The sequence below is a fragment of the Lissotriton helveticus genome, chromosome 6 (genome assembly GCF_964261635.1).
Source record: "Lissotriton helveticus chromosome 6, aLisHel1.1, whole genome shotgun sequence".
NCBI lineage: Eukaryota > Metazoa > Chordata > Amphibia > Caudata > Salamandridae > Lissotriton > Lissotriton helveticus.
In genome coordinates, this window is record NC_136067.1 from 347308864 (window position 1) to 347380952 (window position 72089).

Here is a 72089-nt window from a genome sequence, read left to right on the forward strand (position 1 = left end):
CCGCTGCCCTTGTACTTCTCTGGAGAAGTCTGGGGAAATTCGCACTGTTGCATTGTTCCCTTTTATGTCTCCCTTTTGGCATCCTTGGGTTAAGATATGTTCTCTGTCCTTATGCTGAAGTAGTTTTGATATTACCACCCGGGGTGGAGTTCCTGGTATAGGCGGTCTCGCTGGTACTCGGAGGGCTCTCTCTAGTGCCTAGAACCCTGATAGCCCCTTGCGCCACTTTGTTGCATAGCCACTTTTCAAGTTAGTTCACCATGCTGGGGGCCTCTTCTTTTTTCATGGAGGCCCACTATGTGAAGATTATTCCTGTACGATTTGTTTTCAGCGTCTTCTGCTCAGGATTCAAGTGAGCGCACTTTTGTTTGAAGGGCTGCCAGTTGTATTTTGATTATAGCGATGTCCAGCAAGGTTTCCGACAGTTGGCATTTGTTTGCTGATACTCGCTCCATTAGTCGCTTATGGTCCCCTCTGAGGATGCCCCGGTCTGTACCTAAAGAATCTATTTTGACTTCCAGTCGCTCACTTGAGGAAGTTATGGCCTGTAATATATCTTGGAGCATGTTGGGTCCGTGCCTTTGCTATCTTTGTGCTTCCGGGACCAGGTCTCTGCATGGAGGCCCACAGCTGCGGTCAGGGCTCACAATCCAGTCCCCTCGGTTCTCAGTGGCGGCCTGCGCACTATTGGTGGCTAACCCTTGTGTATTCCTCAGGACTTCTTGCCCCTTCTAGTCCTTTTGGTGATGGCTGGCTGGACAGGGGCTCTCTGGGAGGGAACAGAGTGACACTGCTGGTCCTCGTGAGACTTGTTGATTATCACTGCCTAGCTCTATGTCCTTGGGGACCCTTGAGTAGCGGGGTTCAGCTTCTCAGTTACTGCGCGCTGCGCCTTCTCCTCTCCATCTCCCTCTCAAGGTCTGCTTCTATGTCTCCCGCAGGGCTGCACACTGCTTGAGTCTGTTCCTGCTGTGGCTGTCCCTTCACATTTGGCCTCTTTAATTTGAGGGGGTTCTGATCACCTTTGCCAGCCCCACTGCCCCGTTATAGGCCAGGACAACTCTCCACACTTGCTAATTTTAATGTTATGGGTGTCTTATATAGCGCTCGACTACTCCAAGGAGTGTCCCGGCGCTTTCTAACCCACAGCAGACTACAGAGGGCAAGGCAGAAAAATAGAGAAGAAGCAAGCGAATCACTGTCCATAGAGCCACGTCTTCAGACCCTTTCTGAAGGCCAGCAAATTCGGAGTACAGCGGAGCGACAGAGGGAGGGTGTTCCAAAGCTGGGGAGCCAGACGTTTAAAAGAGCGTCCCCCTACCCGTGCTTTCCTAACAGCAGGGATAATGGCAAGACCAAGAGATTCCGATCTAAGGGATCTAGTTGGTTTGTAGAAAGCAAGACGTTTCTGAATATATTCAGCTCCCACCGCATAGAGTGCCTTATGCGCCAGCGTAAGTGTTTTAAAAACAATCCGCTTCCGAATAGGGAGTCAGTGTAGGGAGTGTAGGAGATCCGAAGCTCTCGCTCGACGAGGTAGGCCAAAAATCTCCCGTGCCGCTGAGTTTTGGACCACCTGAAGTTTTTGTAGTAGATAGTCCGGAAGACCTAAGTATAAAACATTTGAGTAGTCCAGCCTGGAACAGATTAGAGCCTGGACCGTAGTCTTCCTATGCGCAAGCGAGAGCAGGGGAAGGAATTTGCGTAACATTTTGAGGAGACCATAGCAAGTGCCAGTCAGTCCAAGGATCTGGGACTTAAGCGATAGGCTGTTGTCAATTTTGACCCCCAAGTTCTTAGCAGCCAATGAGGAGGACGCAGGGGGGAACATGTTCACAGGCCACCAATCCCGCCAGCTCGGGTCGGCCTGACATCCGAAGAAAAGCACCTCTGATTTATCGGGGTTGCACTTGAGGCTGTTTCGCTGAAACCATTCGAAAACAGTCCCAAGACACCCGCGGATGCTCTCTCCATCGAACTCAGCCCCCTTACCACAAGTGAAAAGGAGCTGGGTGTCATCGGCGTATGACACGATCTGAGCCCCAAAGGACTCCGCCAGCACCGCCAAAGGGGTCATAAAGATATTAAAGAGAGTCGGGCTCAGCACCGACCCCTGCGGGACTCTGACCTCCAAAGGCGGCACTTCGGCTGAGTATGGGGGGGCCCAGACCACCTGCCGGCGACCAGCTAAATAGGATCTAAACCAACTCAACACCGTCCCTCTCAGACCGATCTCATGGAGACTGCTGCGGAGACCCTCATGAGGGACGGTGTCGAAAGCCGCCGACAGGTCTAGCATTATCAACATGGCCCTTCCTCCTGCGTCCAGCACTTCCTTGATGGCCTCATTGACCTCCAAAAGTGCCGTCTCGGTACTTAGATTGGATCGAAAGCCCGACTGGGTGGGGTGCAGCAAGCTATGGGTTGCAAGAAAAGTAGAGAGCACAGTATGAACATGCTTTTCCACTATCTTTGCGAGAGCAGGCAGGAGGGAAATCGGCCTATAATTGGCATGGATCTCGGGGTCGAGGCCAGACTTTTTAAGGAGTGGGACGACCATCGCCTGTTTCGAAACCAAAGGGACTACACCACTAGTCAGTGACAAATTCAGAATGGGATTAATCAGCGGGTTCAGAACCTCCGCTGCCTTAGCCAGAAAACTAGCAGGACAGGGGTCAGAAGGAGAGCCTGACTTGAGTTTGAACAGGAGGTCCTGAGAAATAGAATCAGAGAGAGATGGAAACTCAGACAGAAAGGGTCCAGGTCCAGCTGTTGAATTCAGCTGGTCCCTCCGGATGGTAACTACATTAGGGCCCAAAAAAGAGAAAGAGTCTTGAATCCGCTTAATTTTAGTGGTGAAAAAGCTAGCTAACGAGATCACCCATGGCTCAGAAAACTCATGATGCGATGCATTAGCGTTAGGGGTTATAAACTCCTTCACAATAGTGAAGATTTCCCTGCAGGAACTTGAAGCAGTCTCAATTTTTGCAGAGAAAAAGTTCTTCTTTTCGGCCAGCACTTCTGGAGCCTAAAAGTCACTGTCGCTGCGCCTGGCCTGTGCCTCACCATCTTGTCTGCCAGACCATCAGGGGGCCCGCCTCGCCCTTTCCAGTGTTCCTGGGATGCTTTGGGGCAGTTGAGGAGGCCTCCTCCTGTCTCCTTTCTCTGTGTCAGTCCCAGGGACTCCCATCTTGGGCCTCCTTTGTATTATTTCACAGTTCTTCAGCAGCTGTGACGCGTCTCGCCTTTTCAGCAGTATTGCTGCCTGCCTCAGGAGGAGCCTTCTAGGGCTACTCGTAGGCCCGCCGGCAGCTCCTGCTGCATCGTTACTTATCTCCTCAGCACCCTCCAGTAGGGAGGGGGGTTTGTTGCATAGAGGGAAGCTTCACCTTTCAGTGTACTGGATCCCGGGGCACACCGCTTTGGGCCTTTGTTTTGTCCCTTTGCAGGGCTTTGGCATCTGCGGCGCGTCTCGCCTTTGGAATGATCTTACTCTCTGCATCAGGAGGGGTCCTCTGGGGTGTCTTGCAAACCCCCTGCGGCTCCAGATGTAGCAGTACTTCGCTCCCTGGCGCTCTCTAGTAGGGAGTGGGGGTTGAATGTATAAATCACAGCAGCATGCGCATCTCTTTTCTACAGAGTGCCTCACAGTTTCACTTGCTTGCTCAGGTGCTACTGCGAAGTTGCTCTCCTTGTTTTCCGGTGGGCGCTGCCATTTTGGGAGCCTTGCGGTCATGGTTTTGGTTCCGCTGCTCGACCATCAATTCCTGCCAAGAGAAATGTTATCACTGTTGTCAGCAATTGCATTCTACTCTGCTCATCTGCGGGAGTTCTCCGCAACGGTTTTACTTTGTCAGATACCTCCGGATGGAACTGGATGGCAGCCGGTCGACCAGAGCTCACGAGCTGTGCTGCTCACTCCATCAGCATCAGGCCACGCCCCCTTTGGTTTGGACATACATGTTGGCAAAATTATCTACTCACTGCTGTGACTGGATTGAGAGCTCTAAACAGCTAAAATAACTTTCACTAATAATGAGAAGAGATATGCCAGACTAAGTATGGGCGAATTTTGCGAATTCGCAATTCACGAAATTGCGTATTTATGGATTCGCAATCTGCAAAATTCACGAACTCTTGCGAATTTTGTGGATTTTTTTGTGTTCGCAAGTGTTTCTGCCATTTCGCAAGTGTTTTTTACCAGTTCGCAAACGCGAACTTACTTGTCGGGTAGCAACCGTTGCAACCTTGTTGTCTCTACGTCTGGCTCATCACAGCACCCTCTGTTTCACCACTGCCACACTCTGTTTCACCATTGCCACCCTTTGGCTCACCCATGCCACCCTCTGGTTCATCACTGTAGATTATGGGGGGAAAAGCACACCTGCCCTGCCTCAACTGACATGAATTAATTTGGGGCTGATGAATGTGTCACTGAATTTGAGCTGGCACCTGCTTCCTTAGCTGTAAGTGCTTCCTTCTCATTAATGATGAGCTTGAACTTTTGCACCTGCTAAGTGCTTTCAGTTTTGTAAAATTCGTTAGCACACCTGCCCTGCCTCAACTGACATGAATGAATTAGGGGCTGATTAATGTGTCACTGAATTTGAACTTCCAGTCTGGCACCTGTGTAATTTTTTTTAACAGGACCTTTGTTGCCTACTTTTAGCTATTCTCTGAGCCTGCTGTGAGGGTCAGAGCAGGGTCATAGAATAGTTGCAAGTAGGCAACTGAACTCTGGAGGGGCCTCTCAGGAAGCACTGCAGGGAATGGTTACTAATGATGAGCTTGAACTTTTGCACCTGCTGAGTGCTTTCAGTTTTGCAAAAATCGCTTTTCTGCAATTTCGCGCGATTCGTGGGGCGCGAATTTGCGCGAGATCGATTTTGGAAGGTGCAAATTCGTGCGAATATACGATTTGTTTTTTTTGCGGCGTGTTAGTTCGCGTGATTTTTTGCCTTTTCGCAAGCCGCTTGTAGCGCAACTTTGCGAAGTTACCCTAGCGGTCGCACATGTGTGCGGCCATCTTGTTTGCGTGACGTATTTCCGTTTCCGGGCGCTATGTGTAATCTCGCAAAGTGTGCGGCTCGCTAGTACAATTTCGCGTGTGATCGCGGGGGAAATCTCGCGCGAACTTACCCACGCGGTCGTGAACGGGCATCTTGTTTTTCATTCATTGCTATGGTTATGGGCATCCTTTCTGTATCCTCTATCAATCTCTGCCATCCATTGCTTGTTTGAAGTTTTTTTTGATCTATTTACTTATTATCTATCCCTCTATTTTTCTAGCTCTATATTTTTGTGTTTTCTGCTACTTTTGGTTAATTTTAAACTACTTTTTTAACTCTTTTCTTTTCTTCTTCCCTATTCTATTTCTTCTTTATTATTTACCTTCCTTTCTGCCCAGACCATGGTAAAGGGAGCCGGGAAGCAGCCCGAGAAGGGGAAGGGTCCCGCACCCCGTGCCCGGCTCCTGTGCGGGCGTTTGAGGGGGGAGCTAGTGATGCCACGGGAGATCTTTAGCGCGGAGGAGGTGGCCGCACTAGTGTTCTTTGTACAGCACCGCCTCCCCAGGACCATTGCGGCAGGCGGCAAGATCGCAAGCGGCTACGGGCTCCGGGAGCGCCGGAAGCGGTGGGAGAAGGTGTGCCAGGCCATGTTTGAACACTCTCGGGTTCGGCGCACCTACAACCAGGCCACCCACCGTTGGACGGATCTCCTGGACCGGGAACACGACTTGCTCGTCGAGATCCCTGGGCTTGGTGAGTAGTAGTAGCTATTTCATCACTACTCTGTTTTCTCCTGCTCTGTGTGTTATTATATTACAAATTTTTGTTTTTTATCAAGAGCAATAATGCTGCTGATTACATTGTAGATAAATTATATTTCAAAATCTTCTGTGCATTTCAGGTGCACTGCTCTCCTTCTCAGTAGAGTTGCTACTATGCTTATTTGTTTTCGATTTTTTGTTCATTTCATTGGCCTGAGAAATTATGTATGAGTGTAGTTTACAGAACTGCGTAATGCTAGACACTAAGGGGCAGATTTGCAATTATTGGCGCATCCCTGCAAAGTAGCAGGGATGCACCAGTAATTGTGCGCCACGCCACCACCACCCATGGTGCGCCGTATTTACAATGCGGCGCACCATGGGCCCAAAACGTCACCGAAGCGTTACGCATCTGTGCCGTAAAGGAGGCGCAGTGCTGGAGTTGCGTCGCAACGATAGGGCTTCCCAGAGCATTGCTGGAGCTGCACCATCTCCCCAATGCTGCGTCAAGCCGTACGTCTACTTCAAGCAGGCGCAGGGTTTGAGTGACGCATCATTGTCCTAAAAGTGACTGATTGAATTCTTGTAGATTTCCCTCAGCCACTCTTAGGATGCGTTCCTGCGCAGGAACACCCTCCCTTGCGCCGGAACGCCCCCTGATGGTGCAGGGCTTTACAACGTGATGCATCTCCCATATGCGTCACGTTGTTAATATACGCCGCACCATGGCGCCTCTTTTGTTCTGCCGCTGCATCACAAAAGTCACGCAACAACGGAGCAAAAGAGCCACAAGGGGCTTGTAAATCTGCCCCTACAGACTCAAGTCCAGTCCTTCCTTTGTACACCTGGCAATAAGAAGAAATAGTGGTGGTGGATTGATAGTTTGAGTATTTTAATGACTGGTTAAAGTAGTAGGAAACTTTTTAGTGTTGTCACTGATCTGCAATCACGATGGAGTTTGTATGTCACTTCGCGTGCTGCGGACTGCTGCCTGGCAGTCCTAGGCGAACCTTTTTAGTACTTTGTTTAGTGAGTTACATAACTTTCCAAGTTGACGGTCCGCAAATCAAGCAATACTAATATCGTAGTAGACCACATGAGATAGGTCAATATATCCCGTGGAATAGTTGTCTATTTGCTATTTCGCCAAAATATTTTGTTATTGTTCTTTTGAAATCTTTGATTTGGTTGACAACAATCATCCTTGTTTTCGGGTCTTTCTTTCTTTCATGTTGTACATCAGCTCCCCCCAGGGGCAAGAGGACAGAGGAGGAGGTGGTTGCTGCTGCTGTTGTAGAAGGCCAGGATCGGTCAGGCGAGGGCTCGTTTGCTGGCCCCATAGGCCCGAGTCACAGAATGAATTTAAGACTCAATCCTAAACTTACTACTATTTTGGTATTCACAGAATGAACTTACTACTTTTGGTATTCACAGAAGTTAGGATTTTGTCTTAAGTTTGTCTTAAGACAGACTTAAGACAAAATCCTAACGTCTGTGAATACCAAAAGTAGTAGGTGCATTCTGTGAATACCAAAATAGTAGTAAGTTTAGGATTGAGTCTTAAGTTCATTCTGTGACTCGGGCCCAGTAAGTTTTCATTTTAATATAGAGTACCTATTTTTTCCTAGCGTTCCTCATTCGAATTTTTCTAAATAGTCTTTGATCTTCTTGTAGACTGTATCTAAATTCTTATCCTGCCTCTACTATGACTCCCTGTGGTATTACTAGATTATTATTATTAGTCTGTCTGTGTAGCTAACTAAGATTGCACAGTTGGCAAAAGGTGTCAAACGAAACTCCCATTCTAGTCATCAATAGCTCTATGAACTGAGTGCAGTCCTCTGGGATTGTTCATAATGTCTTTTCAAGTCTTCAAAATGTTTATGATTTGCCAATTCCCAACAATAAAATGTGAATGACCACCAAGAAAGAATAAGATACTACTTTACTTTTGGTTTGGATAGGAGGACAATCCATACTACTACTGTTGCAGGGACAAATCTGCACAAACAGAACTATGGACACTAACTAGTGCATTGTTTATCAATTAAAATAGGCGCAGGCAGACTTTCCACATACCTCAGTGATAACAGACTTTGAAGAACCCCCAATCTCCTTACTGACTAGATAGTGTGGCAGAGTCATTTAGCTCCCGAATTCATCGATGATTGATCCCCAATGATGATTATCCAACGCAGGACAAGAGTATGGAGTCAGAGTCCAGAAGTGTGAGAGGCACGGACTCATGCGTGCAAATTGCAAAACCTTTTGCTCAGTCACTCTTGACCAAAAACCACAGAGTCTATTTAAATTTTAAAGCTTTATTAAAAGTAAAAACATTTATTAAAAATCAAGTTTGTCATAAAACATAAACGGTTGATTAAAAATGGAAAAGTGCTTAGTGATTTATTTCACACATTTATTGTGGGCGAGCCGAGCCCTCACCTGGTTTGAACTTTAATTTTTCTTTTTGGTGCTGAATCGTTGGTCACTCCGTCCTAGTGATGATGATCTGATCTTGCTCTTGTTCTTAGAAGTGAAGCTTCTGTCTGTTATGAGAAAAATGGTGCATGTTAAAAAGCAAGCATTCATCAGTTGTGCCAAAAAGTGCAGCAAGACAACACCCTTCCCTGGAAAAAGGGACATTTTTACTTTAGAGTAGACAGTCACAAATTATTAGATTGGTTTCTGTATTCACATTTCTTCATTCCTAGACAAAATACTAGTGAGTGGTGTATGTCTATGACATCTAACATTCTTAAATGTACTTTGTAGGTGGAACATCTGGTGCCGGGGCCAGTGCGGAGGTGGAGGAGGACACTTCTGGGGAGGAGGCGGTGCAAGTGCCGAAGGAAACTGCTGTGAGGGTTGCCACAGTAGTGGCGGGCAGTGGTAAGCTCTTATATTCCTTACTTATTGAGATTGCAGACTGCAGAGTGTGCTCTCTGCACGGGAGTAGTATATATGTTGTACAGTTAAGTTACTATACTGTTAAGAAGACTTTCAAATTTAGAACAAAGTTTTTATCAACCAGGTAGAGCCTCCTCTAAATGTACTTCAACTCAGCGGTGAATTTTTTTTTGAGAATCCAAATCAGATCTGAGATGAACTTGATGGATGGGATGAACGAAAAACGAAAGAAGGGTGTAAGTAAGTGTGGAAGGACGAGCAAGTTAAAAGTAATGATGAGTGACAAAGAAGAATGATACGTGTTTGATTGGTGCCCGAGGTGGCTGGGAAGGAATATGATGCATGGCTGGGTGAAGGATGAAGCAAGGATGGGTGGAAGGAGAACAGCCTTGGTGGGTGAAACAGAAACTGTATGTGTGCGCAATATATCCTTCGGTTGAAATTCAAATGCAAGTCAAGCACGGATGTATGGCTTGCAGTTTCCCAAATAAAATGAAAAGGTTGTTTTCCCGTGAGAAAACATAAGGTTTGTCCAGATGAGAGACATGAAGGAGAATGATTGACATATAGTTTGAATGGATGGATGTCTGGATCATGGTACTATCTGACTCTTAGATAGCATATGTGTATCTAGAGAGAGTAGACGGTCACTGGATGAACTAAGTGTTACTTTGAAGAGCATGTAACACCGCACCCGCACGTCCGTTCCAGTGTAGGAAAGGCAAGGAAAAGAAGTTTTAATTTTGTCCGAATACTACCATGAATAGTAGCAGTAGTTTGTATTGCAAGCACAGCATATATCCGGCTATTACGATGGCCACTCACTACCTCTGTTAATAAGTTTAGTAGAACTCGGTCATTCATGTGTGGATGTATCACTGTTCACTCAATAAAAAGCAAAGCACCTAAAGTCATCCCATATGTAAGCAAATACATACCATGTGCAGTGATAGATAATCAGATTATTTATCTTCTTCATGTTCCTTTTCTAGTATTCATTGGCACTGTAGGGTGAAAGTTAAATTAATTAAGCAGTAGCCCTTGTAACAGAGTATTCTCAGTGCCACCCGTAATAGAAAAGTAAGAGCATCACCACCTGCATGTACTGGACCGGTACAGTAACGCAAGTCTGTTTCACTCATCATGGCGGGCGTCTGTTTTTCTCGGGTGCAAGTTGACTGCGCTGGCATTATGCCGGCTTGCAGAAGTTAACGTACCAATTTTGCTAGACAAGAGAGAAGAATAAGAATAAGACTGGTGTACTGTCATAGTCGACTCTAATGGAGTGAGTCCATAGTGCTCGTAGAATTGATTCCTTAAACTCCCACTATGTTAGAGCAAGGATGAAGAAGTGGGAGGTTCGATTGATACTGGCCACAATAGTTATGTACTGCGCTTGCAAGTTGCTAGTTCTACTGTGACACAACTTTCTGCTGAATCATTTTGTGTTAATCTTAATTGGTTACAGACTATGTCTTTCTTTCTTCATATAGATGCTCCTTCCAAACCAACACGGAAGGAGCTGGCTAAAAGGGCCCGGCAACGGAGGCTGGAGACGACTGTCGCCGAATATCGGCGGCTGGTGGCCCAGGAGGAGGGGGACACGCAGTCGACCACAACATCGACCGGTACAGCTGCATCCTCCTCCGCGCTCCCTGGGTCAGCCAGTCAGCGCAGGTCTCCAGCGGTACGGAGCCGGGGTACCGCAGCCACCCGCCACCACCGAGCAGCAAAAAAATCAGCTGCCCCCCACAGCAGTACCAAAAAAAGGTTGCACCGCCTTTCACTGAGGGTGTCCTACCTCGAGCAGGAACTGCTCAACACCAAAACCCTGCAAGGAGCATGCCAACCTGTCCCGAAAAGTCAACAGCAGCCAGCAGTAGGAGAAGACTGTCCCTTGCCCCTTTTTTAAAGACTTCTCGGGGGTGGGAATTGGGAGTTGGGTTTTCTACTTTTTTGGACTTAGTTTTCACGGACATTCGTTGGGGTTCGGGAGGGGGGATGGGTTGGGTCTTGCGGGAGATTATTTATGTTATGGATATAAATATACTTTAAACTTTATCTTAGTCATCGTTATAGTCATAATTTCTTGTATAGCGTACATTTCACAAAAGTCTCAAGGCGCTTAGCAACAAACGACAACCAAGTGTGGAGGGGGGAAATTAAGAGAAAAAATAAATTGGGAAAGAGCCAGGTTTTTAAGCCCTTACGAAAAGCCTGATGATTGGAAAGAGACAGCAGATGTGCAGGTAGTTTGTTCCATAATTGGGGGGCTAAGTAGGAAAAAGCTCTACATCCCATTCTCGATGTTCTCGCCCTAGGCTGTACCAGAAGGGCTTTAGTGCTAGACCTTAAGGTTCTGGAGGGTTTGTACCTGGCCACTTTCTCAACCAGATACGAAGGTCCAGTCCCATGTAGAAGTTTGTGTGTGAGACTAAGGATTTAAACTGGCTTCTTTGTCGTACTGGGAGCCAGTGCAATTGTCTAAGACAGGGCAATGAGGGGCACCTGGGGGGCAAACCTAGCACCAAGCGTGCGGCAGCGTTTTGAAGGGTTTGTAGTTTAGTCAACAGGCCCTCATTGATGGAGATATACATTGCATTGCCATAATCCAGACGGCTAACAACCAGTCCTTGGACCAAAGGTTTTCTAGATTCAATGGGTAGCCATCTGAAAATCTTCCACAATTTTCGTAGAATACCATAACAGATGCCAGATACTTGGGTAACCTGAGCATTCATAGAAAGGGCACATTCGAGCATTATTCCCAGGTCACAAACCGCTTCTTTGGGCTCAGGGCAAGGTCCTAATTCTGAAGGCCACCAGTCGTGTGACCATTGTGTCTTTGCCTTTCCAAATAGCATAATTTCAGTTTTGCTGAAATTGAGCTGGAGCTTATTTTCATTCATCCATTCGCTAATCTGGATCATACATCTCTTAAATCTGGTGCGGGTGTCAAGAACGTCTGGACTACAGGTAATAAGAACCTGCGTATCGTCCGCGTAGGACACTGTGGTGAATCCGTAAGATTTTATAATTCTGGCCAGAGGAGTAAGATAAATGTTAAATAACATGGGGCTCAGAATAGACCCTTGAGGTACCCCGACAGAAAGAGGAGTCCTGCTGGATTCCAAGGTGTTGATCCTGATGTAAGTATGCCGGTCAGCGAGATAACTCTTGAACCAGGTCAGAGCCTTGCCTCTGACACAAATCTCCCACAGCCGTTGATGTAGAATGCTGTGGGAGATGGTGTCAAAGGCTGCTGAAAGATCTAATAGGATAAAAAATGCGGAATCACCTCGCTCCAGGGTGAGACGAATGTTATCCACCACTTCCATTTCTGCCGTTTCAGTGCCATGGGCAGCACGGAAGCCCAATTGCGAAGGGTCTAAAAGTGAATGTGTTTCCACATAACTAGAGATACGTTTGTTAACTAGGTGTTCCTGTACCTTTCCAAAGAAGTGCAATAACGATATAGGCCTGTAATTAGCGGCAATGGTGGGGTCGCTGGTGGGCTTTTTAAGGATATGTTTTACCTGGGCCACCTTCCAGCTGCTAGGCATGGATGCAAGCTCAAAAGAGGTGTTATAGATTTTAGAGAGAGAGCAGGCCAGGCGTGGGAATATTTCATTGCACTTGCGGGGGGTTAGCGAGTCTGTGGGAGCACCCGATTTCACTTTCCCCAAAGCAACTAACACTTCGGCAGCCGTGGTGGACTCAAATTCCATAAGCAGAGGACCCTCAATAAGGTGAGGAGTCAAGGAGTTACAGGAAGTAACCTCACCAATTAAGGTGTCATTGGGTCGGGGGGTTGTGAACTTAGAGTAGATAGACTTGATTTTGTTATAAAAGTGCGCAGCCAATGTGTTGACCCAGTCCAAGGTGGGGACGAAAGATGATAGTTCCACCTGTGGTGCGGTGAACTCATTTAATATTTTAAATAGTTCTTTGGAGGAGTGGGAGGCTTTATTAATTCTTTGGGTGAGATAGCTGGATTTAGCTTTCTTTATTTTTCCCAAGTAAATAGAATGAATCTGTTTATAATTTTTACGGTCTTCAATGGTTCTTGTTTTTCTCCACAACCTTTCTGCTACTCTACTAGCAATTTTCTTTATTTTTAGTTCCTCTGTAAACCAAGGAGAGGCAATAGATTTTGCTTTAACTCTAATTTCAGGAATGACCTTGTCCAGTGCAGTCTTCACGCACTCTTCTAGCTGGTTGGCCATAAGGTCGATGTTATTAGGTGTGTAACAGAGAGGGTTAAAGTGAGTCTCGAAAGCCTCCAATGTCAGTTTATGCCAGGGCCGTATGAGCATTGAGTCAGAACACTTAGAGATCCTAGGCTAATTAGGACCAGGGAAGCTAAATTTCACTACAAAATGGTCCGTCCAGGTCATAGGCAGAGGGGGTTCACAGGTGAAGCTGGGCATGTTAGTAAAAATTAGATCAAGAGTGTGCCCTGCCTGGTGAGTAGGTCCTAGAACCCTTTGTGTTAATGACAAGGTTTCCATAGTGGTCCTTAGATGACAAGAGTCAGTGCCGAGAGTAAGTTCCATGTGATAATTAAAATCTCCTATTAAAATGAAGTGATCCGTGGCTAACACATGTGAGGCGATAATATCCAAGAGAGCATTGACAAATTTGAATTTATCACCAGGGCGTCTACAGACAAGACCAGCTCTTCCTATCATAGTTTTAAGATGCAAAATATTAACTATTAAAATTTCAAGCAGGGGGTTTGAAAAGGATTCCAACAGGGAGATATCAATCGGGGTCTTTGCTGCCACAACAACACTGCCTCCTCTCCTCCCCTCTCTGTCTTGTCTGATTACATGGTATTCTGGTGAAAATGCAATGGCAACATCTGGCGATGCTTGACTATGAAGCCATGTTTCTGTAAGGAAACATATATCCGGTCGTTCATTGTCAAGTAGACTCCATAGCTCCAAGGCGTGCTTGGGGATGGACCTAGTATTTATGTAAAGGGCAGAGAGAGATTTAGAGCCTGCATTGGTGGTGGGTCTGATTATTTTTCCTGAATTTGTACCAGATATGGAGGTCGCAAAGGTGGGCCCAGACGCTAGTGAAGCGGCAGTAGTATCGGGGTTATTCACAGGAGTGTAAGGCAGGGGTTGAGGATAAATGATGGGCGCACTCATTGGATTGAGAGATATGAGTTCTTGCCTAGAATAGCGAATCATATCTACAACTATAGTAATCCCTCACCGTAAAGGGCCATGATTAGGCCAGGGGTCCGGGCGGCGTCCTGGCGCGGACGGGCACAGATGGGCTTGCCTTTGGCGCGCCGCTGCGCCCGTCCGCGCTGGGGGTGAAAATAAGTAGGCAGGAGGGGCGGGGCCACTATGCTGATGTTCTCTGGTGCTCTGCTGCTTCCTGTCCCTCCGCTCAACCGGCACAAGCCGTGGCGGACCGGGGACATGGCAGAGGCAACCCAGGGAGAGGTAAGACAGTGAGCGGTCGTAGTCACCGCTGTGCAATGTATGTTAAAAACAATGGGTGATTTCTTAAAAATAGGCGCAGTTAAAAACAGCAAGGAAACAAAATACACATCTCCGAGGGGAGAGCAAGCACAGTGCAAACTTCAGGATATTCTCCCTTAATACACGAGCCCCCACAGCGCTAGCGAGCAGAAGATCATTCACACCAGGAATGCCATACATGTTTTTACTTGAATTGCGACTCGCTAATGTGAAGCCTGACTTCAGCCTTTTTTTCCCATTGCACAGGCTGAAACCCGGCCTGTAATTATTGATGGAAAAACAGGAAGTTATATTAGAACACCACTGACAAATAAATATAAGGTATGTACGCTGTGTAGTGCAAAAAGTCACACTTTGAGTTTCCTAATAGACAGTACAATATTTTTGAACGTGCGTACTCTGTCTAAGTCTCCTTTTGAAGGATAAATAAGTATGGGCGAATTAATTTAGCGGATCTTTCCCCTCAAGCTAGGTGTACTGTAAACTGTGTTTTAGAACAAAATTAGACCTTCCCAGCAGTGCTCCCAGACCCTTACTAAACCCAGTCACAAAAATGTAGAAGACCCCCAATCAGATCTCAAAAACGTGCAATACTGCTACCTGTCAGAGGCCTAGTAGAAAATGGTGACCAAACGTACTTTGAAAGTAAAGTAGGCCCAAATCCCCCCTTACCCACCATGGATTGTATTCAAACCACTTGCAAGCAAGCAAAAGTATCCATATCCAGCATTGCTCCAAGACTCGCAAACCCCCCCCACAAACACCAGGAACCCCCACAAACAGCCCCCCGAAAACGGTAGAGTCAACGAAATCTCAGAAAATGCAAAAACTTTTTCCCCAGGGATTGTCTCCAAAACACTTGCTTTCGGATATTAGACCTTCCCAGCAATGGCCCCAGAACTGTCAACCCGGGCGAAAACAAATTTAACACCCCCAACGAGCCAAAAGGCAAAACCCGGGAAAAGCCACACATAGAAAACTTTAGGCCTACCTGGAATTCAGGCCAAATGCGCTCTGCAGCTAGGCCCTAACTCCCCTTTTCCACCATGGATTTCCTGTAAAACAAATGCAATCAACATTAGAATGTGCCAGTAGTGCTCACAGACCCCAAAACCCACCCCCAACAACCTAAAAGCCCCCCAAACAGCACACCAAAGACAGGCAAGTGATCAAAAGTGCAAAAACTTTTTCTACTCCGATTTTCTCCAAACTACTTTTAGACCGTATTACACCTTCCAAGCAAGGCCCCCAGACCCGTGAACCCGGGCAAAAACAAGTTTCACCCCCCCCCCAAAAAGCCAAAAAGCAAAACCGGGAAAAGCCACACTTAGGAAACTGTGGGCCTACCTGGAATGCAGTCCAAATGAGCTCTGCAGCTAGGCCCTAACTCCCCTTTTCCACCATGGATTTCCTGTAAAACAAATGCAATCAACATTAGAATGTGCCAGCAGTGCTCACAGACCCCAACACCCACCCCCAACAACCTAAAAGCCCCCCAAACAGCACCCCAAAGACAGGCAAGTGATCAAAAGCGCAAAAACTTTTTCTGCTCCGATTTTCTCCAAACCACTTTTAGCTGGTATTAGACCTTCACAGCAATGCCCCAGACCCGTCAACTCACCCGCAAAGAAGTAGAACACCCCCACAAGTGCAGAGTCTTTCTTCATTGGGCGTAATCCAGCCATCTGCATTGAGGGAAATAGGAGTCTGGAGGAGGAGGATAGAGGAGCATGTTCTTGTGAACTTGTGAACCCGAGGAATGCAGACTGCGGCACCTTCAAATCAATAAGCAAATAAGTTAAGACAATTCTGCTGATGGGCTTGTTTTTGTGATTAGGTGATTAAAGTTTTTTTATATAGATTTTGCTAAACAAAGAAAAACAGACACACAGGAATAAAAGTGAATAAGGACGAAAAAGAAAGTTAGTGATTCATTGACTCATTTTCAGGGCTCGGTGTCAGGGAAGAAGAGCTCGTCCTCAAACTCTGCTAATTCAGACGGGAGTAGGTCAGTTAACAGGGAAGAACTTCCCTCATCTAAGTTGGTGTCCTCCTCGTCTTCTTCCTGCGTGCATTCTCGTATTTTGTAATCTGGTGGTATGAAGTGCTGATTCATCTTGATCATTGTTAACCTCTCCACATTTTTGGGCGAGAGTCGGGTCCTTTTGGAAGTTACAATGCCACCAGCAGCACTGAAAACACGTTCAGTTGACACACTTGCGAGTGGGCAAGACAAGTAATTTATAGCCAGGTTGGTGATCTCTGGCCACACATCTGTTTTCCCATGCCAATACGCCAATGGGTCATGAGAAAGATGGACCTCTGTTGAGTCATTCAGATAGGCCTGCACCATCGACTCAAGGTTCTCCAGGGTTCCTCCACATTGCTTACTTTTTTCTGGGACCATTTGAGAAGCAAACCCAAGCTCAGTTAGCCAATCCTCTTCTTCACACAATATTACTGTTGTGTCTGGTGCAGGTGATACGGTTGCTGGTGTCGTTAATGGCTGAGAGGGAAAATCACTCACTTCTGCCACAGCCACAGATGCAGAAGTGGATTTTTTTGACTGCGGGTGGCCTGCTGATGTACTACCTTTCAAACCGAGTGGCTGACACAGCTAGACAATGTTTGTACTTTGTAACATCTGAGTCATCAAAAGGAAAGAATACTCTGCCTGCCACTGCCTTTTTGTACCGTGGATCCAGAATAGTAGCAGAAATGTAATGCTGTTCTGTCTGGATCTTTTCAAGACGTTCATCGCGAAGTAGGCGCTGTAATAACTTCTCCGCCAACTCAAATGCTTCTTCCTTTCTATCTTTTTCCAACCTTGACGACACCGCCTTCAGTTGGTGCTCTAGCATGCACAACAATGGGATAGCTTTTCCCAAATTACAGTCCTCCCTGCTGACTGCACGTGTGAAGACCTCAAAAGGACGAAGCATGTCTGTCAGGCTTTTAACTAGCTCCCATTGCTCCACCTGTATCCTATGTGAGAAGTTGGCCTGGTATATGATGCTCACTAGTTCTAGTGATCACCTTGTACCATGCCAAGCAACCCTTATGATGATTGGTTGTAAGTCAACTTTAATAGACCAGCTATCCTAGTAGCGTGGACAAAGCAGTCTTAGGCTAAACTCTGTAAAGGCATGTGAAGCAAGCTGTTTTACCATACACAATCCCCTTGAATACCAAATGAAAGGACACCACACAGATATATATTGAAAATATATATAGATTTATTTCTACAAATATCCCCTATACTCTTTATGAGCACAGAAGCAAATGTGTTAAAACAAAACACAGTTTAAATATACAAAAGTTGCACAATATGGATGAGCCCTAGGGGCCACCTAAACCATATACTAAAATAGTGGTATAAGAACCACTATGGGGAAAGGAAAGAGGCTTAGGGCCTGGGGAATCGCTGGAGCTGTTCGAGACTAGCAGTGATGAAGTCGGGAAAGGCCCGCGGGACTCGGGTGCAGTGCTCCAAGTGCACGCATGCACCAATGTTAAGTGAATGGTGCGTAAAAGTTACAAAGTTAGTGTTTAACCCCTTGGACGCTCATGACGAGCTCAGCTCGTCATGGAGTGCCCATTCATTTCAATGGAAATTGCATTGAAGTTCATCAAGGTGCTTAGCATCCAAGTGGTTAAGGAACCTTCCGATGGACCTACAAGGATAAAACTTTAGACACAGGTACTAGAGGTGTACACCAGTGTGGGAACACCGGCGTTTCTGAGTTACCTCACCCACAGAAAGCGGGTGCTCAGGTGCGAAGTAGTGTCGGGTTTCGTCACGCAGGTCGATGGTGCTTGGAGCTGAAGATGCTGCAGGCGGGTCGTCGAGGAGAGTTCCGGTGGATCCAAGGGTGGATCTGAAGAGGTAAAGACCTGAAAGCAGAGGGGACAATGTTCGAAGTCACTAGCCAGTGACTACCGTGGAACCAGGATGGAACCAGGCAATGTCGGGTGCAAACAGGTGAAGAGGTGCAGCTTGTCTCCGCAGCCACGTGGACACAAAGAGGCCAAGGACATCCAGGAGTCGATCACGAGCTGTCCCACAAAAGCTCTAGCTGATGGCGGTGTCGGCAACTTGATTGGAGCAAACAGGCCTTGGCTAATGCAAGCCATGCAGGAAGTGGAAAAAGCTTAACACTCGGACCAGCAAGGTCAGAGCGGGTGCTCCTTTTCAGGGGAGCAAGGGCCAGTCTGGAGCAACCAGACCAGCATTGCAAATCGTAGTTTTCCCCGCCAAGATGGCCACTAGCCGTGTGGCAAGTGACCGGGATGGCGCATCGAGTGGCAAAGTGCAAAAGGTCCCCACGCAGATCGTGGAGATGCTGGGGGGCTGATCTACAGTGCAAATGCTGCTCGGTATCGGGGCTTCTCAAACCCCAAAGCACAGCATCGAGGGTGCCTCGGGTGCTGCGCAGTCAGCTCTTCGTGGGTCTTCCAAGATGTCCGGTCCCACGTCTCTCGGTGCCTCCACGGGTCTCTTCTTTTCAGGGACTGTGGATCGGGCTCTGAAATGTCTGAGAGTCTGGGTCTTGTCAGGCTCTGGGCTTGGGCTCCGGCGGGAGGCGGCGGCAAAGCAGACGTCGAGTTGCTGGTTGGTGCCTGTATTCACAGGGTGGTCACTCCTTGGCCACAAGGGAGATTCTCTTCAGTCTTCTGTGCAGCAGAATGTCGAAGTCCAGTCTTCTTCTTATTTCAAGTCGAGTTCAGGATGATCTGAAGTCTTGGGACACAGCTCCTACTCTTATTTGAATTCTAGGGGCCGGATTACCTGCTAGGTCCCTCCTCTGGGTGGGACCAGGAAGGGGGGTGGTTACACCCCCTTTCCTTTGTCCAGTTTCGCGCCAGGACTGGGGCTGGAGAGCCCCAGGACCGGTTTGAACTGGCCTATGCACAGGGACACCTTGTGTGCCCCAGGCATGTCTGATTCTATTCAGCCCTGTCCTATCCAATACACAAAATCCTGTCTGAGGTGGTGCTAGCACCTCCTAAGGCAGGAAACCCTTTGTCCAAGCTGCCCTCGCTGGAAGGACTCCCAGCAGCAGGAGGTCAGACTTGTGTCTGTGGTGGCAGCATCCATTTTGTGATGCTGAGGCTCTGTTTAACCTTAACCGGGGTTCAGGTTAGGTACATGTTGTATCCCTCTAGAAGGGTGGAATGCTACCCCCGTCGCCAGAACTGGCGAGGGGGTAGTATTCCAATTCGTATGACACCTTACTCGACATGTTTTGATAAAGCCAAACCAAAGATAGCATTTAACCGCGAGGTTCATAATGCACTTAAGAGTATATGGTATGGCAGTATCATGAAACAGCTAAAGGACTTGGTTCCGAAAGCTGCAGACAGGCTCAGCTCATGCCAGAGCACCATCTCACATATTTCCAAGCACTCTGCCTCCAGGATTGATGAGGCCTTCCATAGGAGTGGCTGATAGGAACATATGTGTCCATTTTAGGTTAGGCATAGGCATACTACACCTAAGTAAGGGGTGATTACACCGACTTACCCCAGCTGAGTGATCAGCCAGTTGTGTCAAATATGTAGGCCAGGCCAGGGGTGGTATAATACGTGCTGCAGCCCCTGGTAGGCCTTGGAAGCACCTATGCCCTGGGTACCTAGGGTACACTGTTACAGGGGCCAATAAGGTGAACCAGTTCCAATTGGGTATGTACCTAAGGTACATGGAGTCCATTTTAAGGAGAGAGCAATTAGCCTGGGGCCCTGAATAGCAGGATCACAGGCCAACTAAGTCAAAAACCAGCTACACACTAGGCAAAAAGTTTGGGGGTAACCATAGTCAGATATCCACCTTCCTACACAACCCCCCCCAACGAAAGGACATAAGGCTATCCTTGACCAGGTAAGCCTATATTGCCTAAGTGGCCATATAAGGAAGTACCAGCTCTGGCTTGGTTACCCCCTGTCTCATGGTCAACTAAGCAATCCCTCACCCTAAGGGTATCTGAGGGTCTCCACCATAGGGAATCTCTACCCGTGGTGTGTCTTGGCAAAGTTAAAGGCTGATGTTGAGATGGAGTACTGAAGTGAGATTCCTCTGTAGGACTCAGCTTCCTCCAATCATTTTCCACCATGTAGGCCTTTCTTTCTTTGACTGAGTTGCACTGTGCTCTCAGGGTCAACCTCTGGCTACCTAAAGCTGGAGGCTGGGTCCCCTTGGTTGGCTTACCGGAGGGACAGTTCAGGTTTGGGACCTTTTGGTCCCAGGTTTGGCTGTGCCCAACAGAATCCATCTGTGGGAGGTCCCTAACTAATTTTAAGGGGGATCCCTCAGGAGTTTTCAAAGTTTTCACCTGGCTAGGGCTGCTAGCTTCGGTGCCCCTAATCTGTTGATGTGGGTGCTTTATTTGACAGGGGGCCTTTTGGGGCTCACTGTCCTTCTTGTACTCTGCAGCCCTGGGCTGACTAAGGCAAGGTAGAGAGGGGCAGGATACCTGCTCCAGACTGGGTCCCACTTTGGAAGGGTCCACTGACATCAGGGGCTCTGCCAGGCTAGGCCTGACTACCTCTGGGGCAGTTTCTTCACAAGGGGTAAGATCAGTTCCCTGAGGAGGCTGATCCTTTCCTAATGTCTGGTGGGAGGGCGATTTCTCTTCCTCCTCAATGCTCTCTGTTTGTGTGGAGTGATCCATAGTTTCAGGCTTCACAACACAGGAATCAGTTTGAGTTTGGGCTGTGGCCATCACAGCCCCACCAACCTTTTCAGGAAGGGACTCAGTTTGGGTATGGGCTGTTACCATAACAGCTCTGCTACTTTTCTCAGGAAGAATTTCTACTGAAGATGGGGATGAGGTTTGCTCAGCCCTACCAACCTTTTCAGGAAGGACATCTTGTATTGGGGCTGTGGCCAGCACAGCCCCACTAACCTTTCCATGGAGATTTACCATTTTAGAATAAGTTTGTTGTTCAACCTCAGCCCAGGCTGAGATTTCCAAATCATTCCCCTGCAGACAATCTACAGGCAAGTTTGGGGACACTGCCACTCTCTTTGGGCCAGTGACTCCTCCCCAGCTGAGATTTACCACTGCTATGGGATGATTTTTCTGAACTCCATCAATGTTTGTCACCTGATATTTGGCATCAGGTAAAAGTTGCCTTGAGGGGACTAGACATTCAGCCACCATGGTGATGCTAACCCCTGTGTCTCTAAAGGCCTCAACTTTCAAGCCATTGATGAGGAGTTCTTGTCTATACTTGCTCAAAGTATTTGGGCAATCAGTGAAATTGGCAAACCCCATGCCAGTCTCATAGACAAGAGTATCTGAGGTAGGGGACCTGGTTAGGCAAGAATCCACCTATGTTCCAAAAGTAAATCCACCCAAATTCTTGGGGGTGCTCCTGGGGGACCACTGCTTACAGTGACAGGAGGTGTTGGAGCTTTACCTGGAGGTATATTTTCCTTATTGCAGGCCCTAGGACAACTGGGATCAGTTTTCCAATGGCCAGGCTTTTTACAGTTATGGCAATAAGGCTTTTTCTCTGTAGAGGAAGTGTCTTGGGACCCACCCCCATCCTTGGAGTTTTGGGGCCCTGGGGAAGTCCTCTTTTTTGATTTATCCCCACCCTTCTCTTGAGGCTTGGTAGTCTCTTTCTTTTGGTCACCACCCTGGTTCTTAGGCCTGATCCTGGTTCTGACCCATTTGTCTGCCCTCTTACCCAATTCTTGTGGAGAGGTCAGATCAGAGTCCACTAGGTGCTGATGTAGAAGCTGATTTTGACAATTACTTAAGATTTGCTCTCTCATAATTAAATTATACAATCCTGTATAGTCTGTAACCTTACTTCCCAGCAACCAGCCCTCCAGAGCCTTAGTGGCACATTCAACAAATTCAGACCAGTCCTGAGTCTGTGTCTTCTGGGTGTCTCTGAACATTAACCTGTACTGTTCAGTGGTTAAGCCTAACCCATCAATCAGAGCACTCTTCAGGACCAGGTAGTTTCTAGAATCCCCATCACTAACTGTGAGGAGTCTGTCTCGGCCTCTACCTTCAAAGGAGAGCCACAAGATTGCTGCCCACTGCTCCTGAGGGATCTGCTGTACTCTGCAGGCTCTCTCAAGTGCAGTCATCCATTTGTGGATGTCATCCCCAGTCTTGTAGGGGGGCACAATCTTACTCAGGTTTCTATTGTCATAGGACCTGTCTTTATCCTTAGGGATAGTGCTGCCACCAGTGGATCCTAATCCACTCTCTCTAGGCTGCCTTGCTCTAGCAAGTTTCTCTTTGGCCAGGGCAACTTCTAATTCTTGCTTCTGGATCCTAAGTTCAGCCTCTCTCATTTTGGCCTCATGTTCCCTTCTCTGAGGGCTAGTCAACCCCCTTCTGGAGTGACCATGAGAACCTCTAGAAGCTTGGGAGGTATTGGACTCACCTGAGTGATTCCTCCTCCTCCTTTGCTCCTGGTTAAGTCCACTTGGGGGTCTGAATGGGTTGGACCCACTTTCAGTCCCAAATAAGCTTAAGTTAGCCTGCTGACTAGCACCTGACTATTTATCTCATCATCAGACCCACTTTCCTCCTCCTCCTCCTCTTCTTCCTCATCCTCTGGCTGAGTATCTCCAGTGACCTGGTCTTCCTCATCTATCTGGATGACAGGGGCAGTGTTGTCATCTTCAGTGGGAGAGCCTCCATCTCCAGTCCCTGAGGGGCCTGGTTTGGAGGTCTTTAGAGCTTCAGACTGGTCTAAAAGCTCTCTGAGGTGATCTGCTGTAGGGGTAGGACCCGTTTTGATTCCTCTTAAGGAACACAGCTGCCTCAGTTCTTTAAAAGTAAAGATAGCAAATTTGGATGGTGCCCTTGGAGGGTCACTCTCAACAGAGATAGGTCCAGTGGATCCCTCTGCTCCAGACATTGCTCTAGTGTGGGTGGATATGTTGCAATCTACCTACACGGGTGTTTGCCTACCAAACCTATCTAGTAGTTGTAGTCAGGGTGTGCTACTCCCTATCCTCTACAACAACTAAGTTCAGTAGAACTTAAGTATACTGTCTTGTTTTAGTGTACCTATCAGGTACCTGTATGATCTTTCAAATGATACTCTCCAAAGATTGTAATGGTAAAACAACAGCAAGCTCAAATCCCAACCGCTGCTCACCAATGTGAGAAGTTGCCCTGGTATATGATGCTCACTAGTTCTAGTGATCACCTTGTACCATGCCAAGCAACCCTTATGATGATTGGTTGTAAGTCAACCCTAATAGACCAGCTATCCTAGTAGCGTGGACAAAGCAGTCTTAGGCTAAACTCTGTAAAGGCATGTGAAGCAAGCTGTTTTACCATACACAATCCCCTTGAATACCAAATTAAAGGACACCACACAGATATATATTGAATATATATATAGATTTATTTCTACAAATATCCCCTATAGTCTTTATGAGCACAGAAGCAAATGCGTTAAAACAAAACACAGTTTAAATATACAAAAGTTGCACAATATGGATGAGCCCTAGGGGCCACCTAAACCATATACTATAATAGTGGTGTAAGAACCACTATGGGGAAAGGAAAGAGGCCTAGGGCCTGGGGAATCGCTGGAGCTGTTCGAGACTAGCAGTGATGAAGTCGGGAAAGGCCCGCGGGACTCGGGTGCAGTGCTCAAAGTGCACTCATGCACCAATGGTAAGTCAATGGTGCGTAAAAGTTACAAAGTTAGTGTTTAAGGAACCTTCCGATGGACCTACAAGGATAAAACTTTAGGCACAGGCACTAGAGGTGTACACCAGTGTGGGAACACCGGCGTTGCTGAGTTACCTCACCCACAGGAAGCGGGTGCACAGGTGCGAAGTAGTGTCGGGTTTCGTCACGCAGGTCGATGGTGCTTGGAGCTGAAGATGCTGCAGGCGGGTCGTCGAGGAGAGTTCCGGTGGATCTGAAGAGGTGAAGACCTGAAAGCAGAGGGGACAATGTTCAAAGTCACTAGCCAGTGACTACCGTGGAACCAGGATGGAACCAGGCAATGTCGGGTGCAAACAGGTGAAGAGGTGCAGCTTGTCTCCGCAGCCACGTGGACACGAAGAGGTCAAGGACGTCCAGGAGTCGATCACGAGCTGTCGCACGAAGTCTCTAGCTGATGGCGGTGTCGGCAACTTGATTGGAGCAAACAGGCCTTGGCTAATGCAAGCCACGCAGGAAGTGGAAAAAGCTTAACACTCGGACCAGCAAGGTCAGAGCGGGTGCTCCTTTTCAGGGGAGCAAGGGCCTGTCTGGAGCAACCAGACCAGCATTGCAAATCGTAGTTTTCATCGCCAAGATGGCCACTAGCCGCGTGGCAAGTGACCGGGATGGCGCGTCAAGTGGCAAAGTGCAAAAGGGCCCCACGCAGATCGTGGAGATGCTGGGGGGCTGATCTTCGGTGCAAATGCTGCTCGGTATCGGGGCTTCTCAAACGCCTAAGCACAGCTTCAAGGGTGCCTCGGGTGCTGCGCAGTCAGCTCTTCGGGGGTCTTCCAAGATGTCCGGTCCCACGTCTCTCGGTGCCACCACGGGTCTCTTCTTTTCAGGGACTCTGGGTCGAGCTCTGAGATGTCTGGAAGTCTGGGTCTTGTCAGGCTCTGGGCTCGGGCTCCGGCAGAAGGCGGCGGCAAAACAGACGTCGAGTTGCTGGTTGGTGCCTGTATTCACAGGGTGGTCACTCCTTGGCCACAAGGGAGATTCTCTTCAGTCTTCTGCGCAGCAGAATGTCGAAGTCCAGTCTTCTTCTTATTTCAAGTCTAGTTCAGGATGATCTGAAGTCTTGGGACACAGCTCCTACTCTTATTCGAATTCTAGGGGCCGGATTACCTGCTAGGTCCCTCCTCTGGGTGGGACCAGGAAGGGGGGTGGTTACACCCCCTTTCCTTTGTCCAGTTTCGCGCCAGGACTGGGGCTGGAGAGCCGCAGGACCGGACCGGTTTGAACTGGCCTATGCACAGGGACACCTTGTGTGCCCCAGGCATGTCTGATTCTATTCAGCCCTGTCCTATCCAATACACAAAATCCTGTCTGGGGTGGTGCTAGCACCTCCCAAGGCAGGAAACCCTTTGTCCAAGCTGCCCTCGCTGGATGGACTCCCAGCAGCAGGAGGTCAGACTTGTGTCTGTGGTGGCAGCATCCATTTTGTGATGCTGAGGCTCTGTTTAACTTTAACCGAGGTTCAGGTTAGGTACATGTCGTATCCCTCTAGAAGGGTGGAATGCTACCCCCGTCGCCAGAACTGGCAAGGGGGTAGTATTCCAATTCCTATGACACCTTACTCGACATGTTTTGATAAAGCCAAACCAAAGATAGCATTTAACCGCGAGGTTCATAATGCACTTAAGAGTATATGGTATGGCAGTATCATGAAACAGCTAAAGGACTTGGTACTGAAAGCTGCAGACAGGCTCAGCTCATGCCAGAGCACCATCTAACATATTTCCAAGCACTCTGCCTCCAGGATTGATGAGGCCTTCCATAGGAGTGGCTGATAGGAACATATGTGTCCATTTTAGGTGAGGCATGGGGGTGATTACACCGACTTACCCCAGCTGAGTGATCAGCCAGTTGTGTCAAATATGGAGGCCAGGCCAGGGGTGGCACAATACGTGCTGCAGCCCCTGGTAGGCCTTGGAAGCACCTATGCCCTGGGTACCTAGGGTACACTGTTACAGGGGCCAATAAGGTGAACCAGTTCCAATTGGGTATGTACCTAAGGTACATGGAGTCCATTTTAAGGAGAGAGCAATTAGCCTGGGGCCCTGAATAGCAGGATCCCAGGCCAACTAAGTCAAAAACCAGCTAAACACTAGGCAAAAAGTTTGTGGGTAACCATATTCAGATATCCACCTTCCTACACTCATGTCTATCATAGGTGTACCCAGTTTAAAGAAATACTGATCGACTACCGCATACTGCTCATACAGACGCTCAAGCATGTAGAAGGTTGAGTTCCAACATGTTGCCACCTCCTGGATGAGTGCTTTCACTGGCACTTTATGTTCATGTTGCAGGCACCTCAGCTGCTTCCGGGCCTTAAAAGAATGGTTGAAAGGTGTGCACATTCTTCGGCAGGTGGTCAGTAACTCGGAGACTGGACTTTCTTCACTCAAGAATTTTTTAACAACCAGGTTTATACAGTGCGCCAAACACGGCACTCTGAAATAGTTACCCTTATCCATGGCCTTAACTACATTGGCGCCATTATCCGTGGAAACATAACCAATCATGCGTTTTCTTGGGGACAGCCATTCAAAGACCTTTGTGTTAAACTCATGCAAAATGTTTTTTCCTGTATGAGTTTTCTCCATGGCAAACATGGCTATTGTTGCATGTTTCCGAGCAGCTTTATAAACTTTGTCCGTGTCAACACCTGCGTTTAGCTTTGCTTTAACCCCTGAAAAAGAGACCAAGTGTGCAGTGATGCACACGTAATCAGTGGCTGCGCAACTGGTCCACATGTCTGTTGTCAGATGTATAGTGTGAACAGCACTCTTCTGCAAAGCTGCCCCAATCGCCTCCAGTACATCTTCATGTAGTGCTGGAACCGCAACTCTGGCAAAATAGAACCGGCTAGGAACCTTCCATTTAGGGCAGAGCGTTGCCACCATTTCAAGAAAACCCACCCCTTCCACAAAAGAAAAAGGGAGAAGGTCCAGCACTAGCATTTTAGCCAGCTTAATGTTATACAGACGCCCCGTTGGGTGGTTGTGTTCAAATGGCGCATCTGAAAACAACATGCTTCTAATGGTGGGCTGGACCATTTTACGGGATGATGATGACTTCTTTGACCCAGTTACGCTCAGTGATGATGAACTTTTTCGCATTGGTGTCTCACTCTCTCCCACACTCTTAGTTTGGCTCATATATCTTCCAGGGGGTGTGCTGCTGACAGGGGTACTGGGTGTAACTGAAGAAATGTTTGACGCTTCTTCCTCCTCGTCATCAGCAGATGAAACATCAACGGATACAATTTGTTGACTTGCAATTCGAGCTGCCTTGATCTCCCTTAGGTGCGCATGCCATTTGACAGTGTGCTGTCCCTCAAGATGACCTCTCTGGCCTCCGGTACCATAGTTGGTACCAAGCTTAACACGACTAACTCGAACCTTACAAATGGTACAAATGGCTATGTTTTCCCTTGTTGGGCTAACACTAAAGAAGTCCCAAACTGCGGACTTCAAATGTCTGTGGGGGGCGGAGGAGGCAATACTGGGAATACTGCTAATGCCATATGAAGTGGAGGATGTGTGTTGCCGAAATTTAGTACGTTGTGCACTTCCAGCACCACTAATTAAGGAAATGGAGGTCGAGGTGGATGGAGGTCCCTTCTGGCGAGAAAATATGGAAGCTGTAGGTGGTGGTGTACTAGTTAACTGCATCGGTGGTGGTCCCATGCACACGTCGCCAGCATCACACTCAGCAGCATTTCGGGATAGGGTAAAAATGTCTGTTTGCTGCATACCCGCTGAGGCTGGAGTGACATCTATGATGACTGCGTCGTCGTCGTGAGAGTCTTCATCAGCACATTCAGCAGGAGTATACGCCACTTCTTGTTCAGCGTCATCATCACACTCCATAACTCTGAGAGTTTCGGGGACCTTCCTTTTACGCTTAGCTACCTTTGTCAGATCATGGTGTGCCTCACTCTCAGACAGCACTGGTGGTTCCCAATTTTCATCCATATCATCAGAAGGAAGGGGGCTTGAAGAAGATGTAGACACCATCCTTGATCTTTTCCTTGCTGGGGATCTGGAAGACAATGAATCATCAGGAGGAGTGGCTTCCTCATATGATACCTCGGCTTGAATGTCGCTTTCCTGATGTGCCCCTACTTCGGGAGGAACAACTATTGTGGGCACTTGTGCTGCTCCATGCACCTCTGCTTGCGCCTCTCCTTGCGCCGCATCTCCTTCCACATGTACTTGGGCTTGTACTTGCACATGTGGTTGTTGTTGTGGCTGTGGTTGTTGAACACTCGTCAGATGAGTTACAACAACCTGTGTTGATTGAGGGATGCAGCTACTTTCTTGCGATGAGCCAACATCACTGCTCGATGGTGATTGAACAACTATACTGGCTGCCTCTGCAGCACTCAAGGGCTTGGACCTAAGTTGGCGAGGTGGTGGCGGCACTGAGCCCGATGGAGCGGAGGTGCTGCACCCAGCTTGGTGCCCAGCAGACCCCGCTGCTGCTGCAGGTGTACTTTTTTTTCCCAAAAAATGCGGCGGTCGGCACACCAGTCTCCTTGGTAAGGGTATACAACCTTTACCAAGCATTTTTTACCACACAATACCATTACAACGCTGGCATTACAACGCAAACCATTACAACGCAATGAGCTGGGGGGCGCTCTAGGATAGGGAATAAGTTTGATTTTCTATCCAACACCTTCCCTAGTGTCCACGGGGACTGGAGTTGGAATAGAAAATTATACTTACCACTATCCAGCACTTCTAAGCGCTATGCGTTGTAAAGGTATGCATGGTAAAAACCGTGTTGTAAAGGTATGCGTGGTAAAAGTATGCATTGTAACGTCATACATCCCTTGGTAAGTGGCGCCACTTGCATCTTCTGCTCCTTACTGGCAACTTTCTTGCTAGAGGAGCTACGGGCAACTTTTTTTGGGGCCATCTTCTTCAGATGTCAGAACAGCAGGCCGCAGTTGCACCAGTTGCAGAGTTGTCTGTGGCCACACGTGACGTTGTGCTGCACACACCGCAACAGGACTTCTTCCTGGCACTGATGAGGAACGATGAGGCTGATGATTCGTCTTTCTGCACCTAAAAGCAAACGAAGCCAGAGGAACATCAGTTAAATAAATGTTGCATATGTAGCGCTTCAATTAATAGTTTGCAAGTAAGCATTTTTATTATACCCACCCCCCCAAAATGGGAAGACCAATAAAATGCACCACTGACAGAGTACCCCTGGGCATAATGGATGAAAGCATGTCAGACTGGGTGCAGGCCTATGGCACAACAAAGCATACTGCCTGGATTCAAAATGGCCCCTTGACTCCCACCACATGGCCAGGCCCTGCCTGTACCAGTCCTCAAAATGGCCCCCACCCACATGGCCATGCCCCATCAACACCACAAAAAATCGAAAAACACACAAAAATCACAACAATCCAATGCCATCCATGCCCTCCATGATGTTTACATTAAAGAGACCCCACAGAAAGACTCAGTCCATGCACGACTGAGTACCCCTGGGCAAAAGGCCCAACACCAGCCCAAAAAATCGAAAAACATACAAAAATCACCACAATCCAATGCCATCCATGCCCTCAATCATGTTGAAATTCAAGACACCCCACAGAAAGACTCGGTCCATGCACCACTGAGTACCTCTGGGCATAATGGATGAAAGCGTGGCAGACTGGGTGCAGGCCTCTGGCACATCAAAGCACACTGCCTGGCATCAAAATTGCCCCTAGACCCCCACCCACATGGCCAGACCCTGCCTGTACCAGTCCTCAAAATGGCCCCCACCCACATGGCCATGCCCCATCAACACCCCAAAAAATCGATAAACACACAAAAATCACCACAATCCAATGCCATCCATGCCCTCCATGACGTTTACATTAAAGAGACCCCACAGAAAGACTCAGTCCATGCACCACTGAGTACCCCTAGGCAAAAGCCCATCAACACCCCAAAAAATCGAAAAACACACACAAATCACCACAATCCAATGCCATCCATGCCCTCCATGATGTTTACATTAAAGAGACCCCACAGAAAGACTCAGCCCATGCACCACTGAGTACCCCTGGGCAAAAGGCCCCAACAACAGCCCAAAAATTGAAAAACACACAAAAATCACCACAATCCAATGCCATCCATGCCCTCAATGATGTTTACATTCAAGAGACCCCACAGAAAGACTAGGCCCATGCACCACTGAGTACCCCTGGGCAAAAGGCCCCAACAACAGCCCAAAAATTGAAAAACACACAAAAATCACCACAATCCAATGCCATCCATGCCCTCAATGATGTTTACATTCAAGAGACCCCACAGAAAGACTAGACCCATGCACCACTGAGTACCCCTGGGCAAAAGGCCCCAACAACAGCCAAAAAATCGAAAAACACACAAAAATCACCACAATCCAATGCCATCCATGCCCTCAATAATGTTTACATTCAAGACACCCCACAGAAAGACTAGGCCCATGCACCACTGAGTAACCCTGGGCATAATGGATGAAAGCAAGGCACATTGGATGCAGGCCTATGGCACAAAGCACACTGCCTGGATTCAAAATGGCCCCTTGACCCCCACCACATGGCCAGGCCCTGCCTGTACCAGTCCTCAATGGCCCCCACCCACATGGCCATGCCCCATCAACACCACAAAAATCACCACAATCCAATGCCATCCATACCCTCCATGATGTTTACATTCAAGACACCCCACAGAAAGACTAGGCCCATGCACCACTGGGTACCCCTGGGCATATGGATGAAAGCAAGGCACATTGGATGAAGGCCTATGGCACAAAGCACACTGCCTGGATTCAAAATGGCCCCTTGACCCCCACCACATGGCCAGGCCCTGCCTGTACCAGTCCTCAAACTGGCCCCCACCCACATGGCCATGCCCCATCAACAACACAAAAAAATCAAAAAACACACAAAAATTACCACAATCCAATGCCAGCCATGCCCTCCATGATGTTTACATTAAAGAGACCCCACAGAAAGACTCAGTCCATGCACCACTGAGTACCCCTGGGCAAAAGGCCCAACAACAGCCAAAAAATCGAAAAACACACAAAAATCACCACAATCCAATGCCATCCATGCCCTCAATCATGTTGAAATTCAAGACACCCCACAGAAAGACTCGGTACATGCACCACTGAGTACCCCTGGGCATAATGGATGAAAGCATGGCAGACTGGGTGCAGGCATATGGCACAACAAAGCACACTGCCTGGCTTCAAAATGGCCCCTAGACCCCCACCCACATGGCCAGGCCCTGCCTGTACCAGTCCTCAAAATGGCCCCCACCCACATGGCCATGCCCCATCAACACAACAGCCAAAAAATCGAAAAACACACAAAAATCACCACAATCCAATGCCATCCATGCCCTAAATGATGTTGAAATTCAACAAAACAGTTGCAACATGCACCCATAACTAACCCTGGTCCTACTGGCTACCCACAATATATTTTATTTAATGTTCTAAAAAAAGTTCGAACATTGTAGTTGCAGCAACTCTAATGCCCCAAACAAACAACATCAACTTACTTGTGAAATTTCTAATCCAAAAGTGATCCAAAGAAAGTCAAAAAGGCCTCAAATCCAAATATCCAGCAGCATCCACAAAAAGTAATCCTTCCAGGTCAAGATCCAAATCAAAGTGACCAGGACATGAACAAAGCACTGGGAGGAGCCTGCTGGACAGGAACAGGAAGTTGGAGACTGTGGGGCACTTCCTTCCTAACACCCCCCCCCAAAATGGACTCCTTGCAAAAAAAAGGGCAGGCAAATGTCAACCTGAGGAGTTATTCTGATAAAAATCATCATTTTCAAGGTTTATCCTGCCTGCTGGTGGATTTCTTGTGAGAAATTGCAAATTTTGCAATCTCGCAATTGCGAGATTGTCGCTGCCCGCCGCATCTACGTGTTCGCAAGTGTTTACTCCCGCGATGCGTGATCCCGATCCTTTATGACGTACTCGCGTTGACAAACTCTCGCTGTGCAAGGTGGCAAGCCGCGATGACGTAATCGCGGTCGACAAACTCCCGCGGGATCCCGCAGCAAGATCCAAAATGGCGCAGCACACGCAAACATGGAGAAAAACAACTCCTCAAACGCTGAATGACGGTAAGTGAACGACGCGAGACGCAAAATTGTATAATATTGTGTTTGTCAAGCGCGACCAAGCAAAAAAATCCGCTTCGAGCGAATTTGCGAATTTTCGGCAAATTTGCGTGAGTTTGCGGATTGCGAATTTGCCAAAAATCCGCGAATTCCGCGAGTGGAACGGATTTTACGCCCAGACTGTCTGTAAGTCATTTTCTTCTGAAGCAGCAACTAATGCTAGCCAGTTGCTATCTATCCAGTTCTGTTTGGTGGATACAATTGTGCGTTTATAGTGTGCGCATGCCACAGAAATTGCCTCTGGGGTCCCTTTTAGACCGCTTCAATCAATTCCTTTTTAAAATGGAGGCATCCTTGTTAAACCAGGTAGTAACCTACTGGGTTAAAAATGGCACTCAAGGTGTCATATATTTCAGTTAAAATTTAGCATCAAGACAAAGGGGCTCATCGCAGCAGGATTGGGACCAGCTGATAAGCATTTGGCGGTCCCACATGCCATATTTGGATATGACAACCGTGTAGGCAGTCGGAAACATGCCTTTCTGTATTGTGGCTTGTGCAGCTGCCCAAACAAGCACCATAGTACAAGCCGTAGTAGAAAAAGACATGATTTTAAACATCCAAGCACTCTCTGTGTTGGGGGGAAATCATAATGTCATCAGGTTCCAGGTTGTAGGCAACCAGAGGACATCGGAGGTTCTGGGGCTCGTATGGTGCAGAGCAGAAAACGGGTGTAACAGTTGGAGAGCAAAGGATTAACGTGTTGCTGTAATCCCAGGCAAGATTGGAATAAAATACTATGGGGCAGATTTACAAGGTCTGGAGCATCTCTGTAAATCAGCAAGGATGCGCCAGAACACTTGCGACACGCAAAACCACCCGTGCGCAACCACTGATGTGCCACATTTACAATGCAAAGTGGTACATTTACAATGCGGCACGCCGTGGGGCACGGATGGGCAGATGCGTGTCGCATCCCCTGGCAGAAAGGCGGTGCATTGCTGGAGTCGCATCGCAAGCCGACGCGGCTCCAGCAAGGCTCAGGGATGCCCCATGCTTAACATGCTGCATCACTCCTTACGCCTGCTTCAAGCAGGCACAGGGTGTTGACGCAGCATGACCGTAAAAGTGACTCCGTGAAATCTTGTAGATTTCACGGTGTCACTTTTACGAGGCGTACCTGCGAGGGAACGACCACCCTGCGCCGGAAAGCCCACATGAAACCAGATGCAGGTTTCATGTGGCACAGGGGTTTACAATATGACGCATCTCCCTAGATGCATCACGTTGTAAATAAGGCGCAACATGGCGCATGGTTTACGTGCTGCTGCGTCACAAAATGATGCAACGGCGGTGTAAATGTGTCGCAAGGGGCTTGTAAATCTGCCCCTTTGAGAGCCACTGATTTTTGTACTTTGTACAAGTGACAACGAGTTGCTTGGAGATGAACCCACCATGGATTGCGTGCTACTTTCCACTAGACCATGAAGACTTTTTTGAGGGCAAAGGTACTCTACAAAATGGAAAATAAAGAAGATCCAGTTGCATATATTTCTTTTTTATGAGGAACCATTTTCATTGTCCAATTTCCAGTACCTAATTTGCACAATTTGGAGAAGTCAGGAGGATTCTCTAAACCTGGGTAACAGAACTGCCATCCGTTGAATGTTTGTATTTGCGCAATAACTCACTGTCCACAACGTATTTATTAGCAAGAAATGCCACTTTATTAAGACAGTTGCAAAGTAATTATTTTCTCCAAAACATCTTTCCATTTATCTGATAAAGTAAATTCCCAAAGTTAAACTATCATGTCTACAAAACCTAAACCACCACAAAGTTAACCCAACCCAGAAGGAACTGACTCCTGCTGAGATCCCCTTCATTTCCTTTCACTGTACACCCCACCTCCCCCCTTTGAGGATGGACAAACCCGCTCAGGCTGCCCACCCTCCAGAAAATTCCGCCTACCAATTCTAACATCAATGTTGACCTGTCTTATAGTGGCAAATAGTGTCAGACAACTCTGGCAGTAACCAAGGCTGTCAACCTAAACTACCCGGGACCCGTAAGAAATATGAAAAAAGAGGGAAGGGTGGGTGGGACAAAAATGCAGCCTTCTGCCTCCCACCTCCCATGGACACATTACCTTTCCCGCCCCACCAGGCCCCTATTAATAACTTCCCTCGCCCCGCGCTCCCACCTCCTCTTTAAAGAACCTAATCACCCCGCACCTGGTGGCCAGCTCCCTCGTGCGAAACAACCCAGGGGGAGACCGGCTCGTGCCCAGCTCCCCCTGGGCCCCCCTTGCACAATAACTCACTGTCCACAACTTATTTATTAGCAAGAAAGGCCACTTTATTAAGACAGGTGCAAAGTAATATTTTTCTCCAAAACATCTTTCCATTTATCTGATAAAGTAAATCCCTAAAGTTAAATTATCATGTCTACAAAACCTAAACCCCCACAAAGTTAACCCAACCCAGAAGGAACTGACTCCTGTTGAGATCCCCTTCATTTCCTTTCACTGTACACCCCACCTCCCCCCTTTGAGGATGGACAAACCCGCTCAGGCTGCCCACCCTCCAGAAAATTCCGCCTACCAATTCTAACATCAATGTTGACCTGTGTTATAGTGGCAAATAGTGTCAGACAACTCTGGCAGTAACCAAGGCTGTCAACCTAAACTTCCCGGGACCCGTAAGAAATATGAAAAAGAGGGAAGGGTGGGTGGGACAAAAATGCAGCCTTCTGCCTCCCACCTCCCATGGACACAGTACCTTTCCCGCCCCACCAGGCCCCTATTAATAACTTCCCTCGCCCCGCGCTCCCACCTCCCCTTTAAAGAACCTAATCACCCCGCACCTGGTGGCCAGCTCCCTCGCGCGAAACAAGCCAGGGGGAGACTGGCTCGTGCCCAGCTCCCCCTGGGTCCCCCCTTGCACAATAACTCACTGTCCACAACTTATTTATTAGCAAGAAAGGCCACTTTATTAAGACAGGTGCAAAGTAATTATTTTCTCCAAAACATCTTTTCATTTATCTGATAAAGTAAATCCCCAAACTTAACTTATCATGCCTACAAAACCTAAACCCCCCCAAAGTTAACCCAACCCAACCCTGAAGGAACTGACTCCTGTTGAGATCCCCTTCATTTCCTTTCACTGTACACCCCACCTCCCCCCTTTGAGGATGGACCAACTCGCTCCAGGCAGCCCCCTCCCCCCAGAAAATTCCGCCAACCAGGAAAAACGAACAGAGTTTTTCTGCCCCACCAAGAAGAACCTTCAAGAACATCTGCTAGAATACCAAATGTTTTACTTCCATATTTGAGCAATCAAATCCCGTAATTCCAGTAAATTAATGTTTGCCCCATCTGAGATGGGTGGACCCCATCCGCACGAAAAAGATGCCCCTCCATACTCCCAATATTTGGATGAGATAACACTTTAACACCCATTTCCCCACAGAATAGTCACATGGCTCTATTAGGTTTATTTCTCGCCTTCTCCAAACCTGCATGGTTTCTTGCTCCTCTCCAATGCAGCCGCGGAATTAATTCTGTCCAAACCACTCTGGTGCACACCCACTTGTCTTTGAGGACGGACTGAACCAATTTCATTAATTTGATCAGCGTCAGGCCAGATAAGTCTACAAGATCGTACTCAGCTATGCGAAGGACCAATCAAATCCGGAGAGCCACCTTTATAACACATCAGAGACAACATTGGAAACAAATCCCCCCAACACATTCCCCCATTCCCATTCCATATGACCTCATGGTTAACACTTGTGAGCCCCAGCGATCTCCCACAAATTGGTTGTTCATCATAAACAGCAGCCCACTTTACGAAGGAGTGTCCTACTATTCAAGTTGTCCTTTGAAAATGTACAAGCCGTGGAATCGGATCTAAATAGAAAAACAAAGATTAACCATTGAAAAAGAAAAACTGAAAGCATTTCGTAACATACTTCTCACAACATCTGGACTTCCACCTCCCAATCCTACATATGTCTGACCATGACCACCCCAATCTGGCAGCTTCCGTTGCCGCTCCTATGCGGAAGGAGTGTGTTCCAAAATGCAGTGGATTCTCACCTAAACTAAGGAGCACCTTCCTCAACACTGCCAACAACTGAGCAGTTGAAATCTGTCTCCCCTGTGCATGACAAATTATGACCCCCAGGTGCGCAAAAAGAAGAAGCTTGAAAAACCTCCAATTCCGTGACAGGACAACAAACTTCCAGACCACTTTGGCTCAAGAAAAACCCATTTTCCCCTACCCAATTGGTCAGTTTTAGAAGCCCTCAGCCGGATGCGCAACCTGCGGTCTTCAACAAAACTTCATCACTGTGTATGCCCGCCCTATCCCGTAACCCAAGTCACTCCGAGGCCCTAAATGACCCAAACAACACCACAAAAAACATTAACATAAACTTCCTACACTCAAATGCATCATAGCAACAAGAGGGCAACTGCAACAACATCCTTTGCAGCAAATCAAAAGACACTGGCTTACGCAATTATGTGCCAACAGCCCGTTCCCTACCCAGCCCCTTAAAAACCTTTCTCACGAACCCTCCTTCCCCACTGGATCCCACCCCCACCTTAGCTGCCCATAAAAGAAATGCCGGCCAATTTGCCAGAAATAGGAGTGTGGTAAAGACCTTAATCTATCAGGTGTAAAACAAAACTCAACAAAAACTGTTCCTCATCAACCAACCACCCATGTGTAATAAACCTGTTACCATAATGCAAGAACTCATTCCAGGCCTGTTGATAGCTTCTTCATGGGAAATCTGCCACTGATTTCTCTACCAACTCGACAATTCTCAGTCCCCCCAGGCCCAGACGCACTGTGGAATCTAAGTCTTAGTAGGCTCTGCCCCAGGAGCCAGCCTGCGGAATTCCTGCCACTGAAAAAAGAGACAGAGCGCCCGCTGTACAATTATTGACTCCTGGAATATGTCTTGCCTAAAAAATAATGATCAGCTGTAGACACTTGAGCATGAAAGCACGTAACAACCTCAACACTCCCAAATCCGTGGCTTCTTGCTTGTTGATCGATTCCCTTACTGCCAAGATGTCAACATGGAACAACACTGTTCTATGCTGTAAATCCTCGCCCCAGACGTACAAGGCAACCAAAAGAGAAAATAGCTCTAAGAAGGCGATGCTGCCACCCTGCCGCTGTCAATGCAATAGCCAACCTCCTGCGCACCACCGCCTCTCCCAGAATATACCAAATCCTTTAGCACCAGAAACATCAGTGTAAACCTGCACTTGTCAAATCATATGTTCGTCCGCAAAAAACAAAGATACACCATGGAAATCCTGTAGAAATTTTAGCCATATGTATAGAGCCGCCTTGATTGCTACTGAAATGCGCACTCAATGGTGTGGCAGTGAAGCCCCAGACAAAGACATACCAAGCCTCCTGCAGAATGTTTTCCCAGCTCGAACCACCCTACGTGTGAAATTCAGGTATCCCAACAATTTTTTGCACCTTCCTGAGCTCCAGTTTACACTCCCCAAAACTGAGGACAAAAGGCTGAAATTTCCAGTACTGTTCCCATTGGCAATCCCGCTACCATTTACAAAGTATCTATTTCTATCCCCAAAAAGGTCAGTCTTGTACTAGGGCCTTCAGTTTTGTTGTGTGCCAACGGCACACCACGCTCCTGAGCCATGCCCTGAAACCTGAACACCAATTAACAAAAACGTGTCCAAATAGTAACAAATAAGCTTCTGACCGGTAATGTAAGTAAAATGCCACTGTAAGAAAGTTCTGAAGGTTTCAAAGAGCGCGCAGGATACCGAACACCCCATGGGCAAAACTGGATCCACATAAAATGCTCCCTTGAAGAGCGTACCTAGAAAACCAAAATCAGAAGGATGAATGGGACAATCCATAAAAAACTCCCCAGCTTTCTTTGTAGGCACCAACCCCCGAGGAGACACAATCAAGTCGTGCATGGGACAGTGAACTAAAGTACCAGCAACTCTGCCTGCTTTGACTACAGCCCGTAACATCTGCTGAACAACCTGAGGGAATTCTGTGGCGGACTTCAAGTTGTCCGACCACCGACTCTGGCGGGAACCTTGGTAACCGATCCTAGATCCATCTTTGAAACCCAAAAACAATCTATTTGCAGCGTCAGTTTCTGGATATGGCTCCAAACCACTGCTCCAAAACCTCCAACCTAATGGGTGTATGAGCCCTATGGGACAAACGGAAGAGCCTGGCCTCTCTCCCCCTCTGCCGCCGTCCCTGATCACCAAATTTCTGGCCTGGGAAATATTGCCTGAGGGGATGTCTGCCTCCACCTTGAGAACACTCATGCTTGTACCTACACAAAACTGCCAACTGCAAAAAATATGCTGGTGAAATTCCAACAGGTCCCAAAAAACCGATGTCTGACCCCTGCCACTAAACCCCACCCCAGGCTGGGCAAACGATATTGAAAGGAGCCGGGAAGATACTGGCAACCCACGTACTGTATGAGTAGTACCAGGCGGCTGGAGATGCCAGTCATTGCAACCATAACTCCGAGTCCACATGGTCTATCAGGAAAAATGCTCATGCAAGTTCTGAATTCCTCATCATATGAGAGCCAAGCATAACCCCCAAAATAACTCTGAGCTTTCCCTACAATATCCATATACTTAAACATGGCTACCGCTCTGTCCTGGTGTTTTTCACGATAGATACTAGCGCATATAAGAAAGGCAGATGTCCAGTTCACAATCGTTTAGGGGACCCTAGGACGCCTGGCTAACTCCCACTCCTCCTCCCTTGACCTTTCTTCGGCAAGGTAACAACATCTACAAATTCATGTCGCCAGAAGTCTGCTCATGGTCTTGCCCGACAAATGAGAGCCGAAAGGCATACCAATCCCTATGTAAGGCAATTTTTCCATGAAGGTTTTTATCCTCCTCCATTGCCTCTGTTTTGTCAGGTTCCCCCTCTTTGTGTCCCTGCCCAACTTTTCCTGTGGCCCCACCCACCTTTACCTAATCCTGTGAATGGCCTGTATGCATCGTCCTATCATGAATTTAATCCAAAACCATCTCGCCCCGAATACCAATAGACCTGGTGTCTCGACGGACCCCATTTTGCCAAACAGACCACCATCCTGCCTTACCTTTGGCAACTGCGATGCTCTCCTGGTAAAAGCCAGATGGCCATCCTGGTGTGTACTGATAGTTGAGGATTCCCGCACATTTGCTCGGTCCGCACTTGATGTCTCCAAAAGACTAAAAAACACTTGTCGTCCCCGAAACACCCTTCTTATCCCTTATCACCGGATCCAAAACAGTTTTACCATCACCCCCACATTCCCCATCTCTCACTTCAACCTCTTCGAGGGCATAGCTGTCCGCATCAAATATCAATGCATCCCCACAACCAACATAATCCCCACTTCCCCCGGGCATTTCCCCATCATCAACTCCACCATCATAAATTTGCCATTGGATATCTGTGTGCCCCAGTGTTTTGCCTGGAGTGGAAGGGAAATCCGCACCAGATCTCCCCCCCCTTAACTGCCCCCCCCCGGAATGAGCCGCAGCGTGCTCAGTCTGCAGCTTCCTTTTGCCAGCCGCCTTCCATCCTGACAAGGCTGGAACCTTGCCCTTCAAGCCGCTCAGACCTGATTGCTCCGCTCCTGACGTCCCCTGTGAAACCCTCACTGTGCCATCAACACACTCCACCGATGCACCACACCGAACCCACCCATACCCACTGGCCTCCCTGGGGTCCTACACTATCGTCTGTGTGGTGGCACCAAAGTCACTCCAGGAGTACCTGACACTAAACCTGAACTGCCTGGCTGCTGTGCCACCGGGCATGCTGCACCATCCATGTGCACAGTGGGCCTTGGCTCCCTCACAGTCTGAGGCCATATAGGCAGCTGCAAGGCTTCCCCTTGTACCCCTACCCCAGCCCACAAAAGCACTCCTCCGCTACAGGGGTCCTGTCCCGACATAACCACAGAGGAGGACAATTGCTCTCCCACCAGTGACAACCGACCCACAGACCCCACAACAGGGACCACCAGGGGCACAGCTGCGTTGGAAAAAAACATTACAAACTGGAGCCGGGCTCAGTAAATAATGCTGCCCATGCACGGTAATCAACTGGGCACCCCCAGGCCAATAAAAACATGCCTCCGGGACACCTTGGATACACGTAAGTTCCTGCTGCCTGCCTAAAGGGTTAATCCGGTACCTCGGCGCTCCTCCCCCGCCTCCCTCGCATACCAGACTTGTCACGGAGAGCAGCCCGGCCCAGAGCTCCACCCCGCAGCTTGGCCACCCGACCCAAGGACCGCCCCCGCCTACCTCCCGCTGTCACTCTCTTCCCCTTCACCATCATAGACGCTGCACATACCTCCGTGGGACCGGAGACCACATCGGGGGGGCTCAAGAGGCTCCACGGCGAGCGCCGCCTCTCCTAGCTCCCCGCCGACAGGCATGGCGGCGGAGCATTCCTCTTCTGCCTTTGCCTGCAGTGACAAGCAGGCAGCCACCGCCTGTGCCACTTCCCGAGCAGCCATCCTAAAGGAGCGCACGAGCCCCAACCCAGCTTCACCCAGGACTCCAGGCTGCAGCACCCGGATAGCTTCCCGCACTTCTTCGGATGACAAAAATGCAGCCTTCTGCCTCCTACCTTCCACAGACACAGTACCTTTCCCGCCCCGCCAGGCCCCTAATAATAACTTCCCTCGCCCCGCACGCCCTCTGCCTCTTTAAAGAACCTAATCACCCCGCACCTGGTGGCCAGCTCCCTCACTCGAAACAACCCAGGGTGAGACCGGCTCACGCCCAGCTCTCCTTGGTTCCCCTCTTAAAGCTGAATCCCAGTAAGGCTCCTGTTGCAACCCGTGCCACTTTGTCTGAGAAGCAAGACAAGGCTTATGTTACCAGCGAGGAGCGAGCGCAAACAAGTTACCTATCCATGTTTATACACATCAGTGTGCATGTCACACTGTAGTTACATTTGCTTATTGCGGTATTACATGTCACATCGGACGCTGCCATTTTGGATTGGGGCCGTTTCGCACGTTGTGCAAGCATTTTTGCTGGATTTATGTTGTTCATTCCTTGTACGCTGACGCGCACAATCTGGACCAGGGGGCCACCGAAGTCTATTGTCTTATAATTCGTTCCAATACAAACGAACGAGTGACAAGCGTAGCAGGGAGGCCGGTCCCATTGTGATAGTTGGTTAATTAAACTATACCACCTATAGAAGACGAAACAGGAACAGGAACCTAGCGCGATTATCAGGAAATCCAGTCGCGCGCATCTCCTAAGGCCATAAACCCTTATTAGTGGCCACAAATTATAAGACAATAGACTTGGTGGCCCCCTTGTCCTCAAAGAGAATTTACATATCAAGAAACTCTAAGGTACCTGATCCAGAGAAGGTTACCAGATTAACTACAATCCGCAGAAGCATCTAACCCTAAGAAGAAGAAATGGTTAGAAAATGGCAATAACCTCAAATTGAATATAGAGGTTGCAATAACTCCAGTTTTTAATAAGAATTTTGTGCTGATGAAGGTGTTAAACTCAAATACTGAAACGCTGCGTCGACAACTTGTATTTTATTGTGCTTTATGTGGATTGACACATTTTTAACTTTATTGTATGGCACTTTTTTTCTGTGAACAATATTGTAATGTATGGAATAAATTGTACAATTTTCGTATAATTGAATTGTTTGTATTCAAAAACATTTTTAATATAAATTTTGTTCGTATATGTGAATGTGGCATTAATGGGTTCTTGAGTAATTAGTGGATGCTTTATGAAGTTTTCTCCAAATCTGTGAAAGACAGGGACTTGTTCGGTTGTATGTTAACACTGACGTGCACAGTTTCTTTTCATCGTTGGTTTTGACAAAGAGAATTTGTTCATGTTGATATGCACACCCAGAAGGTACTGTGAATAATATTTTTTTTTAAGTAAAGAAAAAGGGGAACAAATAATTTCAACACTTCCTGAAAATGTTAGTGCTTTGGAAAAATAGTTTTTCCTATTTCCTTCTCATTTTACCACATTAAATATTCTTGGTGTATTATTTAATCATTCTTTTGTTGTTTTGTATTATGTGAAGTTACCCCACCACAAATATGAGTACACCAGAACCTACTGTTTCTAAAATCTTTCTTGCTAACCAGAATTTCACTATCAGCCCACCAGCAACTTTCTTGTCATCTGGAAATGAGCCACTTTTAAAATGATTGGACTGAAGGAATTATTTTTTTAATTATGTGGCAGAAATTGATGAAAAGAATACCATGTCAGCGGAAAAGAAAATACGAAGTTGGCTGCATTCCTTGGGCTCTTTAGGACTAAAGGTGTATTCTCAATTTACAGAAAAGGTAGTGGTGGGTGATGTAAGTGTTTTTGATGCAACCATGTCTGATTTAGACAATTATTATGTGCTGAAAGTGTGTATTGGAATTACCAGGTACAAGTGTTTTCAAAGGAAACAAGCAAAGAAAAAAACGGTGGTAGACTATGTTGCTGAATTGAAAAAGCTGGCTTTAGATTGTAAATTTGGGTCCTACATGATGACCTTTTAAGGGATCAAGGGGCATATTACCAAGCAATAGCGATAATTATCGCTATTGCTTGGTTAGAGACAAAAATGTACAGCTGAGCTGCGGCGATTTTTATCGAAGATAAACCTTGGGATTACCAAGGTTTATCGCAAATGCGATAAAAAACGGCCGCAATGCATGAATATCGCTGAAAACTCAGCGATATTCATGCATTACCGAGCTAATGCTCTTAGCCATGTTATCCACCTCCCATTGGATAACATGGCTAAGAACTGCTCAGGGCAGGTGTTAGCTTTTGGAGATATTCGCGCTTAGCGCGAATATCTCCAAAAGTTGGTAATAGGAGATAGCGATGTTAGCGACTGTTTCCAGTCGCTAACATCTTGGCACGCCCACTTTGCATGTCATTAGTGATAAATATCACTGACATGCAAAGTGGGGCCCAAGATGGTCGCTATCTCCTACTAGCTGTCGCTAACTGGTGCTAGCGACAGCTAGGTAATAGGGAGATAATTTTATCTCCGCTTTCTTGGCTTTTAAAGCCAAAAAAGTGGAGATAAACCCCCTTGATAATATGCCCCCAAGTTCTGCATGCATATAATTCTGCTATACAAGAACATTTATGAATTAATGGGGACTCCAAGCTGAGTGATATTTAGCTATTGTTCGCAAAGCCCAGTTATCTAGTAGGTGTGCTGATGTATTAACACAAGATGTGAAGAAAGATGACATTTTGAGCATAATTCTCCATAAAAATAAAACGACTAGATATATGAGCAAAGACACTAAAACTAGGAAACCCAATAGGTATTACAGATGTGGGAGTAAGGAGCATTTAGCTAATAGCAAGAATTACTGTGTAAAGATGAAGATGAAAGTTCAGAGGAAGGTGACCATAGTTCAAACAAAGTTGGCAGTCTAAATAATAATTTAAGTTTTTAATATAAATGATAAAACTTGAATGATGGAATGATAATTGGTGGGGTGTTTTTAAAAATATATGCAGATTCTGTATCCCCTTACACTATTATAGATGAAGATCTTAGGAATCTTTAGAAAAAGTATGTACCAAACGTCTTGAAGCTGACATCAACCCTGAAGGATATAGTGGAGAACGTATTGATATTATCGGGTTTCGATGGTTTACTTTTAAATTCAATAACCGAAATGCAAGACGCAACTTAATATGTTGCTAAAAATGGACCCCCAGCACCAGGATGGTTTGATCAGGGTAATTTACACATAGTTTTGGTTCCTAACAGTCAGAAACAAGTATTAGAAATTCATGAAAGTGCACCAATGGAAAAATATTTGACAAAGAAACTTCTAAACATTTTTTAAGGCAAATTAGGGAAATTGAAAGGATTTAAGCTAAGTATTGTGTTAAAGGGCGATGCAATTCCTAAAACTCACAAAGTTTGAAACATTCTTTTCACTGTGAGCGAGGAAGTTTCCAGAAAACTTGATAAATTATTTCCTAGCGGGGTCATAGAACCAATTGAAGCACAAGATGGGATTTCCCCCTCAGTCATCGCCAGGTGTAGCAATGAGAATATGTGGTTGTTTGTTGATTTACACCACCTCTACAATAGCGTACTGTTAGACCAATTTCAGGTTCCTAAAATAAATGAAACGGCAACGTGTTTTAGAGGTGTCAGGTGGTTTTTACGTACCATCAGATCTCCATTGTCAAAGACTCCAGGAAATTGACATTGTTCATCACCCCTTTTGGGTGTTTTCAGTTTAAGAGCATACCATTTGGCTTTGTGTTAGGGGCTGCAGTTGGAAAGGAGAGTGGCGTGAAAGGTTTTCAGAATGATATTTTGGTGTTTGGTTGCACCTGAGACGAACATGATGAGAGGCTGATGAATTTTTTGAACATTCTTGAATCCAAAGACTTATCTATGAAGTTGTCTGAGTAACTTTGCGGAGAACAGTGTTTTTTCTCGTGGGCGTGTGATTCATGTTGAAGAAGTACACCCAAAAGCTTCAATTGTTAGTGCTATATTTGATACACCTGCACCCTCAAGCAAAGAAGATGTGAGATCATTCCTTGGCACGGCATGATTTTGCGCTAAGTATATTTTATGTTTGGGGAGAAGACATTTCACTTAAGGCAACTGCTTAAGATCAAAAATACGTTTGTGTGGTCCACACAATGGGGTCCATTAGGATGTCGGGCGGTGGCACCACCGCAGTGTTGGCGGGGTGGAAAGAAGCCCTTTTCCGCCCGCGAGCTGCGGTACTCACGTCCGCCATATTAGTATAGCAAAACATAGGTCATTTCTCGACCGCCGCGGAGCGATGCGCACTGCCATCAAAGTGCGCCCGCCACCACGGCGGTGGGAGCCAATGGAGATTCACCGCCGTGCGGAATGACGTCCGCCCGCTCCACAAATTAGGATGGCCCAAACAGGCAGAAGCATCGCAGCTGAGACACCCCCCAACCAGACACAGTGGAAACTTGACAGCGGAGCGCCGTAGCAGAGACCCGGTCCTCTCCACCCGGTCATGAACGCCATAGACCCAGCTCTACATATGCATCTGATCATGTACCTGCTACAGCACTACCATCAAATGGGCCGCCGCGGACGCCACCGCAGGTAGGCAAATACACAAATACAACACACAACACACGGACTGACACAGGGTCCAATTCCACCACAGACACCCTGCTGGGGGTCACAACACATCCACAAGGGCACCCACACATTACCCACCTGCCAACAAGTCACCCTTCTGCATCCGGGACACACATCGACCGTGAACTAGCAGCGCAACGTCCTGTTCTTGGTCACGTCACCGACACGGTCAACACATGCGCACAATGCACAATGCAGAAGGCATGGGAAGGGCACAAAGACCACAGGGACACACCACCCCCAAACACACATCAACACACCCCATCAAGTCACAGGCCAGGTGCCCATCCTGTGCACCCCTATGCACACCAACAAGCAACAAACATAGCAACAAGCAAGCACAATACACACCCCACACCACACAACAAACAACTAGGGAGACAGCCACTGCAGAAGTGCCTGACAAAGAACACACAACACCAGTGCCTCCCACACTGAAGGCTGCCAATACTTCCCAACACATATACACACAAACAAACGCACACCTTGGGTGTAGCTATAAACAGAACACACACACACGGATGACTGAAAAGATGCCTGCCCAAAAACAACACACAAACACTACAGGAACACACACGGAACCCCAACAGAAACAGACATACCCTGCCAACCAAACTGTGGAAAGGCAATGGAAGCACAAACACAACATGAGTGCACAACATCATCACTCAAGAACAAAACACATACTCAGCATACCACAAATCACACAAGAAGTGCACCTGCACAGACCTACACTGCCACATCAAACCAACCACAGATGCCCATGGAAGCACAAATCATCAAACACCACAGGACATCAATGGGATGCACATCAGGCAATGTCAAGCCTACATACACACAGCACTGTATTCACAATAAGCAGTGTGTGAACACCAAGCACAACAGCTACACACAGACATGATTGACACAACCTCAACAAACACACCTCAAATCTGCACAGCACAAAAACAACAGCACACCCAGGAAGCAAAGCAATACCACAGCCAACACACAGACATCCAACACAACAACAACAGGATACACCACTCTGGGATACAAGAGCAGAACCACATACACCAGAACACTGGGCAGCACACACAGCCCAAGTGCACATGGGCAATCCTCACTGATAAATTGCTCAAGAACATCACCCATAAACCATTGGGGCAATGTCCAGAGTGCAACATCACTCTTGGCCCAAGAACTGCACCCCAAGGCACAGTCTCACAAATGAAGTGATGGAGAGGCACATACACATGTAAACAAAGGGGACAGCTGACATCAAAGTCAACCGACTTGCATGTCAGTAGTCGATATGTAAGGGGTGTACCATACACAACTAGAGGGAGTGCAGACCCACAATGGCTAGGCACAAGTGGCACACATAGGGGATGGCATCACACCACACACACCATGCCATACAGGAGGAGAAAAGGCACCATGTGCCTGCAATGCATGAGAAACACAAACACAATGCCAGTGTGGAGCAGCAGGGCCACACAGTCTAACCAAACACACTCAAGACACATTGATGATTAAACAAACACAACACTGATGTGCAAGTTAAACACTTTGCACACACATAAGTGCAAAAAACAACAAGGAGGATGTACATCTACCTCCTTCCCCCACCTCCCCTCCAAGTGTATTGAATGTAGAGGTGCTAGTACGAGTGGTGGTTCTTTTTATTTATTCTTATGGTTTACTGGTCAGGGATGGTCATAGACGGGGGGGATTGAAAAGGTCCAGGAATGGGACGAGTGGTTGATAATGAGAATAATAAAGAAGAAAATTTCTTTAAACGCTGCTTCAGTCTCTATGTCTCTGAGTCTCGGGGTGGAACGCTTCTGTGGTCTTCCAGTCAGGCAGGAAATGGTGGTTGACAGTTGACCAGTCCTCCAGGTGAGGGATGTTTACAGGCGGCCAGCACCCTCAGGAGAAAAAGGGGACAACAGGGTCAGCATTTAAAGATATGGGCTAATAAACGCACCGTCACCTACACCCTCAGGCGTCTTCAGGTCAGGAAGGGGAGGGGGTGTTGCTGAGTAGTGAGGCTGAATGGGCACAACAGGGTAAAGTGAGGAACAGCGAATCAGAAAAGAGAGAAAAAAGAGTAAGGGGCTATTTATAGTTGTGCCCTTCACCAGCCCACTGTGAGGTAAGTGAACAAAGGTACTTGCCTCCAGCCACGGCCCTCCGGGGTCGTGGCTGTCGGAGTCTTGACGCCTTCCTCCTCTTCTCCTTGGGGTCGGCCGGACTCATGCTTGTTGCCACTGCGTGGTTTGGTCTTTGGATCCTCCGTTTTCTTGGCGTCTTCTTCCTGCGTCGGGGTTCTGAAGGCTGCTGTTTTCTGGTGCGGCGCGCTGTCTTCAGAAAAGACTAGACCGCCTGCCGCTTGTTCCGGCAGTCTAGTCACGGGTGCCATCTTGAAAGTCCCGCTCGTGAAGAGCACAGGACTACAGAGGAGTCACCCAGAAATACATGGACACACCAACACACTGCACAGTGCACAACAGACAACTCATACAAGTGCATACAATCATTTACACAGGGCAGGACAATCCAAACTACAGGCACACAACTCCTGGCTGACACATGTGTGTCTATCACAATACAGAGGCACACACACATCCACACCCACTACAAAGTCACACCCTTCACACTGCACACTTTATCACCATCCAAGAGCACACATCTCATGTAGGCCAGGGGACCAAGACTAAGAGCCAACACAAAATGAACATACACATACACAGCTGGGCATATATACAGGAATAACACACATACATCATGACATTGCCCAGTCTGCATGCAAACCTGTGCACAGCATTACACCCTGTGCTGGCAGTGTACCCCAACCTGACATGGCAACAATGTAGCCAACAATAGCAAACCACTAAAAAGAGAACTGCATGACAGGTAAAAGAGCCAACACAGATAATACAAGTATCAGTGTTTGAATGGACTGAAGACCCTGTCACCCCTGTTTAAAAATGTGATGCGAGCAAAGAGCTTGGCAATGTGGAATGACACATAGAGCATGGGGCACAGGCAACCAAATGCACACACCAAAATACCTTTAATCAGCAAGGACACTGACAAAACACACAACAGGAGTAACTGTCTTTATTCACATATTGCACAGATGTGACAGTAGAACAACAGTGGACAAGAGCAAGGCACAACATGCCAACCATATGCAAGATAATCTGCACAGGCAAACTACAAACAGGAAGGCCAGTGGGCATGGCACGGGGGAGAGTACAACACAGCAGATCAACAGGGCCAGTGTCCATGGCACAGGGGAGAGTACAACACAGTAGAGCAACAGGTCCAGTGTCCATGTCACAGGTGAGAGTACAACACAGCAGGGCAACAGGGCCAGTGTCCATGGCAGGTGGCACATCAAGTACATGAGAGGCTGCACAGGGGAGACTCCAACACAGCAGAGCAACAGGGCCAGTGTCCATGGCACAGCTGAGAGTACAACACAGCAGAGCAACAGGGCCAGTGTCTATGGCACAGGTAAGAGTACAAAACAGTAGAGCAACAGGGCCAGTGTCTATGGCACAGGTGAGAGTACAACACAGCAGAGCAACAGGGCCAGTGTCCTTGGCAGGTGGCACAGCAAGTACATGAGAGGCTGCACATAGGAGACTCCAACACAGCAGAGCAACAGGGCCAGTGTCCATGGCACAGGTGAGATACAACACAGCAGAGCAACAGGACCAGTGTCCATGGCACAGGTGAGAGTACAACAAGGCAGGGCAACAGGGCCAATGTCCATGGCAGGTGGCACAGCAAGTGCATGAGAGGCTGCACAGGGGAGACTCCAACAAAGCAGAGCAACAGGGCCAGTGTCCATGGCAGGTGGCACAGCAAGTACATGAGAGGATGCACAGGGGAGACTCCAACACAGCAGAGCAACAGGGCCAGTGTCCATGGCACAGGTGATATACAACACAGCAGAGCAACAGGGCCAGTGCCCATGGCACAGGTGAGAGTACAACACAGCAGAGCAACAAGCCAGTGTCCATGGCAGGTGGCACAGAAAGTACATGAGAGGCTGCACAAGGAAGACTCCAACAAAGCAGAGCAACAGGGTCAGTGTCCATGGCACAGCTGAGAGTACAACACAGCAGTGAATGTCAATATCAGTGGCCAGGGAAAAATGCGGAATCAGGACATGAGAAGCTGCACAGTGAGTGTGTTTGACTGTACCTTTCCATGACCAGCAACACACCCAGGTGGCAAACAATGGGCAGGACTAGCACACCTGTATGAGAGACAGGTGTATGAGGGGGACTGCCACTAACATTTGGCTGTCAGGCGGACTTGGAGTTGGCTGTGTTTTGGGGACAACAGGAACACTTGAGTGGGGAGACAGAGGCATAGGTGATGTAGGGCTATCTGTTGTCTGTGAAGCTAGAGGGCTGTTTGGACCAGGTGGTATAGTGGTACGTGGAAGTGGAGTCATGCAGACCTGTGACACAGTGTGGGTGGGGTGGGAGAGGTTGGAGGGGTGCCCTTCCACTTTTTGGGAATACGAAATGGCTTCCCTGTCTTGGGGTTAATGGGAACTGATGATGACACAACAGGCACACACACCAACTGTCCCGCATCAGGTGCAGACACTGGCACTGCCTCTGGTGGTGTGCTGATTCCTGCGGAACGCTTTGTCTTGCAATGCCTCTGGACCGCCTTCGCCTGTTTGCCAGGTGTTCCACCTACAGTGCCCTCCTTTGCCTCTTTGCCAGGGGTGGCCCCTACAGTACCCTCCTTTGCTTGTTTGCCAGGTGTCCCACCTACAGTGCCCTCCTTTGCCTCTTTGCCAGAGGTGGCCCCTACAGTGTCCTCCTTTGCCTCTTTACCAGGGGTGGCCCCCACAGTGCCTTCCTAGACTTGTTTCACTGGGCTTGCAATTGGAGTTGGTGTGGTGGGGGGATTTGGCCCTGTTCCCTTCCTAGGTGTACCCTTGCTATACAACACCTCCTCAGTGGTCACAGACACTGCGCGCCTAGCTCTGCGTGAGGTTTTAGGGCCTGGAGAGTTCTTTGATGGAGATGCCTCTGAGGCATGTGAGCCTGATGTCAGCCTCATTGCTTTTTCGGCCTTGCTCTTCCCTGACGGGCTCTTGTCCTTGCAATCTGGGGTGGCTCTGCTCTTCTGTGGGGATGGTGTTTGTGGGTGGGACCGCTTGGGTTGTGTCTGCTGTGTGCTCCTTGTGCTGTATCGTGGCTGTGACGCTGTGACGCATGCAAACCGTTGTTATTGTCATCTGATGTGGCCGCTGACTGAGGGGTGGACAAAGGCACCTGAGCAGGAATGGGAGCATGTGCTTGTTGAAGGGCAGATGTCACAGCATATGACAAGGCTTGAACTGTACGGTGTAGCCCACCCACGTCAGAGTGTATGCCCTCCATGTAGGCAACCACCTGGCCTAATTTCTTGTCATGGTCACTGAAGGCATTGAGCAGGGCGGTCTGGCCCACACAAAGCTGGCGCAGGAGCTCAACAGACTCAGCACTGAGGGCAGAAGGGCGGACAGGTGCAGAATCAGCGGTGCCAGGTGTGAATGCAACTCGTCCCCTCTTACTGACACAGACACGGGCAGCACCAGATGAAGTGGATGGGAGGCTGGGCACTGTCCCCTGTGTGGTAGATGATGTTGCAGACTCCCCATACCCAGTGCTTGCCAACATGGATGCATCACCGCTGGCATCAGATGATGTAGTACTCTGTGTCTCAGCCACGGATTCTTCCTGCATACTACGGTCCCCTTCAGATGCGCTGGTGGGCTCTGTGTCACTGGCCTCTGGTGCATCTGTGGTGCTACTCTCGCCACCACTGGTTTCCGGCTCCCGTTCCTCCGTGTCCACTGGCGATTCTGCATGAGAGGGAGATGCAGGGTTGTATTAGTGTCATCATTTGGACAAAGTAATGTAATCAATGCAGTACAGGGGATGCCCAAATCAACATGGTGACCACCACACCCTGCAATCACATTGCAGCAATACACTACATAGACCACAACAGTGCATGTAACCCTGAATATCTGCCATGACTGAGCCATGTTGAGGCCACACAGCACAACACCATGCCCGTGGATGAAGTGTAACAGACACACAACTTGCCCTGCCCACACCTATCATGTCCCAACACTCATTGCCACTGACAGACCGTCAGGGAACAAGAGGGGACAACACACACACCTATTAGGACATGACAGTCCACGATGTCAAGTAGGCCATACCAAGCACCATGTGTTACTCTGGGTCACCTTGTTGTTGGATGTGTGGGACTCTGCAGTCCTCCTGAGATGGAAGCCCGGTATGCTGTTTTTAAAATTACTTGTTTATTACTTTGTGTTATTTTTGCTTTAAATCATCGCATTTTTAAACCTACTCACCCCGCAGACACCCTTCACCCAGCCGAATTAGGCGCTGAGGCTGACGGAGATTAAGGCGCTGAATTAGAAGAGCGGCCATCTTGGGGGGAGTTAATCGACAGCGCTCTAGGCGCCAGTATAAAGGCAGGGAGTTGTGGGGCATCACGAGACTCTGCTGTCCTCCTGAGGCGGAAGCCGGGAGACGTACCGTATGCTGTTTTTTAAAATACTTGTTTATTACTTTGTGTAATTTTGCTTTAAATCGACGCATTTTAAACCTACTCTTAGGGGGAGTTAATCGACAGCGCTCTAGACGCCAGTATAAAGGCACAAGGACATGCCTCCGCGCAGCGGACGCGGTCAGTGGGCGCACCTCAGTCGCGCCTCAGTCAAGCCAAAGTCTAGCCCGTCTGCGCCCGTCCGCGGCGGGACCGGGCCGAGGGCCGGATACACTGCTCATTTAACTTCTAATAATCAAATGTCCGGAGACCTTATAATGTCACTTAACAAACAGCCCACTCCCTGTCATCAGGCCCTCAATGTAGATACCTGGGCAGGTCCTATTAGCTGCTATTGTTGTAAGCTGGTACTAGAGCCCTACCATAAATCAAAGGGGAAAGTGGCACCTAAGACCATAATTGGAGGACTTATAAACGCGAGATCGATGTGTAAAAATGCACTCCACGTCTACGATCTAATAGTGGAGAGGGAATTTGGCTGTCTGTTCATTACTGAGACGTGGCTAAGAGAATGGTGTAATCCTGACATTGTGCACGCTCTCCCCCAGGCTACTCAATCCAAAGGATGGATAGACCTGTACAACGTGGTGGAGGTCTTGCGATCATTTTCCGAGATATTTTGAGATGCACGATTATGGAGCTAACGGACATCAAAGGAGCAGAAAGTATGTGTTTCTGCCTTCAGGTCCATGACTCCTTTACCTTTGCTGGAGCATTAGTTTACCGCCCACCGGGCCAGCAAACTCAGTTCTTGGAAAGCATTGGGGAAGTGTTGAGCAACCTGACACTCAGGTTCTCAAATTTCACGCTTTTGGGTGACCTGAATCTCCACTTGGACGACATCTCCGAACTGAGCGTAATCTGCTTTAGAGACATTATGAATGTCCTTGGGCTAACCATTCTCACTGTAGACCCCACACACAAAGCTGGCCATATATTAGACTGTATCAGTTCCAATTTAGATTTGATTAAAGTAGAGCCCCCCCTGACACAAACCTGGTCAGACCATAAATATATTCCGTTCAACTTCCTAGTGGACAACAGTGTTTTAGTAAAGAGAGATGCGCAAAGCAATGGAATGAATAAGACTTGCTGGAATAAAATTATAGAGCACCCTGACTTTCTGAGATGGGTCAAGGAGAGTAAACCTACCTTGACGGGGAACACAATAACAGATAAACAGCGTTTCGGGGAATGGATCAGTGAAATAGGGAATCGGATGAGTCCCTTAGGCTCAGATACCAGACCCTGCCGTAAGAGGAAATCTGCGCCCTGGTTCACCAGGACCTTAAAAGATACACTAGGTGAAGTAAGAACACTCGAACGCAGATGGCGTCGTAATTATGACAGCTGGAAACATGACGCATTCAAGTCGGCTAGGAGGCACTATCATGCTCGTATCAAACGCGCGAAGGCCGATTTCTACACAGCTGCCATCGAAGCAACAAAAAATAAGCAGAAGGAATTGTTAACATCTTCAGGAATCCCAAAATTCTAACACAGGAAATTCCACCATCCCAGACTCTATGCGACTCTATAGCCAATTATTTTGAGCATAAAGTACAGGACCTTACTTAAGATTTTCCTCCCTTTGAGCCATCAGAACTGGATGAAACTACCATGGCCGACATAAATATGGCTAGTATGAGGACCTTTAGTCTGGAGGAAACCCGTCAAGCCATATCCCAAATTAAGTCAGGATCTCCTTTTGATCCGTGTCCCCCGGTCTTGTTGAAAGCCATGATAGATGTGGCAAATCCCGTCATAAACACCATTATCAATTCATCACTCCTCTCAGCGGAGATTCCATCACAATGGAAACTTGCAGCTGTAAAACCACTTCAGAAGAAGCAATTACAAGATCCTACGACCCTCTCCTATTTGCGCCCCATTTCACTCCTCCCGGTGCTCTGCAAACTGGCAGAAACATTTGTAAATAGGCAGCTTACTGCATTCTTGGAAGGAAACAATATACTACATACCAACCAAGCGGGTTTTAGAGCCCAGCATTCCATTAAATCTGCTCTTTTGTTTACTACTGAAACGTTACGAGCTGCCATGGATCAGGGCAAGAAGGCTGACCTGATCCTTTTAAATTTATCCGCAGCCTTCGATACGGTGTCCCATGCCATCCTTTTAGATCGTTTGACAACAGCAGGTATAGCAGGAACCGTATTGAATGGCTCAAGAACTTCCTAACGCACAGGCGTCAAGTAACTACCTTAGGGCATTTTTGCTCGGGTGAAAAGGTACTGACGACAGGGGTACCACAGGGCTCAAGTTTGAGCCCAACGCTTTTCAATCTTTATATGCTCCCTGATACATCTAATCTCGTCCTTTAACATCAGCACTATTGCATATGCTGATGACACACAGCTGATCCCAGTCCTAGACAAGGACATGGCGAATGCAGAACAAAATCTTAAAAATTGTCTATCAGCAACGTTCACGTGGATGAGAAATAATTACCTGAAGTGCAACTCCGGTAAAACGGAAATTTTGCCATTTGGAGCTCATAATTTATTCTCTCCTCAGAAATGGTGGCCAGAGGATGCGGAAGTCCCTCCGAGCACAATTAGGGCGGCACGGAATTTAGGGATCAAGTTTGATGACACCCTATCTTTCAAACAACAAGCAGTGGCGGTAGCAGGCACCTGCTTCAACATCATAAAGGGTTTGAGGACATTTTTCGATCTTCTCCCCCTTGCAGCCAGGCGTACGGTGGTGGTGGCATTAATTACATCAAGACTGGACTACTGCAATAGCTTATATGCAGGGTAAAATAAAGCGGCCCTTCACAGGCTACAGATGGTCCAGCACGCTGCCGCCCACCTGGTGCTTAGATGGCCCAGGAAGTCTTCTGCCTCTGCTGCACTAGATGCCCTTCATTAGCTCCCCATCCATAAACGCATCTTGTTTAAGGTCCTGATTATTACTTTTAGGGCCTTTCACACCCAGGGCCCGACATACCTCCGGAAAATCTTTACCCGTTACCATCCTTCTCGAAATCTTAGGTCTGCCACAGCTAACCTGCTCACGGTTCCTAAATTTAGGCTTACCACCAAGGGAGGCAAATCCCTGGCAGTGATTGGCTCTAGGGCGTGGAATAAACTTCCCCCCACCTGCGTCAGATTACATCAGAAAAATGGTTTAGGAAATCTCTTAAGACCTGGATATACAGCCTCTCGGAACCCGTGTGCAATACATTAGTATGATTTCTGCGCATTTCTCTTTTTTGGACAGCACAGTTGCGGGTCACCATTTCATCTGGGTGAGCCAAAGCGCCAAGATGCTCCTTGGAGTGAAAGTGCGCTATAGAAATGTTATGTCACATCACATCACATCACCAATCATGGTGCTTACAAAGTAGGCATACATGAATTCACACTCAGATAGTGGACCCTGCTGTTCAACCCCTAATAGATTCCCCACATTATCCCAATGCTGAATGACCATGCGGATACTAACACATCTGGCTATGAGAAAGCACAGCAGGGAGGATCAGCTTTGTAAGGCTAGTTTGTCCCAATGCCTGACACTAGCACACATCCCTGCAGCCACTCACATGACATAGCACAGCACCACCACACGAACTTCCCATGGGCCACCGCTGCCACAGGCCCTGTACACATGCATCCGCTCCCAGCCAAAGTCACCCTCCCCAAATACTCACCCCTGCCTTGCTGGCGATGCTCTTTCAGACGTGCATCCAGCTCAGGATTAGTTACTGCCAAAATAAGGGCCATCAGTGATGTTAAGTTGCGCCGTGCCAAACGCCCAGTGCACGGTTGCAGCCCCAAGTCATTTCAGCCACGTTCTTTGCCAGCCGGCTGATGTCGTCACACCTCTTGTGGCAGTGGGTGCGCCGTCGGTTGTATACCCCCAGGGCTCACACCTTTGCTGCAATGGTCCTCCACATGGCCGTATGCTGGCCTACCTTGAGCTGCAGGTATGGGAGAAAAGAAGGGTAAATGACCAGTTACACAGTGTCATGTTCCAACATATATCAGTACAGTGGCAAGACACAGACTCAGGACCTATTGTAATCTCCCTCCATCCCAAACTGGGGGACACCTCACAAGTGCACTCTGCATGGGCCAAACAGATGTGATTGCATGCATACATGAGGGCGTAGAGGGTTATGTTATGTTATTTATTTTTTTATATAGCGCGCGGCGACTCTAAAAGAGTATCCCGGCGCTTTAGCAGCAAGACCTACGACGAGATAACATAACACAGCAGTAAAACAAAAAAAAGGGGAGCTCAATAAAAAAAAAAGGAACAAAGCCTATAAAGTAAACAACCAGGTCTTTAGACCATTCCTAAAAGCAAGTAGACTGGTGGCGCCCCGAAGTGTCAGCGGCAGAGAGTTCCACAGCTGTGGTGCCAACAGTCCAAAGGAGTGACCTCCAATGCGAGCTCTTTTCACACGTGGCACCACCTCCAAGAACTGTGACTCCGATCTGAGAGCGCGGGCCGGATGATAAAAGGCCAGTCTCCTTTGGAGGTACTTCGCGCCCCCGGCATGGAGGGCTTTATAGGCCAGAGTCAGCGTTTTAAAGATGATCCGCTTGCGGATAGGCAGCCAATGTAAGGTCTGCAAGAGACCCGCAACACTGGCTCACCTATTTAAGCCATAGATGGCTCTCGCCGCAGCATTCTGCGCAACCTGGAGACGCTGCAGCAGATACTCTGGCAGGCCCAGGTAAAGGACATTAGCATAATCCAACCTGGACCCGATCAAAGCCTGCACGGTCAGTTTCCGATGTTCTTCCGATAGAAGGGGTAGAAACTTCCTCAGCACCTTGAGGAGGCCAAAGCAGGTGCCCGTCACCCCCAAGATCTGGGCTCTCATCGTCAGGCCCTTGTCCATCTTAACCCCCAAGTTCTTAGCAACTAAAGATGGACGGGATGGTGGAAACATATTAGTAGGCCACCAAGCTTGCCAGTCAGGATCCGACGCACACCCGAAGAAGAGAACTTCAGACTTCTCAGAATTGCATTTGAGGCCACTCAGATGAAACCATCTAAAGACAGCCTCAAGGCAATCCCGGATGCTCTCTCCATTAAAATCTCCTCCACTCTTACAAGAGAAGAGGAGCTGTGTGTCGTCAGCGTAGGACACGATCCGGGCCCCGAAAGACTCCGCCAATGCCGCCAAAGGGGTCATAAAGATGTTAAAGAGGGTCGGGCTCAAAATAGAGCCCTGCGGGACCCCGACACCCAATGGCAGCATCACAGCAGAGTCCGAGGAGGCCCAGACCGTTTGTCGGCGGTCAGCGAGAAATGATGAAAACCAGCTGAGCACCGTCCCCCTTAGGCCAATCTCATAGAGTCTAGAGAGAAGGCCCTCATGGGGAACGGTGTCAAAGGCCGCCGACAAGTCCAACATGACCAGCATGGCCTTGCCACCCGAGTCCAGCACCCCTTTAATGTCTTCCGACACCTCCAGGAGCGCTGTTCTGTGCTGTGGTTTGGGCGAAAGCCCGATTGGGTGGCATGCAGAATCTCGTGCGATTGCAGAAAATTGGAGAGCACCGTGTGTATGTGCTTCTCCAGAATTTTCATAAGGGCTGGCAAGAGAGAAATCGGTCTATAATTGACCAATGCCTCAGGGTCGAGGCCAGGCTTCTTCAGCAGGGGGATGACCATTGCCTGCTTCCATGCTTGCGGTACCAGACCCTGGCTCAACGAGAGGTTCAAAAGTGGATTGACCAATGGATTTAAAGCTTCCGCCATTTTTGACAGAAACGCAGCGGTCCAAAGGCGATCCAGTTTTAAGCGTGCCCATAAGCCCTAAGGAAGCAAAGGCTGAAATGGGGGGGAAGATTGCCAGCATCGGGCCAGATGAAACCGCCAGACGAGAGCCATCCTCGGTGCAAGTTGACCCCACAGGCGCCACCAGATGAAAAGAGTCCTGGATGAGCTTTATCTTGCTGGTGAAAAAGTTAGCAAGATCCGCAGCCCAGGACTTCGGGGGCATGTCTCGGGAGGCATTAGAGCGGGGAGCTGTAAATTCTCTCACTATGGAAAAGATTTCCTTACAGGAGTTAGAGGCAGTCTCTATTCTCCCAGCAAGATAAACCTTTTTTCCAAGGCGAATGTCCCGCTGATATGCCTTAACCGCTGTCTTATAGAGCAGTTTTGCCTTAGGATCATATTGAGAGCGCCAAGCTCTTTCCGCCACCTTACAAGACTGTCGGGCGGTCGACAATGCCACAGTGAACCAAGGGGCCGAAACCCGTTTCGATGTTGAGCGGGGGGCCATCACTGGGGCAAGGTCATTAAGCCTGTCCAACAACCAGACCTGCAGAGCCTCCAGGTCCTTCTCCAGGTCTCCTGAGAAGGGGCACGGATGATCCAGCACAGCCTGAGCGAGCATCGCCGGGGTCACAGAATGATAGGCCCGGAGGGCGCGACACTGTTGCTGAGATACGGAATTGGCAGGTCTCATTATGCCTTTAACCAAAAATTTCGCTAGCCTGTGGTCTGACCAGAGCACCGGAATAATCTCCTTAACCTCCAAAGGGGATGTCGAGAAAACCTGGTCCAGGGTGTGACCCTTATCATGAGTGGGTCCCAAAAGATACGGGATCAAGCCCAAGGGGGCAGTGGCCTCCAAAAATTTGGTGGTGTCCGGGTCTAATAGGTCATCCATGCGGAAGTTGAAATCTCCAGCGACAATACACTGTTCCGTTTTCAAAACCAGCCCTGATAGGACAGACTCGAACTCTTCAAAGAAGGTACCAGATGGACCGGGTGGTCTGTAAACCAATAGACCTTTAAAGGATTGGTGGGGTGCCAAGGTGATGGAGAAAGCAAGGGACTCAGAGCCGCGAATGTCATCTACAGGCAGAATGGAACAGGCCACACTTTCCTTCACCACCAAAGCCACACCCCCACCCCTACCCTTGAGTCTGTCCTGCCTAAAGACATTATAGTCAGAAGGAATGGCGGCAGCCACATCAGGGTTAGAGAATTCCCCCAGCCATGTCTCAGTTAACATGAGGCAAAGAGGCTTTTCCATGTCTAGGAGATCGTAAATATCCTGCGCATGTCTAGCCACAGATCTAGTATTGAGCAACATGCAGAGGTACCCAGCATGGTCGATCTTTTTGTTGGGGGGCTGAAACACGGCACAGCTAGGGCGCCATCCGCACCCAGGACAGCAGCACTTACCCCTATAACAACCAGGGAACACAGTGCAACACTCACACGAATGAGGATGGAAAGGGCGTAGTAAACGTAGCTCACATGATGTATATCGGAGCTGGGGGGGCCCTGGAGCTAAAACGCCCAGTGGCTGAGCCCAGCCCGCCGCTCCGCCCGCCTCCGGGACGCTGACGGGCGCAGACGGGCTGGACTCTGGCGTGACTCCGGCGGTGATCCGGCGTATCCGCTGCGCGTGACCGCTGCGCGTATGCATGACTCCCTTATGAGGAGGCCGTCGCCTGAGCCACTAGACCGTGCAGCCCGCGCCCCTCACCCAATATGGCCGCCACAGAAGCACTGGGCTCCTACAACCAGCCCACAGGAACCGGGACCCGCAAAGCGCGGTGGACTACACAATTATAGTGCAAGTAAGGGCGCTATAAGTTAAAAACAGGGAATATAGAAATGAATAGTAAAGCAAATATCACAAAAGGTATTTTTTAAAAGAACGCCGCCAAATTGCTAATGCAGCGCGCATCAGGTCAGGTCAACAGAGCACCACGAAGCGCTCAGGTAGGTCTCGCGTCCGCGACCGCTCGTACATCAGCGGAGCAAGGAATAACAAGAACGAGCCCCCTGGTTACCTCCCTTATGAGGAGGCCGTCGCCTGAGCCACTAGACCGTGCAGCCCGCGCCCCTCACCCAATATGGCCGCCACAGAAGCACTGGGCTCCTACAACCAGCCCACAGGAACCGGGACCCGCAAAGCGCAGTGGACTACACAATTATAGTGCAAGTAAGGGCGCTATAAGTTAAAAACAGGGAATATAGAAATGAATAGTAAAGCAAATATCACAAAAGGTATTTTTTAAAAGAACGCCGCCAAATTGCTAATGCAGCGCGCATCAGGTCAGGTCAACAGAGCGCCACGAAGCGCTCAGGTAGGTTTCGCGTCCGCGACCGCTCGTACATCAGCGGAGCAAGGAATAACAAGGGTACCTGATATTCACACACACATGCAGGATGACTGCACTGAACCCCCTCAGTGGCTCGCAGACATCACCAGTCCCATGCATGTCTGACACCCCCCTGCCCTACAGCTCACTTTATGATAACTTACCACTACATTGGGTCCACCATACAGCCTTGGGTACTGTGCCAGCACCTCGTCCACTAGGACCTCCAGCTACTCGCTTGTGAATGGACTGGCAAGGATATTCTCTGTCCTTGCCATCCCTGTGGACATGGAACACCTGTGGTTGATGTGAGTGGTGAGGGGTCCCAGGCAGCAGGCTCTTCAGGGAGTAGCAGGAGAGGGTCCCAGGCAGCAGGCTCTTCAGGCAGCAGCAGGAGAGGGTCCCAGGCAGCAGGCTCTTCAGGCAGCAGCAGGAGAGGGTCCCAGGCAGAAGGCTCTTCAGGCAGCAGCAGGAGAGGGTCCCAGGCAGCAGGCTCTTCAGGCAACAGCAGGAGAGAGTCCCAGGCAGCAGGCTCTTCAGGCAGCAGCAGGAAAGGGTCCCAGGCAGCAGGCTCTTCAGGCAGCAGCAGGAGAGGGTCCCAGGCAGCAGGCTCTTCAGGCAGCAGCAGGAGAGTGTCCCAGGCAGCGGGCTCTTCAGGCCGAAGCAGGAGAGGGTCCCAGGCAGCAGGTTCTGTGAACAGTGGAAATGTGAGGCTCACTCCCACAGATATTTAGCCCCCTGGGGTCGTTTGTGAGGTGCAAAGCTGCAACAATTGGTTGTCCAGGTCTGCCTCATTCAAAAGCATCCAATGACCGCCTCCGCGGTGGCAGAGCTTGCCTTCCGTGATTTTCAAATATGCATTGCTCCCATTGGCTATAGGCAATGCCCCATGACGGTGTCACAATGCCGTGGCCAGGCGATTGCTACAGCGATTTGGGTGGCGGAGCATGGCCACCACCATCTACCCATGTCTCACAGCAGCAACATGGTTAAGGGCACATCATTGTGCACACAATGCCATTATTCAATATATTGCACATGTGGTCGCACCTTATGTGTGACACACATTGGTCTGTGGTGCCTGCAATGTCACTTATGCATTTGATGTTTGATGAAGCTTGACAGTGTTAAGCTGATGTCAATGATGTGTGACAAATCAATGTGTTGTGGGTCAGTGCTGACCTAGGCAAGGCTTGTCTCACTGTATGGTGTTGTTACTTACTTGTGCTACCATATCAGCTCATGCACACAAGTGACAGTTTTCCTGATACTGTGATCATAGGGCTCTTGATGTGTGCCAAGTTCACATGATGCATTGAGGTGTGACAGGTACAGCAGATGGGTATGAGCCAGTCATGTTAATTTGACACACTTTTGTGGATGGTACGGTACGAGGTGTGCATATGTGAAATGTGGTGTTCTGTATGTGTGCATTCCCATTGACCTATGTGTTGTTTGCGGCACTTCTGTATTGTAAATAGAGAGGTGTGTCCTCTGTGTGTCTCAAATGTCCACCCATGTAACGTGGTGTGCCACGCATCTCTCATGGCAGTCTTTGTTTTTGCATGACATCCTTAACGGTATGTGCAGTGGCCACCTCATGATGGTTGTCATTGACATTTGAACATTTACATCTCAACTAGGAGGAGGCCTAATCTCATATGTCACCTGACAGTGCTGGAGGACATGGAGGATATAACGATCATTCGCAAATTCGGCACGACTGATCCTCGACGTACCATGCCATGGCCACATCACCCCTGTCTGAGAAACCTGCACTGGCTCCCCGTCAACAAGAGAATATCCTTCAATCTCCTAACCCAGGCACACAAGGCATTCCACAATACCGTCCCAGCCTACCTCAACACATGGCTCTCCTTCTACATCCCCAACTGCCAGCTACGCTCCGCCAACCTCTCACTCGCCACCGTCCTGCGCATCCGAAGAACAACTACAGGTGGGAGATCCTTCTCCCACCTCGCCGCCAAGACATGGAACACCCTCCCACTGAGCCTACGACAGACCCAAGACCTGCTGACCTTCAGGAGGATACTCAATACCTGGCTGTTCGATCAATAGCGCCCTTCCTCCCTCAGCGCATTGAGACCCTCGCGGGTATGTAATGCACTTTACGAATGATTGATTGATTGATTGAGCCTATGCCCTTTCCCCTACCTAAATCAATTTTACTGAGTTATCAAAACTTCTGTGTTCTCCTATGCAACAACAGATGAATGTGGTGATTGACAGTGCCAAAAGTTTAGAAATCGACTACTTTTAAAAGCAAATTTTATGTTTAGATTTTATAAATATTTGCTAATTCAAGTCCAAAATTAATTTCCTGTAACTCTCATCACAGTCATTTTATTATTGGCCTGATTTAAATGTTGGCAGAGAGGGAACTTGTGACAGCATCAACGGAGTTCCCATCCCGCCAATATTATGGTCTGCCCATCCAATTTAGATTTGGTGGATGAGGGTTTGACGATGGTGGAGACTACTTCATCTCTGCTGTGGTCAAACCCCTCTGAAGTGAAGCCCATCAGAGATCTGGCTGCATGTCTGCCCACCTAATTGAGATGGGTAGATATACAGCCGATTTTCAATGCCCCTTACTACCAAGAAAAACCTGGTGGTAAGGGGCATTGGAAAGTGTTCAATAGTAGTTGCTGCTACCGGACCCAGGTGGTGGGCCGGGGAAGGGACAGGTGGGTGTTGGGGGACTGAAGTTGTTATTTTTGTTTAAAACACTTGCCTGTGACAGCCGGTCAGACACTGCCTCTTGTCCGCCCTCTTCTTCCTGACTCTGGTCCCGGAGCTGGATGAAGGAAGCAGCATGAAACACCTGGGTCCCATCCTTCCGATCGCCAATCACAACCCTGTAAAGCAGCATTGTGATTGGTCTGAGCGCTGTGTTCTCCATGCAGGCTGTAATGTAGCCTACATGGAGAAGATGCAAAGTGCGTATGAATGTTTTGGTCAGCCCAAGAAGGCCCGGCAAACAGTCATGTGCACTTACGAGTGGGCAAACCACTCCTTCACTGCTCCTCTCTCTTCGGAGCATCCCCGCTCCAAATGCAAAGCTGCAGCAGAAGGAAACATAAAATGATAATAATGTGAGTTATTTCATTTTATGTTTCCCTTACTTCACTGCTGATTACCAGTGGGGCAATGCTCCTCTGCTCTAGCGGAGGAGCTGCCACTGGTGTTCAATGCCCCCTCCAAATTGGAGGAAAATCTCACGGACGGGAAACATTATTTTTTTAAATTTCAAAAAGAAAATCCCACTGTGCGATTTATTTTATTTTTTTAATCAAAAAAGTTGTAAGTTTGCCAACATGACAGAGATGTGTGTCAAACTCTCAAAGCATTGACAGCAACCTCCATGATGGTGAGCCAGCAAACATTTTTACTTTGGCAGGCACCTCTACCAGGATAGCAGAGAAATTTACTTTGTCGCCCAGGCAGAGAAATGGTCTGCCGACCAATATATAAATCAGGCTTTAAGTCTTAGATGAAATGTAAGATATTTATTAGAATTTTGTATCTCTTAATATGGCTCTGAATGGTAAAGCAAAATTAAATATCATATACATAGGACTGCACATAGACCACTGATTCAAATTCAGATGCTTTATTTTCTGCATAGTTATTAAAAACCATTGCAATACATTACATAAAATCCTAAAATAAGTTTAAAAAATCCATCAATGTTTGTGTCCTGTAAAAATAAAAATTTTAAAAACCCCTTGTTGGGAACTTCTTTACCGATATAAGGTCCAAATTATTTGTAGGAGTTATGTGGAGCTTTAGGTGTCTTCTGCTATAAGTACAGATGCATGTTTTAGTCCCGCATGGAATTCTTTGCAGATCCTCGTAATTGTTTTGGGCCAATTATCTTCGCTTGCTGTGAGGATTGGCTCTTAGCTTCAAGTAGTGTGTTCATATTTTTGTCTGATTATCGGAGTGTCCTTTTTAGCATTGTCGGCCCAAGCTTTATTCAGTTTCCGCTAGCTTTGGCGTTCTTTGTTCGGCCAGCATAAGGAATTTGACCAGTCTGCAATTTAGTTGTATATTGCCTGGATTAAAACATGCTAACACCGCTTGTCTCCTTGTCCTGATGCCTTCCTGTCTACAGGGTTCTTTGAAAAGCTGATTGCGTGCTTGGCGCAGGTCCTTGCATTGGCAGATTAGGTGTAGTATGTCCCCTCGTTTGGTGTTGCACAACCTGCCCGACTCATGTACTAGCGGCCTTTGCCATGGTGGAAGGTGCTGACTGCATGGAAGGATTCCCATCCTATGCCTCAAAAAATTCATTTTTATTGACTACGAATAACCCTGGTTCAAATACAGTTGTGAAGCCAGAGTTTTATAGGAGTTAAGGGTCATCCAGGCATGCGATCTGTTTGAGAATGTTGCTTTGTGTTCCACCAATGAAATTTGTTTTAGGAATTTCCAGGCCAGTTTCTTGAAATTAGAATAGCTGATTTGTGCGTTCCAAAGTTCTGTGAGTTGGGTGTATTCTAGGGCTAGGTGTAAGTAGCTTCTGGCTTGGGAAAGCTCTCTGTTTTTATGTCCTGCCAGATCAGATCATTTTGCGTATTCGTAGTGGCACTTCTAATCCTGTGCATGCAGATAATGCATGCACCATGCCTGGCTAGTTCTTGCCGTAAGAGACCAAACTCCAGCCTTATTTGGGCAGGTGATGTGTAGGATGGAAGGCTGAACAAGATTCTGTAGGCCTTAACCTGTGTGCTTTCCAATTATTTTGCATCTCTTCCCCGCATTGCCTCGATACCGTAGGTAATTGAGGGGAGTAATTTGGCCCGGACAACTTTCAAAAGCGGAGTCAGGGTAGGCCCCATCAGTTTGCTTGCCAGATTTTTCATTGTTAAAGCAATCAGCAGACCTTTCCTTCTAGCTTCCTCTTTCTGACGCCTGAATGTCCCATCTTTGTCGAATGTCACTCCGAGATACTTATAATCATGAACTGAAGTAAGTTTTGTGCCACAGAGGAACCAGCTTTTTTGGAGGTTCTTTTTATGGTTTATTGACATTGTTCGTGTCTTGCTCAAGACATATTTTTAGGTTGTTTACTGAGGGATAGTTCTGCATCGCCATCAGTAGACGCTGAAGACCAACGTTCGTATGACTGAGCAGAACTACGTCGTCAGCATACATGAGATTTGACAGTGTTTGCCCTCCAATCCTTGAAGAGTGGGAATTGCAGGCTTTGAGTGCTTTTGGAAGGTCAGCCATAAACAGGTTAAACAGGGTTGGGGCAAGCACGCAGACCTGTTTCAAACCCTTTGTTGTGGGCACCTTTTCTGAAATGTGTGTGCCACCACCTAATTTTACCTGCACCCAGGTATCCGTGTGCAGAAGTTTCAGCATGTTTAAAATGTGCTGAGGTATGCCCCATTGTGCCAATTGTCCCCACAGTCTGCCCCTATCGACGTTATCAAAGGCAGCGCTAAAGTCAATATAACATAAATGAAGAGGTATTTTTGAAGTTTTGGCTGCATCGATTATTAGCGAGATTGTGAGGATATTTATGGATGTGCTTGCCATTTTGCGGAAGCCGGTATGGCTCATCAGTATTATTGAATTTGTGTCCGCCCAGTTTGTCAGCTCCTCTAATACAGTGCCAGAGAAGTATTTGGCTTTGTTGTCTATTAGAGCTATTAGGCGATAGTTATTGGCCTCAGCGTTATCACCTTTTTTGTGGATTGGGACTTTGGTTGAACCTTTCCATGATTCCGGTATTCTATTTAACCTCCTGACTTCTGAGAATAAAGGATACAGGATATCCGCCCAATCCTCGCTCTTAGCTTTAAACAGGGCTGCAGGAATTCCGTTCGGACCTGGGGCCCCTTCCTTCCTCCCTTTGGCTATCAGCTTCTTGATTGCGAGGGGCTGAGAGCTATTGTCCAAGATGAGAGGGCTATTTACTTTGAGCAACTGCTCCTGGTCCCTCATCCCTGCTGTACTTGCTCCATCTTGCTGTCCTGCTCTCCGCCGTTAGAGTTTCAGCTCTGTCGGTCTGAATATTGAAGTGAATGGTGAGGAAGGTTACCCAGTTTGCTTCCGAAATATGTGATCCAATACCCGTATGGTGTGGGTGAGTGATCCTATTCACCGTCTTCCAGAAGCGAGCACTGTTGTTGCTATTTGTGTTGTGTCACAGTCTAGCCCAAAAGATGTTCTCAAAGTTGCTGTTTATGTTCCATTTCACTCTTTTTAATTTTGCCCTTTGCTTGTTCAAGGATGCTCGTACAGTGGCGTTCTCTGGAGATCTTCTCAGCCTGCGGAGTGTTGCGTTTATAGATTTTTTGGCATGATTCAGTTGCTGTCTCTGGGCATTCGAGATTTTGTTCTTCTCCCATACTATCCGGGAGTTGTTTATTGTTTCTGCATGATGCTCTAAAAGCTTGGCCGCGAACTGTTCCCAATGATCGATTTTGTCTTCTTGGCTGAATATTGGTGAATTAAACAGTTGAATTGCTGCTTCGGCCTCAGAGTGTGTGTTGTTTGATGTACATTTTATCCTTCTTAGGTTGGACATGGAGATGCACCCCAGAATTACATATGTGCTGATGGGACTTGCTGCGGTCGCTGGTATTTGAAATTCTTGTGGGCGGTGGTCGCTATCTCCCCCATTCTGTACCCAAGTATTTATGGGAAGAGAGCAAGGCTTACAAAGGTATAGTCCAGTATGGAGCTTGTTGTGAGAGAGTAGTAAGAGTCCACTGGTGGTATATTATCCGCGAATCTGCCATTTAAAGCTCGTAAATTTAGATGTTCTAGTTCTGCAAGTAGGCAACAGTTGCAGTGCTTCTTCTTTCTCTTCTGTGGATAACTTTGTGCGGTGATGTTATAGATTCCATTTTGTATAGCTACTTCCTCACCTTGAGATTAACCTAAAAGGTACTGGTTTAGGTCCCCTATCAGAATGAAGTGCAGATTTTCCATCACTGCAGCGAGCTTTGTCACTTGATTTGCAAGTTCAATAGAGTCTTTAACTTTCCGTTTGGGGTGGACGTATGAGTTGATCAGACACACTTCCAATTTTTCGACCTCTGTAAGTATTGATATTGTAACTGCCAATATAACATTTGACACTGATTCGATGAGAGTAGATGAGGGGATACTTGTTGAGGAGACATAAATTGCCAGCCCGCCTGAGCAGTGGCCAAATCTGCCCATCCTTTTTGCTGGACTCGCAAAGCAAATGTAGCCCTCGATGTGCTGGGGAACCAAAAGCCAAGTTTCCTGTAGGAAAATGATATCAAAATTTGTGATGTATTGCCAGAAGTCTGGATCCTCAATTTTTGATGCTAAGCCGTTTATATTCCATGAGCATAATCTAAGAAGGGGTTCCTTTGTTCTACATTGGTTTTGGTCTAACTCATCGTGTCAGTGCTCCTCTGAGCGAAGAGTGATGGTTCTCATTATTAATTCCTTAGACAAACCTTGGGCTATCAGAGCAGCTGCCTGTGGTGCCGTGTTTTGGTGATTCCCGTCCATATTGGTGCTCAGATGGCGTGATCTGCTCCGTGCTCCGACTTCGACGTCTAATCAGTGGTTTATAGAGGTATTTACATGCTATAATACAGACAAGGTGACACGTTTGGATAATAGCAAAGTCTGCAATTTGTAGTAATCGAGTCAAATAATTTAAGCACACAATTAATCAACATAGTAAGTGTTAGAAATGGGGGTCTCTAGTTGGCAAGGGTTTGCACCTTTGTCCAAGTAGGGACCATTCCTTCTAGTCAGGATAAGGGAGTTACACTCCTAAAATAACCGCATCGTACCCCATTGGTAGCTTGTCACGAGCAGTCAGGCTTATCTTAAAGGCAGTGTGTAAAGCATGTCCATGTAACCATCAGTAGTACAGTGAAGACACTATGAAAGAACACCACACCAGTTTAGAAAAATATCCAATATTTTATATAGCCAAAACAAGACCAAAAACGATAAAGATCCACCATTCAGTTCTCAGAAATGTTTAATAATCAAAATAAGACTTGAAATACAGTTCCTTTAAGTCAATACGTTTGTATGGGCTATCACGGCGTCGTGCTCAACAAATCCAAACAGTTCTGGCTGACTGCGGTATCACAGGCCAGCTACTGTGTCAGGATGACCCGCAAAACAGTACCTTTGGAAAAGCAGTGCGTCGGTGACCTCTTGATGAGCACCGAAGAGCTGGCGTCCACAGGCGTCGGTTTCGGAGATCAGTGCAGGAGTCGTTGGGCCCTGGAAGTCACATGCATTGCATATTGAACTCCTCATGGTTGAAGTTGGGAGCTCCGGCAGGCATCGGGGCTGGGGTGCAAAGTGCATTGGTACAGCATGCAGTGACCTCCGGTCACGGTGCAGGCAGCGGCTCGGTGACGGTTGTCTAGCTGCGTGGGTGAGACTAGGACTGCTGTGCGAAGTGATGCGGAGCTCATCACTGTTCTGCAAGGTCATGGTGCAAGCAGCGGCGTCATCGTTGCTGAAGCTCTGTTGTTGGCTGATGAACTGGAGTCGATGGCATTGGTGTTGGTAGGCCAAGGCTGCGGTGCGGGATGAGGATGGTGCGCCATGTAACTAACGAGTGGTGCCCTCGGACTACGGTGGAAGCAGCGGCATTGATGTCAGCATGGAGTGGTGTCATAAGGGATACCAAGGTGACGTTGTGAAGCGAGGCGATGCGAAGTGCAATGCCAACAGGTCACGGTGCAAGCAGCGGCTCGGTAGAGGCTTCGGGAGTTCATCGCCAGTGAGAGCAGGGTTGCGGTGCGGCATGTGGCAGTGCCCTCTGCTGTGCGTTCAGGACACAGAGTCGGCAGTGGCATCGTAGACGGAATTGGGTTGCTTACTCTTTTGTTGCAACACAAAACACAGGGTCCCCCGTGCTGATGGCAGAAGAACTTGAAGTCTTTGCTGTTCCTGAGACTTCTTGATCAGAGGCAAGCTCTACCTCAAGCCCTTGGAGAAACTCACAAAAAGTAGATTCAGTCCAGTCCTTTGACTGCCCAAGACAGAAGTAGCCACTGCAGGTCAACACAACAAAACACACAGCAAAGTGGCAGTCTCTCCTTACAGCCTACCCATCTCTTCTGCTTGGCAGTCTTTTTGGTTCCAAAAGAGATCTAAAGTTCTGGGGTCTGTGCCCCAACAGTTATACTCCAAATTCATTTGTCCTCTCAGGCACATAGGGGCTCATTACGATGTCGGGCGGATCGCCACCGCCACCATGGCGGTGGCGATCCGCCTTCCATCCATGCCCGCCCGCCACCCATTTCCCCCCGACATATTACTATGGCGGTGGGGGCCGCGGCGGACGGAAACACTGTCCGCCGCTTTTCTGCCCCAGTCGCCTTGCGGCCGGGGCGGAAAAGGGTTTATATGGTGGCGGTGTCTATCAGACACCGCCAGCCATATTAGGACAGGCTTAAAAAATGCCTTTCAGTGGCGGCATCAGGCATGCGGTCTTCACTTTGGGGGCCCCCTGCAGGCCCCCAAAGTGAAGGTGAGGTGGGGGGGTGCACATGGGGGGTACCTGTGGTACCCCCCAGCATTTGCATACACAATGCGGCAGGCACCGCACGGTGCCTGCCGCTTTTTGTATGCAAATGCATACATGCATTTTTAGCATTGTGGCGGGCGGTGCTGAGAGCACCGCCCGCCACAATGCTAAAAATGCAGGATGTGCCCGCCACTGTGGTGGGCACATCCTAATACCCCCCACGGGACCCCGGCCCTTATGGTGGGCGGTCCCTAAGACCGATAGGATGGCGGGCGGACTAAGTCCGCCCGCCATCCTAATGGACCCCATAGTGTCTTTGCTAAGTCCAAACCAGCTTGGTCCTCTCTGGCCCAGCTTCCCAACTGTAACTACGATTAGAATTACTTTTCAGGATCAGTAGTGGGCTGAAAGATGCAGCACTGAGGTTTCTCCTGATAACAGGTGAGTAAATCGCAATTCATAGTTCAGCTGATTTTTTTAGGAATTTTTTAAAGTTCCAAAACTCCATACTTTGAAAAATTTCCAAGTGAAACCAGTCAATGTTAGCCTATGGAAGGAAATTAAAGTTACTGTAACTATGATTAGAATTACTTTTCAGGATCAGTTGTGGGCTGAAAGATGCAGCATTGAGGTCTTTCCTGATAACAGGTGAGTAAATCGGAATTCGTAGTTCGGCTGATTTTTGAGGAATTTTTTAAACTTCCAAAATTCCACACTTCAAAAAATTTCCAAGTGAAACCAGTCAATGTTAGCCTATGGAAGGAAATTCAAGTTACTGTAAGTATGGTTACAATTACTTTTCAGGATCAGTATTGGGCTGAAAGATGCAGCACTGATGTCTCTCCTGATAACAGGCGAGTAAATCAGAATTCGTAGTTCGGCTGATTTTAGAGGAATTTTTTAAATTTCCAAAACTCCACCCTTAGAAAAATTTCCAAGTGATACCAGTCAATGTTAGCCTATGGAAGGAAATTCAAGTTACTGTAAGTATGGTTAGAATTACTTTTCAGGATCAATAGTGCGCTCCAAGATGCAGCACTGACGTCTCTTGTGATAACAGGTGAGTAAATGAGAATTCGTAGTTCGGCTGATTTTACAGGAATATTTTGCTCAATAGTGAAGGAAGGGGGCGGGGCCTGAGGTAACATGTGTGCAAACACGCCCTGTGGCGCGTTTTAGGTTGGGGAATTAATTCCTCTTCAATCTTGAAGTCCCCTGTGAGCCAACTAGCCCACCAGGTACCTCCAGTATGCGCTAGGGAGCTGCATTGCAGACAGGTGCTCAGAGGGCACGCCCCCTTTTTACAACACTCTGCAACGCAGCGCCGTGGTGCTTACTGGAGGTACCTGTTGGACTAGTTGGCCCATAGGTGACCTCTGGATTGAAGAATAATTAATTCCCCAACTTAAAACACGCCACAGGGCATGTTTCCACACTATATCACCTCTAGCCCCGCCCCCTACCGTCACCACTGTGCAAACACGTCCCGTACCGCGTTCTAAGTTGGGGGATTAAGTCCCCTTGTCTACTGGAGGTCAATGGGGTCAACTAGCCCCCCAGGCACCTCCAGTATGTTCCAGGGGGCTGCGTTGCAGAGAGGTGTAAAAAGGGGCATGGCCTCATTACACCTCTCTGCAAGTGAGCCCCCTGGCCCATACTGGTGGCTCCTGGTGGACTAGTTGGCCCCCAGGGACAACCAGTATGCAAGTGGAATTAGTTCCACCTCTGCAAATGCGCCAGGGGGCGCGTTTGCGGAGAGGTGCAGGGAGGGGCGTGGCCTCCTCCTGATCCCGTTTTATTAACAAAAAAATACTTTTAAGAAGGAGGGCTTATTTTTTTGGCCCTGGGGACCCCATCCCCCAGGGCCTGCCCCCATTTTTTATTTAAAAAAAAGACAAAATCGGCCAAGGAAGGCCCGGCTGTGGGACGCTGGACGAATGAGTTGTTGAAGTGGTCAAGGTGCGAGAGTGTGGTGAGAATGCGACAGGCCACGAAACTGGGGAAAGAGAAGGGCTTGGAGGCGGCTAGGGCTTGGGAAACGATTGTGCAAGCTTTGAGTGACCACTTAACGGTCGATACAGAGGAAAGACTCTCGGAGGCTGAGTTCCAGGGAACTGATAGCACGAACGTTTGATCAGTATTGACGACGCACTGTTATATCCAACGCACATCATCGCCACCCGCACTAGCAGCAGTTAGAGGGGGGGAGGGATAGAGGAGTACGTAGTCTGTCCTGTTAGAGCATTGCAGCAGATGGGGCAGAGTATCCACCATGCGGATTGGCTTGTTGCAATAGGGGCGGGTTAGGCTCTGTGGATCTACTGCGCTGGGATGGTGTCAGAGTGGTGAGTACGTCTCCTCTAGGGAGCGATTGGGAAGGGGGGAGTTGTTGTTGAGGTTACAGAAAATGCGGAACCAGGATTGTGTTGTTGACCTACCGTCCCTGTGTGCCAGGCGGGGAGACCTCTCTTGCACACTGACTTAACGCCGCCCTGCCTCCGGGATGTGGGCTGATGGGCTGTGTACTACTGTTTTTCAAAGTGGTCTCTTGTGTGGGGACGGGCTGATGGTTGACATTCTCGATGTTTATCTGTAATTCTGCAATAAAAACATACTTTCAA